The sequence below is a fragment of the Cannabis sativa genome, chromosome 7 (assembly GCF_029168945.1).
Source record: "Cannabis sativa cultivar Pink pepper isolate KNU-18-1 chromosome 7, ASM2916894v1, whole genome shotgun sequence".
NCBI lineage: Eukaryota > Viridiplantae > Streptophyta > Magnoliopsida > Rosales > Cannabaceae > Cannabis > Cannabis sativa.
The window spans coordinates 6532624-6604712 of NC_083607.1; the positions used below are offsets into that span (position 1 = coordinate 6532624).

At 37.1% G+C, this 72089-nt stretch overlaps 1 protein-coding gene across 1 annotated transcript; it reads left to right on the plus strand.

Moving 5' to 3' along the window:
- Positions 1-28918: 28918 nt before the first annotated feature.
- LOC115697313 (glycerol-3-phosphate 2-O-acyltransferase 6) lies at positions 28919-32807 on the plus strand. Its single transcript, XM_030624259.2, has 2 exons — positions 28919-30095; positions 31746-32807. Exons 1-2 carry the CDS (start codon positions 29451-29453, stop codon positions 32634-32636), a joined length of 1536 nt encoding a protein of 511 aa, XP_030480119.1. The 5' UTR covers positions 28919-29450; the 3' UTR covers positions 32637-32807.
- The last annotated feature ends 39282 nt before the right edge of the window (positions 32808-72089 follow it).

The window sequence follows — 72089 nt, forward strand, 5'->3', positions numbered from 1 at the left end:
TTTTTGTAACTGTCGTTAGACGACTTTTATTTTGATGTAATAGTTAAACAGTTAAACTTTTTGTAAATATTTTTATAATCGGGATCCCGAGTCTTTTATAATATGTTTTACAAGTTTAATCAAAAAGCAAAATTTTAATTAATCACGTTTTTCCATAAACCTCGTTGATTAGCAACGAGCGGCACAGTACGTTTAAAAATCACGTAATACGCCTAAGATAGTTAGGGTGTTACAATTTGGTATCAGAGCCGCCAGGTTGTCTTCCGAAGATCGTCACGACATGTACAATCATCATCAGCAGTTAGCTCGGTTCACGGTTCAGTAAGCCTTTATTGCTTTAGTAGTTTATTTTATTCAGTTATGAAAAAGAAAAGCCTGTTAGGAAGCATGTTAGTAGCCTGATAGTAGAATAGGCGCATGTTTCATTTCTAATTTCCAAATTAAGCGGCATTAGTAAGCTCGCCTTGAATACGACCTGATATGCCAACTCTTGGTTTCGCAGGCGGTTCTAATCAGATGGACGCCAGGCGGACTACCAGGAGTCAGGGCAACTCCGTAGGGTCGAATCAGGGAGAGGGAGCCTCGGCTTCCCCACCGCCGGGGCCGAGGTAGAGGTCCCCGAGGCGGGGCTCGTGGCCGGGTGTTGAGAACCCGCCACAGCCGCCTGTGCTCCCCGGCCGATCGTGGAGCCCCGGGTGGGAGTTGCGGTTTGCGCAGATGCAAGCCCGGATCGAAGAGCAAGACCTCGAGATTCGTAGGTTGAGACAGCCAGGTGCTCCCCGCAGCCTCGTGCCCGTAGTTCCGCCGGCACTCGCCCCCGCCGCCTGTGCCGAGATAGTGGTGGCGGCCCATAGATTGGAACCATTATATGAGCGGTTCCGGAAGCAAGCACCTCCGGTATTCCTAGGAGGTCCGGACGTGATGAAAGCCGAGCAGTGGCTGACAGTGATTACCAGAATCCTAAATTTCATGGGTGTCACTGGTAACGACAGAGTGGTGTGCGCCACGTTTCAGTTCCAGGAGGACGCCCTGGTATGGTGGGACATGGTGTCTCAGATTCACGATGTCACCACCATGACCTGGGAAAGGTTTCAGGAACTCTTCAACGCGAAATATTACAATGAGGCGGTCAGAAGCGCCAAGAGGAAAGAGTTCGTTCACCTGACCCAGCGGGAGAACATGAGCGTCACTGAGTATACTACTCAGTTTGACCGGTTGGCGAGGTTAGCCTCGGGAATTGTGCCGACCGACTTCAGTAAGAAGGAGAAGTATCTGGACGGGTTGAATCCCAAGATCAGGCATGATCTGATGATTACCACGGACGACAGCACCACCTATGCTCAGATGGTGGAGAAGGCATTGCGAGCTGAGGGCGCAGTGGGGTGCATGTCAGAATCAGCCAGTACTCCGGTTGGTGGCGGGGCTCCTACCCCTCCTGCATCAGGCTATAGCAGGGGGAGTAGTGGTTCGGCCATGGATCAGAGGAAGAGGGCACCCACTGCTTTCGGCGGCTCGAGTCAGAACAAGAGGTTCCGGGGGAACCAGAACCGAGGGAGTCGTCCTGGTGGTAATGAGACCCGATTCTCCTATCCCGAGTGCCCTAGCTGCAAGAGGCATCATCGGGGTGAGTGCAAGGGGCGGGGATGCTTTCATTGTGGCATGCCCGGACACTTCAAGAGGGAATGTCCCCGGGCTCCGCCGGAGGCACCGAGAGCTCCGGCGATACCCACTCCAGCCCGGGGTGTTCGCTATCACGCAGGCTGATGCAGATGCCAGCCCATCAGTTGTTACAGGTCAGCTTTTTATTAACAACTCGCTTTATTCAGTGCTGTTTGATTCTGGGGCTACACATTCTTATGTGGCGGCCAGAGTCTTTAGTAAATTGGGTAGACCCTTTGATAGATATGAATCAGGGTTTGGAACCCTGTTACCTGGCGAAGAATTGGTTATCTCCAATAGGTGGATTAGGTCTATGCCGATCAGGAAAGATGGTAGAGAGTTAAGCGCTGATCTGATAGAGATGAGCTTAGTCGAATTTGATATTATTTTAGGAATGGATTTCCTATCTAAATATTCGGCGAGCATTGACTGTAAGAGGAAGATGGTGGTCTTCCAACCGGAAAGTGAAGAACCGTTTGTATTTGTGGGTTCGGTTCAGGGATCTCGGATCCCGGTGATCTCGGCTATGTCAGCGAGAGAATTATTGCACGGTAGGTGCTTAGGGTTTCTGGCCGTGGTGGTGGACACCACTCGGCCAGACACCATTCGGCCAGAGGACATCAGAGTGGTTCGGGAATTTTTGGACGTTTTTCCCGAAGAACTTCCAGGGTTACCACCTCAGCGGGAGATTGACTTTGTGATTGACTTGGCACCAGGGGTGGATCCGGTTTCCAAAGCCCCGTATAGGATGGCTCCAGCTGAACTTAAGGAATTGAAGATTCAGCTCCAAGGGTTGCTTGACATAGGGTTCATTCGGCCCAGTGTGTCACCTTGGGGAGCCCCGGTTTTGTTCGTCAAGAAGAAGGATGGATCTATGAGGATGTGCATCGACTACAGAGAGTTGAACAAGTTGACGGTGAAGAATAAATATCCATTACCTAGGATCGATGACTTGTTCGATCAGCTTCAGGGGAAGACGGTCTTTTCTAAGATTGATCTCCGTTCGGGTTATCATCAGTTGAGAATCCGAGAGGAGGACATTCCAAAGACGGCTTTCCGCACTAGGTATGGACATTACGAGTTTCTGGTTATGTCATTCGGACTAACCAATGCTCCTGCGGCATTCATGGACCTGATGAATAGAGTATTCAAGGATTTCCTCGATATCTGTGTGATTGTGTTTATCGACGACATCCTCGTGTACTCTCAGTCAGAAGAGGAGCATGAGTTACATCTTCAGATGGTACTACAACGACTTCGAGAACATAAACTCTACGCCAAGTTCAAGAAATGTGAGTTCTGGTTGTCTCAGGTGTCCTTCCTAGGGCACATAGTGAGTAAAGATGGGATCAAGGTGGATCCCGGGAAGATTGAATCCGTCAGGGATTGGCCGAGACCGAAGACAGTGACAGAGATCATAAGCTTCTTGGGGTTAGCTGGGTACTACCGTAGGTTCGTGGAGGGGTTCTCCAAAATTTCAATGCCCCTAACCGAGCTTACAAAGAAGAATCAGCGATTTATCTGGTCAGATAAATGCGAAGCTAGTTTTCGTGAGCCGAAGCGAGATTGATTACCGCTCCGTGCTAGCTTTGCCTTCGGACAAGGAGAAGTTCGTAGTTCATCGTGACGCATCCAAACAGGGTTTGGGGTGCGTATTGATGCAAGCCGATCGGGTTATCGCTTATGCCTCCCGTCAGTTAAAGGATTATGAACAGCGATACCCGACTCATGATTTAGAATTGGCCGCAGTGGTTTTTGCGCTGAAGATTTGGCGGCATTACCTGTATGGGGAGAAGTGCGAGATCTACACCGACCATAAAAGTCTCAAGTATTTCTTTACTCAGAAAGATTTGAACATGAGACAAAGGCGTTGGTTGGAATTAGTGAAGGATTATGATTGTGAAATCCTCTATCATCCCGGAAAAGCCAATGTAGTGGCCGATGCCCTGAGCAGAAAGGGTCCCGGGCAAGTGGCTAGCATGGTTCAGATCTCACCCCATCTAGCTGAGGATATGGTTAGATCCAGCATTGAGTTTGTGGTAGGTCAGCTTCACAACTTAACGCTGCAATCTGATCTGTTGGAAAGAATAAAAGTCGCTCAGATGACAGATCCGGAGTTAGTGAAGATCTGAGATGAGGTATTGGCTGGTCAAGCCAAAGACTTTTCGATGTCAGATAGTGGAATGCTTTTGTATAAAGCCAGGGTTTGTGTTCCGAACAGTGTGGAATTGAGGAACGAGATTTTTGAGGAGGCTCATTCTACCCCGTATTCTCTACATCCCGGCACCACCAAGATGTACCAAGATTTGAAACCGTACTTCTGGTGGAACGGTATGAAGAAGAATTTGGTAGAAATCGTATCGAGATGCCTCACGTGTCAGCAGATCAAGGCTGAACATCAGAGACCAGCAGGGTTGTTGCAGCCTCTAACCCTACCAGAATGGAAATGGGAGGATATTGCGATGGATTTTGTGGTCGGGTTACCTAGGACCACGGGTATGCATGATTCCATCTGGGTAGTGGTGGATCGATTTACGAAATCTGCTCATTTTCTGCCAGTCAGAACAACATTTACAGTGGATCAGTTAGCAGAGTTATATGTCAGGGAGATAGTGAGACTTCACGGGGTACCGAAGTCTATAGTTTCGGACAGGGATCCGAAATTCACCTCCAAATTTTGGCAAAGTTTGCAACGGGCAATGGGTACAAAGCTAAAATTCAGTACAGCATTCCATCCTCAGACAGATGGTCAGTCCGAAAGGACAATTCAGATATTGGAGGATATGTTGAGAGCCTGTGTTATGGACTTTGAGGGTTCATGGAGTAAATATCTACCGTTAATAGAATTCTCGTACAACAACAGTTATCAGAGTACGATAGGGATGGCACCCTACGAACTGTTGTACGGTAGAAAGTGTAGATCCCCTATCCACTGGGATGAGACAGGGGAGAGGAAATACCTAGGTCCGGAGTCAGTTCAGCGGACCAATGAGGCAATAGAAAAGATAAAAGCTAGAATGCTTGCTTCTCGGAAGCGGACGTAAGAGTTACGCAGATCCGAAACGCAGAGATGTTGAGTTCCAAGTAGGGGAACATGTATTTTTACGGGTATCTCCGATGAAGGGGATTAAACGTTTCGGGAAAAGAGGCAAGTTATGCCCTAGATTTACAGGACCTTTCGAGATTCTCGAGAAGATAGGTCAAGTGGCATATCGGTTAGCATTGCCTCCAGCCTTATCAGCAGTGCACAACGTATTCCATGTCTCAATGTTGAGAAAATACGTTTCAGACCCCTCTCATATACTCAGTTATGAGAGTCTTCAGCTTCAGCCAGACATGACCTATGAGGAACAGCCAGTGCAGATCCTGGATAGAAAGGATAAAGTCCTTCGGAATAAGACCATAGCCTTGGTCAAGGTTCTCTGGAGAAACAGTAAGGTGGAGGAAGCCACCTGGGAGCTAGAGTCAGATATGAGAGCTCAATATCCAGAGTTATTCAGGTTAGATTTCGGGGACGAAATCCTTTTAAGGGGGGGATAGTTGTAAAGCCCGCTTAGTTAATTTGGAAATTAGCAGTTGTTATGTTTAATTATGAAATTATTTATAGCTATTTAAATAATTTATTACTGTTATTTATGGAATTCAGAAATGCATGGTTATGTTATTCAGTAGTTGCATATTTTGCATTTCCGGTGTCCGGTATTTTGGAACTCGGCGTTTGGCTCAGTAGAAATCACAACTTAGTATGTTAGTAATTTGGGGACAGGTTTTAGACATTGGGAATGTCGGGAATGGCCGGGAATTTAGAATGTCCCAAAAATACCCCTTTAGTATGATTTTCATGATTTTATGGTGGAGGGGCAAAATGGTCTTTTTGCCCCATTAGTGTTTTGTCTTCTAGTGAGTTTTTTAATTGAAAATTAAATGTTTAATTATTTATTAATTGGCTGAAATGAATGTTATAATGTGTATTTGATTTCATTTCTTTATTTTACAAAAAATATCAAAGTTAGAAAAAAATAGAAAACTCTCTCTTTTTCCTCTCTCTTTTCGGCTGGGTGCTTGGGGTTCAAGGGCTGGGATTTTCTTTGATTTTCAAGCTAGATTCAACCTAATTTGGGAGCTCTTGATTGTGGTAAATGATTTCTAACTTCTCTTTGTGTTTTCTTGTGTTTTAAGAAAGTATATTGTTGATGCATGCATGTTTTTGTGGCTGTTGTTATGGCTGTGTTTAGTTGGTTTTTTCTGAAGTTCAAAGCATGATTATTTGATGTTAATTGAGTTGTTTGAAGCATGATTAGCTAGGTTGTTCAAGCTTTGAGTTTTCTATGTAAAAATGTGGTTTTTGGAAGGAAAATGTTGTGAATATGTTCTGTGATGTTGCTGTTGTTTCTATTAGTTTGCAGAGGTGTTTTTATGCTTAGTTAAGTAGAATTAAGCTAGTGGAATGCATGTTTAGGTGGTTTTGCTCAAGCTTGAGTTTGGAACTCAAAGCTTGAGCTCCAATGGCAAATTTTGTATCTGTGGTTTCTGGGTAGGTTTGATGCCTTGGTTATGTTATTTGGGACATATAGAACAGGTCTGGAAAGTTTGGAACCAATTGGGGTTGAATTGGTCGAGTTATGAATTTTTATGGTTGTCGCTCGCGAGGAACCGGAATTCCGGTTGTGCATCCGAATTCGGATGGGGGTCCTGAATTTCCCGAACCGGAATTCCGGTTGGGCAACCGGTCTACCGGTTGGGGGATTTTTCAGAACCTTAGTTTTCCTCGTTTTTAGGTTTTTAGGGGTATTGCCATGCTTTTTATCGATAGGGAAACTTTTAGTTCCAAGTTTTAGTCCCCGGGAAGTGATTTAGCGTGTCACTTATAGCGTTGTGATTTTTATGGTTTAGGAGCCGATGTCCGCTCGGCTTCGGTTCCGGTCGGGTTGACCGCACACACGAAATCGGAATCCGAGTAAGATTAGTATAACGGTATGCATACGTAGATTACATGTTTAGCGTGCATGTAGGAAGCCTGCTAGATTACATTAGTTATGTATTTAGGCTTCGAACCATCCAACCCTGTCACGTCGGTACGGTGGAGTATGACCGGCGGCGGAGTATGACCGGTTCGGCCGATCAGTGACACTTGGTTGGTGGTTCAGTGCTATTGACCTATCCCGTCGGTACAGGCTGGAGTATGACCAACAGCCGGAGTATGACCGGTTCGACCGATCAGGAGGATACTTGTCAATAGTACCGTCCCCTGAACGTTCAAAACTCAGTACCATGTTGGACATGGCAGTAGTAGCTCAGTACCATGTTGGACATGGCAGTAGCGGGACTCAGTATCGTGTTGGACACGGCAGTTAGTTTCATGTATGATATTATTATGCTTTTCTTACTGAGTCTGTCGACTCACAGTTTATGTTCATGTGTAGGTAAAGGCAAGGCTGTAGCTGATGGACCGTGAGCGAGCTTATGAGATTGTACATGTCGGGGCGGTTAGGCCTGGAGCGTACGATCCTCGGGACAGCAAGGCTGAGATTTTTGTAACTGTCGTTAGACGACTTTTATTTTGATGTAATAGTTAAACAGTTAAACTTTTTGTAAATATTTTTATAATCGGGATCCCGAGTCTTTTATAATATGTTTTACAAGTTTAATCAAAAAGCAAAATTTTAATTAATCACGTTTTTCCATAAACCTCGTTGATTAGCAACGAGCGGCACAGTACGTTTAAAAATCACATAATACGCCTAAGATAGTTAGGGTGTTACACTATAATTGATTTATAATTAATCAATTATAATTCTAAAAGTTAGACTATGTCTAATTTGTGAATTCTCACAGTTTAAGGATGAAATTGTAAATAAAAGGGTTTCTAGGTTTAATTATTAATTAAGAGACTTTGTATGTCTAATTAATAATTATATTAAATGACAATATTATTTAATAATCTATTTTAGTTATTAAATAATTAGTTTTGGCATTTAAATGGTTGAAATTGGAAAAATGGCATTTTTGGAGAAATAGAAACAAAATTGAGGAAACTGCAAAATCCAAGTTTGGTCCATATTACACCATGGTCGGCCACCTCTTTGCATGTTTCCCAATTATTATTTTCAATTTTAATTGCGATGTAATTGCTAATCAAAGCCTAGCAATAATAGGAAAGTGGTGGATCACACTAAAGAAGGCAGTTAATCAATTACACAGTAAAAGAGGAAACTGCTTATTTGGAAAGTCGCCCCCTCTCTCTACTCTTGGTATGTCTTTGAATGCCTTTGTATCACACGAAATCAAGAGAGAAATAGAGAGAAAATTTCGAGATTCCTTGTGAGAGAGAAGTGCCCACACACATTATTCAGTACCTCAATCATAGTTTGGAAGACTGTGAAGGATCACATCCAACTGAAAGACATTCGGGCTCAGATCTTGATTATACTCTGCTACAGACAGGAATCAAGGGTTAGAGATCTGAGTGGAAGGAGACACTTAATTCTGCTGCCATCACTGTAAGTTATTTTTAACTTTTATGTGTTTTTTTATCGTTTTAGAAGTTCATATTTAGGTTGTTAAATCAACATACTTGTGAGTAGATCTAAGATCCTGGTAAAATTAATTCCAACATTTTGGATCGGAAATTCCCTCATAGGGTGGTATCTTCGACACCTTGAAATTTGGAGGTAGCATCTTTGATTGGATTTCCCTTGAGAAAGATGATGCACCATCAAACTCATCCTCGTCCCATTTACATTCTTTGGATATAGCAGACGCTGTCATTTGTGAAAGGTCTTCCCATTCTTTATCAAGTTCTTGTTGCTTCTTGCTCAACTTTTTCTGAAGGTTCAGTGGTATGTGCTTTGGCCCTTCTTCATGGCAAGGATTAATTGGCGATGGTTCTCACCTTTCAGCAACGGCCTTTTGGTTGAGTTTCTCCTTTAGATCACCATGGGTTGTCTTTGGCACAGTTTTCTTTGGCCGCGACAAAGGTTTTGGGTCTTTGCAAGATTGAGATTTTGGCAATGAAGATTTTGGCGTGTTACTCGTGTAGTATTTTGTCATACCTTCTCCCTTTATCTCTCTCTCACCTTTCCTTTGAGCTTCTAGCTATCCACGCCTAACAAGAGGTGCTTTGAAGTGACCTTTTAGGAGTTCATTTATTTTCTGCATGTTTTCAACGGTTTCCACCAACCTTAAGTTTTTCATCCTTAACTCGTTCATCTCCTCGTGGTGAACATGAGTTTGTGATCTTGAAGTCATTTAGTAAACTCGTTTCTCCTTTACGGGTCAATAGTGTGAGGTTCTCGGATCTCTCGGTGTCGACAGCATGTTGTGTCTTATTGGCGAGGGTACTCTTTGCCTTGACTCACCTTCACCCTCAACTGTAATGGAAGCGGTCGCTCCATCTTGTTGTATGTCCGCCAGGACCTCTTCATGATGGTTTTCCTCTTCTCTCACCCGAGTCTTTCCACCATTAGTACCTTCTTCTCCAGTGGTAGGTGTTGGGGGATTTTACCTTGAGGCAATGAGCTGAGTGTTGTCTAAGTAAATCTCCACACAGAGAGAAACTTAGCCTGAGCTTATCATTCCCACAGACAATGCCAAACTGTTGATGGTGAAATCTCGCCAACCAAATTGTAGCTAGAAAATTGAAACTTGGATGTAAGACCTAGGACAAAGATGAAGATCTAGAAATATAAAATCTTAAAGAAGAAATGTAGAATAACTATGGAGAAATATAGAAGTGTATATTTTTCTAGGTCAATTATTACAATGATTTTCTAACCCCTTCTCTCATCTAAGAATGGGGTATTTATAGGCTCTTATGACCTGAGATATACTTGTGGTCATTAAGGGACAAGTTGGCTTTATGTGGCTGCAAGTTGTAGGTGCAGGAGGCGATCGTGCACCTTGTACCATTGTCGGGTGTTATGTGGTCCTGAGTTGCAGGAGTAGTGGTTGTAGAGTACCTATCATCGTCCCTATTTTTGGAACGTCAAATGTAACGCTATAATAATTAGGCATGCTATAGTGACTTTCTAATTACAATGAACTCCTATTCTAATCAAAGAGTTTTCTCAAAAATTGTGATAAATTAAAACTTTTGATTAAATCTAAACTTTTATTAACATTTTCACATAACCATACAAAAAGGTTAGGATGTCGCTTTTTAAACTTATTTACATAATCAAAATAAACTTCATAACTTTGTCGCACAACGACTACAAAATAAGTCCAAGTGCCCTAAGACCAAAATCTCCAGGCCATATCATCTTGACATGTACAACCATCCTTGAGCTCTGGACTCACTGCTGCTTAGCTTAAGCCTTTCCTTTACCTACGCATGTAAATAATAATTGATCGACATTGGTCACACCACCATACCTACCATAACCAGAGTAGGAAGGGTGGTGGTCCCACCAACACTTGGAGTCCCTCGAGGATCCTGAAGAAATTCCACTGCGTCCTCATCTCGAAGAGCTTTTTGAACCACCTCAGGATAGGTTGTTGTATCATTTAATTTAATAGCCAGATCGTGTCTAATCTTTGCATTCAAACCCACCAAGTATTTTTCTTTCTTGCTAAAATATATGGGCACAATACTCAATGCAAGCTTAGCAAGTCGATCAAACTTTGTTGTGTATTTTGTCACTGACATGGTCTCTCCCTGAACTAGTTTAGTGAAATCTTTCCTCTTAGCACTGCAAACAACTTCATAGTAATATTTAGCATTAAATAAATCTCAAAATTCTTCCTAAGTCATAGTATTCATGTCCCGAGCAAGGGATACCACCTCCCACCACACGAGTGCGTCTTCTTGAAACTGGAAAGTGGCACAAGTCACTCGGTCATTCCTGATGACACTCATGAAATTTAGAATTCGTTCAATTACTGTGAGCCACTGCTTGGCCTTCATGACGTCTGGACCTCCTAAAAAAATCTGAAGGCGCTACTTGTGAAAGCTTTCTTATAAAGGCTCCATACGGTTGCCAACAATAGGTTATTTTGCTAGCACTGCTGGAACCAAGGTAGTTGGCACTTGCTATGGAGGCATTGCAGATGGACCCTGTTATCTCAGCCTCTGAATTTCTTCCTCTTATTGATTAATTCAGGCTTGCATTTCTACAAACCTTTTCTCCAAATCTTAAGGAGCTTGTGGCAGATTTTCATGACCACCCCCTTGAAACCTTCCACGGCCTCTATTGCGTCCATAGGGATTTTGAGAATTTTGACCTCCCCGACTTCCTCTAGTCTCAACCATATTACTACGACTTCTTGTGTTTTGCTGGGTGTCCATGTTATAGGACTTAGCCTGTAAACCCATAAGTCAGGTAGGTCAGACTACAATTAAATATATTCTAAATACCAAATATATGGAATTTAAGGTAACGCATTCAATGAATAACATAAAACTATCATACTTTCCTAATCAGATAACTTACTAAACAATTAAAGGCTTACTAAACAGTGAGTCAAGTCTATCTTTGACGATGATTGTACATGTATTGACGATTTTCAGTAAATAACCTAGCGGCTCTAATACAAAAATTGAAGTGTCCTAATAATTAGGCAAGCTACTGTGACTTTTTAATTATAGTGCACTCATTGGCTAACTAAAGGGTTATCTTAAGAATCATGATAAATTAAAACTTTTGATTAACTTTAAACTTTATAAACATTTACACATAACCATACAAAAAGGTTGGGATCCCACTTTTTAAGCTTTTGTACTTAATGAAAATAAACTTTAACTCTTTGTCACACGATGACTACAAAAAAAAACCCATGTCGACACGAGATTGTACTCTTTAGGCCATACCGTCTTGACATGTACAACCATCCCTCAGCTCTGGACTCATTGTTGCTCATCTTTAGCCTTTCCTTTACCGACACATGGAAAAAATAACTATGAGTCGATATACTCAATAAGAAAAGCATACAACACATAATATATTACCGACTTGTATTTAGGTACCGATACTCCTATACACAAGGCTTAATAGATGATTAAGAACGTTCTTAATAAAAGTACAACCTCTGTACCACATGCACTAAGTATTTCTACTATACTACTGTTTGTAGGGTTGAACCGTACACCTAGTACTGCTGAGTGTTGTACCATATGCACTACACATTTAACAGTACTAGTGTTGGTAACACAGGATCGTACCCTTTGAACAACATACATTGTACCAATACACTCAGTTCTGCTACCCTACTAGTGTTGGTAGCATATGAATCACATAAATAGCATGCATATAATACACATACACATGTACATATGTATATATATATTCTATGCTAATCTTACCTTATTTTCGAATACAAGCGTGTCGACCGACCTGAATAGAAAATTATGCGCTAAATGGAGGCCCTATGCCACAATAACGTAAAATGGGTAAATAACTTTCTAAGACATTTTCAGGGATCTAAACTCACAACTACAAGTTTCCTTTCAATAAATAGCATGGGAAAGCCCTAAATATTGAGAAAACATGAGAAAAATAACTAAACGGGGAAACTACCTGAAAAATGACAGGCTGTTTTTGTAAAAACGACAAGTTATATTTTTGGGTTCTCTGCCAGTAAAAACGGTAGACCGTTTCCACAGAAATGACCTGCCATTTTCTGGTGCAGAAAATAAAGAGTCCCCAAATTGACTCATAATAACCCCAAACTCTTAAGCTCTAGATCATCTAATAATACCATAATAGACCAAAACCAAGTAATAGAACCTCAGAAAATGTAGAAAATCAAATAAGCTTAAAACAGCCTTACTAAACTAGAAAAAACACAACAACCCAAACCCTAATTTGCAGATAACCAACTCATGAATTTTGCATGCTCAAAACTAAAGAAAAGATATCAAAGCTTAAAGAAATAGGCTCTAGGGTTTACCTTAGATTCAAGCTTCCAATTCCCCTTATTTCCCCGCTTAAAACTACAGAAAATAGCTGAGCAAAATGGTTTTGTTCTCTTGATTCTTCTAGGGCCGATTATGGGGGAGAGAGTTGGGGGGGGGGGGGAGGGGGAAGAGATAAATTTGGTTTTTCCTCTTCTTAATTTTCTTATTATTTTCTTAATGAATCAAATCAAATAATCAGCATAAAACAAAGCTTAGGAGTTTCTACTCACTCCACTACAAGACAAAATTCAATAAATGGCAAATTCCAATTTTGCCCCTAGTTTTACACTTAAGCAATCTATAGGTCTAGGGGTAAAATAGTCTAAAATCATAATCCAACCTAATTTTGATATTCTAAATATCAATATATGGATACTCCGCTAAATAAAAGGTTCTAAAACTCATCTATGAGACTCTATTGGCCATCAGTATCATTTTCCATCATTACCAAGTGAAAACCATAAAAGTTGTAAATTTTGCATATGACATAAATAATACACTTACAGTTTAATAAAATCTCTGGAATTAATAAATTATAATTCTAATGCCCATTTTCTAAAAATGGAACCAACAACATATATAATCATGCATAATCATAAAATATCAATAATTAATGCTAATCCCCCTACTAATCCATAATCTAATCATGCGGTCATTACATTAGGGGTTGTAGAAAACACATCTCCACTACTCATACCATCTCAGTACCAGGCCATGCTGAGGACATGTGATATGTCCCTTCACTTCATATTTCTCACACTCACTCACGAATCTCTCATGACACGACTATAACACGACCTTCAAACACACCACATACAGCTTGCATGCGAGCCCTTCACACACCACATAGGGCTCGCGTGCGAGCCCCACACACCTCGCATGCCACAGATCACATGTGGATCTCACACAAACGTCTCGCATTATGGCTCGCATGGACATCTCGCATACATCGTGGCTTGCATGAATGCTCCACCACTTCACAAAGGCTCCACGATTCACATAAATGGTCCCTGACTTGCAAAAATGCTCCTCTGCTTGCATGAAGGCACACTGGCTCGCACAAAGGCACACCAGCTCGCACACAGACGCACCAACTCAAACAAAGGCGACCTGACTCGCACACCCCACTGTCACATTTCAGTTGTCTTAGTATTTTGGCCATAACTTTCTCGATATATGTCAGACTTTGATGAAATACGATGAAAAGATAAGAAAGAGATCTATGGATTTTTTGTTAAGGACAAGATCTAATTCTAAATGCATCATTATGAAAATCCTCCAACAATTAACATTTAGTATGTTGGTCTTACTAACTCTACTCGTGCTCGTTGACCTCCATCGAAAATACATCAAACAAGTACATATAGATGATGGACCTTTTCAAATTTTCATAGAGTGATGTCACCTCTGTTTTCCTTTCCCAATTTACCCAACACTTTTCTTACGGGTGACCATGAGTTCGGTCTCTAAAATGCTTAGAAAAGTCTCCAAGAATCATCAACACTGATTCTTAGACTTAACACCGGGTTAACTGCTGACTTATCTTAAAGGGTAGCTTTTCTATTTTTTGGGGTTTTTTTAGTTGGTATCATGGTTGTAGTCCCTATGAAAGTGATAATATTTAGCGGTGTCTCTCTTGCTCATATCTTTTTTTATTGTAGGTCTTTTGTATGGCACAATGGACTGAGTTGCCATGAAGATCCTTTCTCTCTCCTCAGTAATGATAATGAAGGTAGTGAACTTTAGAGCTCTCTCTCGAGGATGTTGTTGGTTGGGGTCGTTATTGAACTTTCTCTTCTTTCCATTGCCTTGATTATTTTTGCTGTTCTACCTTTTACCACCCTAACCTAAAATGCTACTGTTTTAAGGCTGGGAGTTATAATTACAGTGGATGGGTGTATTAGCAGCAGTGATGGGATTTGGGTCGATCTTTTTCTAACCAATTGTGTCCAATCACCAGACTGCTTCTTTGAGCTTTATAAATCTATCTGCGCGGTCAAGGAATTCTCCCGTCGAACCCACAGTAAACATTTTAGTATATTTCTATAATTCTTCCAAAGGTTCAATTCCTTCTAGGATAGCGGTCAATCTTCTCTCCTCGGCCAATCCCTTCATCTTTGTTGCCTTAGTCATAAATCGACTGATATAATCTTGCAAGGGTTCCACCAATATCTATTTTACTTCGACCAGGTCTTTCAAACTTTCAAAAATTTCCTACCAAGGTGGAATTATGGGAGGCGTTGCATCGTGTTCTTTCTGGGTTGTTGAATCATTTCCCTTTTCCTGGCTTGAGTTACTTGTGTGTAGTATCGTGACATCTTTGTTGGGTTTTATGCCATAAATAAAACTCTTTACAATTTGATTAGTTATCAATGTAAGAAATTTGAAGTGATTGATGTTTGCATGAATTCTACATGCTAATGGTTTAATATGTTTATTACATTTACACACAGAATCAGTTAAATCCAGATCATATGTTTATTCACAATTACAGTATCGTCAACACAGTGGAATGTGATTGTGATCATATGAATCAAAAGACTTGGTCACTGTTTCATCAGTGTTATTGGATTTACACTAATGTGATAATCAGCGATGATGTGTACTTACACTTGGAGTAAGTGTTATGTTCTTTCCAAGACATTAGTAAAGTATACTAGTTTCGAATGTATGGAGTATACATTGGACTGGACCGATATTGCAACTAAGTTAAGATATTACAAACTTACCGTTATATATATCTTTCCAAGTCAATATCAGTAGTTGATCTTAAGATTAAAAGAATCTAAATCCTGATATGCTTAGGCTCAACTCAGGAGTGCTATTCATGTTCTTTGGTTTATTAGTTAAGCCTACTTTTAGGTCAGGGTGATACGTATATCTTGGGAACATGATAGTATGATTGAGTGGGAGTGCTGAACATAAATATGGAATCTATAGCTTCTACTGGTGTATAGAAGTCAAGTGATGATTCCCTTCGAGCTTAGCAAACAGAAGTAAATAGATGAGCTCTTGTTTAACTGAATAATTATTAGATCACTAAACACCATTTACAGGTAGCTAAGTGTTTTAAGGGGCAAAATACATTGAGGGGTGAGAACGGTAAAATTATCCCATCTCGATGTAGATCATCTATATAGAGGATCTTTAAATCACAATGAGATTATAACAATGGTTAAATCAGATAGCATATTGATATCGTGGAACATATAATATGCTCTATATAAGTCTGAGAGTGCAATTCTAAGTTCTAAGAGTGGATTCAACGAAGATTTAATAAGTAGGAATTTACTTGGTAAATTTGGTTCACTTATTGGAAGCTCAGCATATAGATCCATGGTCCCCATTCTAGTTGAGAACATTCTGCTTGTAAGACTCATTAATTGATTCATGATTGATCAAATATAATTCTAAAGTTAGACTATGTCTAATTTGTGAATTTTCACTAAGCAGGGGTGAAATTATAAAGAAAAGAGATTCTAGGTTTATTTATTTATTAATGGACTTTATATGTCTAGTTAATAATTAAATTAAATGACAATGTTATTTAATAATCTATTTTAGCTATTAAATAATTAGTTTTGGCATATAAATGGTTAGAATTGGAAAATTGGCGTTTTTGAGAAAATAGAAATAAAATTTGTTAAAACTGCAAAATCAAGTGGGGCCCATAAACTACACCATGGCCGGCCACTATTTGTGGATTTTCAAATTAATATTTTCATTATTTTAATGCCAAATAATTCCTAACCTAAACCTAGTAGTTGCCTATAAATAGAAAGTGATGGCTCAGTCAAATCACATGCTTTCATAACATCTTCTGACAGAAATTTCTCTCTTCAGAAAAACTGAGCCTTCCCTACTTTCTATACCTGGACGAAACCTCTTCTCTTTTCTCTCTTCATAAAATTTCGACCCTAGTGAAAGAGTAAGTGCCCACACACAGCAAGCAGTAACTCAATTATAGATTGGAAGACTGTGAAGGATCAAACTCAAAGAAGAAGGACATTCGGGCTCAGATCTTGATTATACTCTGCTACAGAAAGGATACAAGGGTTAGAGATCTGAGTGGAAGGAGACATTAATTCCGCTACATCAATGTAAGGTTTTCTTAACTTTATATGTGTTTAATTTACCGTTTTAGAAAGTTCATATTTAGGGTGTTAAACAACATACTTGTGAGTAGATCTAAGATCCTGGTAAAATAAATTCCAACAATCTTCTACTTTGTTTGCCATTTGAGATTTTTTTTCTAGGGGAATAGACTGAGGAATTACCAAAAATTACCAGAATTTTAGATGTAAAAATCTTCAGGAAGAAAAAAGATTTTTCACAAACGGTGCCAAACTATTTTGACAAAAAATGGTGAATTTTTTCTTTTGATCAAATTATTTAGTCAATATTTTTGTTGGGTTCTTTTCTCTTCAAGTTCATCTATTTTGACCAAAAATAGTGAGCTTTTCTTTTTGATCAAATTATTTAGTCAATATTTTTTATGGGTTCTTTTCTCTTCAAGTCATAGTACGTCGTTTTTTTGGTCCTTTTCTCTATCCTCCACCACGTGAGTTTCTTACCTTTTTATACAGTACATTCCTTGCAGGCATGGCTGTATTGTCATTCCTTAAATATTTATGGCTAACACGTGTTCTCATGAGCTATTTTAATTCTCTTAAAATTATTTTTTAAATTTATGTTTACCTTTACTCAAATTTAGTTTTATCCAATCTATCTTGGTTTTGCTCTCTGTGGAACTGAGGTATGATTTATCCTATCTTGATACTTTGTCTACTTTACCTCGACGTGTGTTATGTCTATATTTTTAACCATAAATATGGACATAACACGTGGATAATTAGACACAAAAATTGTGGTAAACCGTGTAATAAATAAATTGTATCAGAGAGATAATTAAGAACAAGCAGCATCAGTCTCACATTACGTATTGGCCATAAGACAATGCGATAAGCAATGTATGACGAGATCATAATGATAGAAGTCTTCTCGAGTGTAACATATCAAAACTGTATCAATGGAAAAGATAGGTAGTGAGTTTTTTAAGAGATTGCAACTCATTGACCTACATATTCGTGAGTACGTTGAAAGATTAAGGAAAATAAGCAAAAGTACAACTTATCTCAAAATCTCAAAAGACTAAGTCCTAGAGTTGCTGAAAAAAGCCATAACAAGGACAAACATCTTAACTAGTATCTCGTAGAATGCTACAAGCTATTCTTGAGCATCGTTGAGATATTGGGCCATTGTTGAAATATGTTACCTCGACAACAAAAGAGTACTTCCAAATAAGATCAAAAGATGATTATCAGCGGTTATTTCATTTTATCCACATGTTGTGAACATGAAACATGGAGATTATCCATATTCATGAATAATTACCTAGATAAGATCGAAAAAAAAAGTAATTGTCATAATTAAAAATCCTATAAATAGTGACAAAACCTAAAGGAAAAGGGATCGATCATTTTGAGAAGAAAAAACCCTGTGACATTAAGTGAATATTAATAGTTATTCTTTTGTAATCTAAGAACATTAACAAGAAGTACTCGAAAATAATAATGACTTGTGGGTATGTAGATTTTAATTGCAAAACTACTTAAAAACTCTTACTGTTTTTTTTAATATATATGTTTATTATAAATATTAAATTTTTATTTACAAGACTTTATTTATTATTAAAGAAATTTGGGATAACAATGCATATTGACCTTGGTCTATCCCTGGCCTATCTCGTCATGCTGCCGACTTTGACTTATCTCAAGGCGGTGCCGACTTTGGCCTACCTCATCACAGCACCATCCTTGACCTATCTTGGTACAGTGCCATCCTTGGTCTATCTCGGTACGGTGTCATCATTGGCCTATCTCGGCATGGTTCCGTCATTGTTCTATCTTGACACGATGTCGTCATTGTTTTATCTCAGCACAGTGTTGTCATTGGCCTATCTCGGCACAACACCGTCTTTTATATCTAAATTGAGACTTGATGTTGGCTTCGACCGAGCTGGAACTTTCTCTACAATTTTGTCTTTATTAGCTAAGTGCTTATGGGCTTCCAAGTCGTCCTTTCTACTTTTTGAGCTTAAGTCTTGTTTGATCTAATGAACTTCTTTTTACTGAGCTTTGAGATTTTAAACCTTATTTATTTTATTATTATTATTATTTAAATCATTGTTGTTCCCTCCAAATAAATATGTATGTTATATATATACATAAGGGGGACTACTCAATAGTTACATTTTTATTGTAGCTATCATGGTTACATTTTTCTTTTACCTATAATAGTAGGTTACCAATAGGTAAAACCTCCTTTTTTAGAATTAATTAATTATAACAGACTATTTTTTAAATAATTAAATAAATATTTAACAAGACTTTTTTTAGCAATTGAAGTTTATAAATAATTTTATTTTATTTATATATAAATCCCTACTATAATTATTTTACCATTTAAACCATTTAATTATAATATTTACAATTTTTTTTACAAAAATTAAACTTATTTTTATATAAATTAAAATTCTGCCTTTATAATTAATTTTTTTTACAATTAGATGATGAGGCCTCAAACCTTACGAGGATAAACAACATGCCTAACCATTGAGCTACCCCTCTTATATCTCACTCTTGAATCAGCCATCATTCTAAGACTTGCTAAGTCAAGCTGATACACCCTTGTCTTAAACCAATATTAAAGAGCAGTACTAACAAATATTACTCTTTAGTATAGTAGTTTATTAGTGTAAGAACATATTTGGTTATTGGTGTGAAGAGTAGCGACTTGTTAAATAGAACTATTGCCTCACTTAACCAATTAATGAAGAATATATGAATTTCTTATTCTCTCTAGACTCTCTCATTTCTATTAATTCATATGTCTCTACTATCTTCTTAGACAAGCTAAAACAATAATTTTGATTTGATCATTCAATGAGAGTTCCCACAATTCCCTGTAATGAAGAACCTTTCATTGAAAGCATACAAAATGTTACTGTAAAGGCATATGATATAATCCCAATACTGCATAGATATTTTTTTCTTGGTGACCAAACAGTAAAAATTTCCAAAGAATGACACAAATGAATACAATTGCACTTGCCTTTATTTCTTCAATGGTGGGTTATATAGAAGCATTATCCATTGTCAACAAAGTCTAAATCAACAAAAACCACATAAATATATAGATGGTTGGCGCACGATAAATGGTGGAGAGTAGATGTTTTGGAGTAAAAGTGTAGATCGTCGTCTGGTAAGAGATGATGGACGTTGTCTTAGGCAAGGAGTGTTGGACAGCCAAGGAATGAACATAATCTTCAAACACAGTTTCAAACCATCTACCATTAAGTCCCTCTCTTCTTTCTCACTGTAATCTATATTATTTTTCACTTTTTATATATTTCAATAAAAAAAATTAAATAATTAAGTGTAATAATTTTAAATTAAAATTATAAGTATGACAAAATTTTAATTATGAAATTATATGTATAACAAAATTTTAATTATGAAATTATATGTGTATAATTGTAAATTATAAAGAATTTTGTTATAAAATTTTACATAATTAAGTGTAAAAAAATTGCTAAAAGATCCTTATTTAATAATAAATCGCAAAAAATTAATTAATAATTATACTTAATTTAATTTTAAAATATAATTAATCTTAATTAAAGTTTTATAAAGAAATAAATTAACATGTTAATATCAGGTTACAGGTCAATTTTATTTAATTTTCAAATTAATCACAACCATTTAATAGTGATCCAATGGCTAAAAAAATGTAACCATAATGGTTACAATAAAAATGTAACCATTGATACCTTCTCCATGTACATAACTATGTATAAATATATATTTATACAATCAATTTTTATATACACATTATATATGTAAAGACTACTTAGCTTAAATTTAGAAATTAGCAGATAATTAGAGTTTAATTATGAAAAATTAGTTATTAATTCTAAATTATTAATTTATGATGATTTATTTGAATTCTGAATGCATTTTATATGTCATATATATATATAAATTTTATAATTTTGCATGTTTAGTGCCCGGCAACATTGGAACGCGGTGTGGCTTATTAGAATCACATCTTAGTATTTTTTGTTAACAGGGCGGTATAGTTAGACATTGGGAATGTCGGGAATAGTCGGGATTTAAGAATTTCCTAAAGTACCCCTTAGTGACTTTTAGTGAGTTTTAGTGTTTAAAGGGCAAAATGGTCTTTTTAGCATGAAGTGTTTTTGTCTTTTGTGGGTTATATTAATCTGATTTTTAAAGTTTAATTAAATGGTTTTATTTGATTAAAACAAGTAATGTTTATCTCATTTCCTAAGAAAATCAAATTTGGACAAAAAACATTGCATTTCTCTCAAACTCTCTCTCTCATTTTCAAACCCCCTAGACCAGCTAGGGTTTGCTTCCATTTCCTCTCAATTCAAGCAAGTTTTTGCAATATTTTGGAGTGCTTGAGCTCTAGGTAAGCTTTTGACTTTGTCCTCTTGAGTTTTCTTGAATTTTAAGTAAGCGGATATGCATGTTTTGTGGTTTATGTTGTTGTAGCTGCTGTTAGGATTTGATGTTGTTTTCTGGAAGCTACATATGTTGTTTAATGTTGATTTAAGCTTGTAGTAGTAGCTGAATGTTGAGTTAACCAATCTTTGAGTTTTGAAACTCAAGCTTGGCTCTTTAATGGCAAGTTTTGATTCTATGCTTGTAGCTCTGTTTTGTTGCTTGGGAAATGAACTTTAGGATGCTTAGAACAGGTCTGGAAGGTTTCATGTGGATTGGGGTTGATTTGGTTGAGATATGAAAATTTTGGTCTTTCCTTCACTGAACCGGAATTCCGGTTCAGAGGGGCCTGTAAGAACTGGAATTCTAGTTGGCTCCCAGGAATTTTCCCAGAACCGGAATTCCAGTTGGGGAACCGTTCTACCGGTTGGGGCAATTTTAGGAACCGTAGTTTTTCCCATTTTTGTGTTGTTTAGGGTATTGCCGTGTTATTTATCGATGGGGAAACTTTTAGTTTCAAGTTTAAGTCCCCGGAAAGTGATTTAGCGTGTCACTCACCTATATTTTGGATGGTCTGATTTAGGAGCCTGTAATTCGCCAAGCAGTTGTTCCACTCAGGTTGGCCGACACACCTGAATTCGGAATCAATGTAAGATTAGTATAATGTCATGCATATGCTTATAAATGTTTAGCGTACATGTTAGTTGCCGTCAGTATAACATATTAGATATATGTTAGGTAAATTTCATATAGCCATCAGATTAGCATATCAGGGCAACAGTGAGGTGTACATAGAGTTGCACCGAGATGCCATCAGATATATGCTAGGCTATCAGACAGTATGGATTAAGTGCTACCACATCAGTACGATTAGAGTACTGAGTATAGGCTAGATTCGCGGTTAGTCATACTTTGTCAAGAACATTCCTGATTCAGCTAGGGTTATGATTAGGTGTATGGGCGCCTGATTATAACCCAGGATATTAGTATGTTTTTTATGTTATGCTTTTCTTACTGAGTCTGTTGACTCACAGTGCTATTGCTATGTGTAGGTAAGGGTAAGGCTAAAGCTGAGGAGCTGTGAGAGCGAGCAGGTGAAGATTGTACATGTCGAGGCGGTTAGGCCTGGAGCGTACGATCCTCGGGACATCAGGACTTCTGTTATTTAGTCGCTGAGCGACAAATCTTTTGTAAATGAATAGCAAACTTTTGTAATTGTATTTTGTAAACGGGATCTCAGAATTTTATAAGTATAATATGTTATGTTTTAATTAAAAAGAAAAATTTTAATTATTCACGTTTTTCCAATAACCTCGTTGATTAGCAACGAGCTATACAATACGTTAAAAATCACGCTAACACGCCTATGGTAGTTAGGGTGTTACAATATACTACGGTCTTTGAGCATATTTTTGATTTAGTAATGACAAAAGTATGAAATACTCAAATTTAAATGATAATATCATTGTTTTTTGGAGGCTAAAAACATTAGTTTTTGGATGACAAATGTATATAATACTCAAATTTGGAGGATAGAAACATTAATTTTTGGATGACAAAAGTATGAAATACTCAAAATTGGAGGCTAGAAACATTGATTTTTGGGAGGCAATGATGTATACTATACAAGTAATTGTAAATATAGAGTTATTAAAGTGAAATTCTAGGTATATATCAGGTATAATAAACTCAGCTCAATAGAGACTGAGGCAGAGCATTTCATTTATAGAAAGAGTCGATTATAGGGCAAGAGGCAAGAGCCAATACAAAGATTACAGATGGCAGCATACAATTGCATAAATAATAACGGAAAGATTTCCTGAAAGATAGGGACAGCTGGTGAATCTTGTACTACAATGAAAACGTGTTGAATTGTGCCAATGATTAGGTGAGCTCTGAATATTCAGGGATAGGGTATAAATCAGCAGATGACATTGCAATTGGTTTTACTATTCCTTTGCACTCCCCCTCAAACTGAAGGGTGAGATACGGATACCCAGTTTGTCAACACGGAAAGTAAAACGTGATGGTGACAGACCCTTGGTGAGGCAATCAGCAATTTGGTCATGAGATGGAACCTATCTAACTTCTAATTGCTTTTGTAGGACCTTGTCACGAACGTAGTGAGCATCAATTTTGATGTGCTTGGTGGGTGCGTGATAGACGGGATTTGAAGCAAGAGCTCCTGCACCGATGTTATCGCACCAAGTGATCGAAGAAGCAGAGAAGGGTACACTTAATTCACTGAGTAGAGACTCAATCCACGATATTTCTTCTGCTACATATGCCAGAGCACGGTATTCGGATTCTGTACTTGATCTCGACACCACCGGTTGCTTCTTTGAAGACCAAGATACTAGTGAATCTCCCAGGTAAACACAATATCCAGCAATCGAACGCCTATCATCTGGGTAGCAGGCCCAATCGGCATCAGAATAGCCTATGATTTGCAGTCTATTGTTGCAGCTGATATGGAGGCCGTGTGTTCTTGTTCCTTTTAAATATCTTAGTACTCTCTTGGATCCACTCCAATGTGTTGTTGTCGGTGTTTGGAGGAATTGGCTTAGCTTGTTAACCGCATATGCTATATCAGGACGAGTGTGACACAAGTACTATAATGCACCAATCATGCTTCGATAGATAGTGGGATTGTGCACTGGCTCCCCATCAGATACAGACATCGGTTTTCCTGCAACTGCAGGTGTGGGACACGGCTTTATGTTGGTCATGTTGTATTTCTGCAGTAGATCCTCAATATATTTAGTTTGGGTGAGATACAAACCCGAGTCATCCCTGTGTACTTCAATTCCAAGAAAGAAGTGTAGAGCACTGAGATCTTTGAGGGAAAATAACCTGTTCAGTTGAGTGATAAAGCTATTGACTTCACTGATCTTGTTTCCTGTGACAATTATATTATCGACGTAAATAAGTACAAGGATGATGGCCCTGGATGTTTTCAAGAAAAACAATGAGTTGTCCGCCTTTGATTGTCTGAAATTCCATGTCACAAGGGTGGCTTTGAGTTTGTCGAACCATGCTCTAGGAGCCTGACGAAGACCATATAAAGATTTATTCAATTTGCACATATAATCTTCCTTTCCAGGTTCTTCAAAGCCCGGTGGTTGAACCATGAAAACATCTTCCTCAATTTCTCCATTTAGGAAGGCGTTGTTTATATCTAGCTGCCTTATTTCCCAGCCTTTAGTTACAACCAAGGTTAGGACAATTCAAACTGTTGAGACCTTGATAACTGAGCTGAATGTTTCACCAAAATCAATCCCGGGCCTTTGATGAAATCCTTTTGCTACCAATCTCGCTTTGAGTCTTTGGAGAGATCCATCAACATTTCTTTTTATTTTATAAACCCACTTGTTTCCCACAAGATTCTGTCCAGGTGCTGCACGAACCAGGTACCATGTATTGTTGGCTTTGAGGGCTATGATTTCTGAGTTCATAGCCTTGTTCCACCCAGCATGGTTGATGGCTTTTTTTAGGTTAGTTGGTTCTCTAGGAAGAGACTCCCACTTCGATTGTCTAAAGAAAACTCGTGGTTTGAAGATGTTGGCCTTGGCACGAGTTATCATTGGATGGGTAGCTTGTGGAGCAACAGGTGTTGTGACAGCCGGTTCAGATGGTTGATCACTCACAGATAAGACCATTGAGAGCTATGGATCATTGACCTGTGACATAGTAGGAGTGGGGATAGGCAGGTAAGACCATTGAGAGCTATGGATCACAAGAGGTGTTTTAGACTGGTAGTTGTTAAGGAAACCAGTTTTAAATGGGAATTCCAATTCGTTAAAGACAACATCACGAGAAATGTAGATACGACCGGTGGAGCTAAGACACTTATATCCTTTGTGGGAAGCTGAGTAGCCTAAATTTACACATTTGGTGGAGTGGAATTGAAATTTATGTGTTTGATATGGACGTAGGCAAGGAAAACACGCACAACCGAAGGTTTTTAGGAAGTGGTAGTCAAGTTTATGGTTGTACAAGACTTCATAAGGAGATTGGTGAGAGAGGAGTGGTGTGGGTAGCCTATTAATTAAGTGAACAGCCGTGTGAAAGGCATCACAACAATACTTCAAGGGCATACTGGCTTGGCAAGGAGGGTAAATCCCATCTCGACAATATGTCTATGTTTTCTTTCGGCTTGTCCATTTTGAGCGGAAGTGTGGGGACAAGAGTGATGAAATTCAATGACATGATTTTGAACTAACGAAGAGAAGGCTTGATACTCTCCTCCACCATCAGTTCTAAGGGCCTTGATTTTACGTTCAAACTTGTTTTCAACAAGAGTTTTGAACTGTTGAAAGGCAAGAAGTGCCTCTGATTTGTGTTTCAGAGGATACAACCATGTGTATCGACTGAAATCGTCAACAAAATGGATATAGTAGTAATGGTTAATGCTCGATGCTAGGGGTGTAGGGCCCCATAGATCGGTGTGGATTAAATCAAGAACCGCTTCAGCACGGTTTTGAGATGGTTTAAAGGGAAGAGAATGTGACTTTCCATATTGACAAGCATCACAAAAGTTTGTCACTTAATTTTGGAAACTTGTACATTTGTTGACTCTGAAACATGTTGTAAAACTTTCGTGGATGGGTGGCCTAGTCGCCTATGCCACACATCGATTTTGGAATGTAAAGACTCACTGACCACAGGTCGGTTTACATGAACATTAAAGACAGTTGGACTGACAGAAACACTAGCAGATTTCATGGTCTTTGTCGACCTTGAAGGAAAGGAAATGAGAGCAGACTAAGGCTGAGGATGAGGGTGTTGGATCTGGTATAGGCCATCTTTAAGCACTCCTTGGAGCAGAACTTTCTTTGTTGTTTTGTCCTTCACCAAACAAACATCAGAATAGAATTCAATCAGAACATTATTGGCAGTGGTGAGTTTTGACACACTAATCAGATTTTTTGCTATTTTAGGCACATGTAGCATTTGTTTTAACATAAGAAACTTACCAGAATTAGCCTTTAAAAAACCAATACCAATATGAGAGATAGTGAGCTTACTGCCATCACCAACGGTGAGAGTTTCCTTACCACCATATTCATTTTTCTGGCTCATAGAGTTAGTGTCCCAAGTGATGTGGTTGCTGGCGCCACTGTCGGCAAACCAAGCATCACTATCCAGCATCTCCGGTGTGGCAATAAAGGCATTGTGACCTTGTTTTTGCTGGTTTTGAGCATTAGGATCGTGTCCCATGAAGTTTTCATCATAACGATTGTAACAAACGGTTGCCGAATGACCAAACTTGCCACAAACTTGGCAGGTGGGTCTTGAGTTGTTATTATAACGCCCTCTTCCTTTGGATCTGCCACAACTTCCTCTTCCACCATTATTATTGGTTTGATTCTGAGAATAGAAGCCTCTTCCTCTTCCTTGAGACGATGTTTTGGCTGCCATGTTTGCTTGAGAAGCAACTAGTGGAGGTGTAGTTTTAGGCCCTTCGAGACTTTGCATTATCTCTATTTTTCTGTCGAAGCTGAGGAGCAAATCTTGTAGCTCCTGCCAAGTAGTTTTTAATCTAGCTTTGATCTGGACAATGATGGTAAGGTATTTTGCGCCTAAACCAGGCAATACATTAGAAATAAGATGAGATTTTGGGTAAGGGTCACCTGCGAGTGCGAGAGAATCAGCCCAGCACTTTTTCTGTCGTAAATACTCTGCTATAGTTGAAGATCCCTTTCTGTGAGTTTGGATTAGAGTGCGAGTGTCGTCCATCTTTGCCTTTGAATAAGCGCCATATAGGTTCTCAAGTGCACGCCATAATTCAGCAGCTGTAGAAGTTTCCATGTCTTCAGTAGCAATCGTCTCCGTCATGGAGCTATATAGCCATCCCATGAGAAACTGGTCATTGATGATCCAATGTCCGAATTCTGGGTTGACACTTATAATCTCGACTCCTTCTGCATTTGTTCCTGCAAGTAAAAATTTAAGAGGGCGGGGTTTGGTTCCACTGAGAAAACCATCGAGCCTATGGCCCCTGACTATGGTGGAAACCATAGTTTTCCACAAGGTGAAGTTGTTTCGGTCGAGTTTTAGGGAGAATGGCTGGTTTAAGGTGCTGAAATGTTGAGGGTAGGTGTTTGGGAGCTAAGATGAACTCGCAGTGGAGTTTCCTGTGGCGGCAGAGTTATTACCAGCAGAGCTCATGACTGGAGTTGCTCGGGAGTCACCTTGTTCTGGTGTCGACATCGACGGAGGCCGTCGTTAGCTCTGATACCAAGTGAAATTCTAGGTATATATCAGGTATAATAAACTCAGCTCAATAGAGACTGAGGCAGAGCATTTCATTTATAGAAAGAGTCAATTACAGGGTAAGAGGCAAGAGCCAATACAAAGATTACAGATGGTAGTATACAATTGCATAAAGAATAACGGAAAGATTTCCTGAAAGATAGGGACAGCTGGTGAATCTTGTACTGTAATGAAAATGTGTTGAGGAATAGGGTATGATTCAGCAGATGACATGGCAATTGGTTTTACTATTCCTTTACAATTAAGAGAGAAATTTGTGATTGATTTTCTCATTTTAAAGAGAGAAATTGAAGATAGTGATTGGTTTGATAAGTTGAGTAAAAGTTGAGTTTACTAAACTGATGATTTTTATTTTTTGTATCGAAAAAGGTTTTACTTTCATTTACTAAAAAAATATATATTATTTTTAAATTTTTATTTCTTGGCTGAATTAGAATGTAATAACAAGTTTTCTTCAGCAACTAATTCGATGGATCTTTAGAGTAAAATTGAACAAATTTCAAAAACTTTGCTTCTCGACTGGTTTAGCTTCTTTGGTATATCATGTTAGGAAGGCAAGAAATGAAATGCTCTAGTCCCATAAAGTAATTAGAGATTTTATATGTAAAGCCTAAAAATTTTGTAAGAAAAATATGAAATAGTTTGAGAGATCATAGTTTTATAAAGATACACATTCAAATACAAAAGTACAGATGCTTTTCAAGTCTACACAAAAGGAGTGCTGTAGAGTTATATATAAAAGTTGTTTGGATGGAAACAATTTTCTGATTTTCTTAATAAAAAAAAAAAAAATTATTTCTTCTAGGAAATAAAATATATCAAATCTAAGTCTTTATAATGATCTGCTTAAATTCTTAAATGGGTAGCTCTTACCTATATAAATATAATGATCAATATATATATATGGTATACTCTCGGTCTATGATTAAGTTTGGTAGGTCAAATAGTACCTATAGCTAATTGAAAAGTAAATATATAACAAATAAAACATTTTTGATCGTTGTATTTGCATTATTTAACATTAATTATTGTAAAAAATCTGATTCTAAATCAATATAATTGAATTCTACATATACAATTGTCATTAGTAACTCGGTATATTTATGTTTTATTATGTTATAGGTCGGCTTAGTGGGCAAGTACAATATATATACATTTTTGAGAGAAAATCATATAAGGATAATTCAAGTAATGGGGTAGCAGTTAATGTAATATTGACCCGTGGACCCCTTCTATTTAATCTTAGCTTGTTAAAGACACAAAATTAAAGTATACCCACGTACCTAAAATTGTAATTTCCCAACCTAACTTCTATCAAACATTATTTCCCCACATAATTTTTACTTCAAAATTTCACCTTCCAAAAAATTTTTAAAAAAAAAATCACGAAATTATTAATAGATAATACGTACAATATTTACTCACTCGTAACAATATCCACACTGCTTGTGTGGGTCATAACCATCTCATGATTTCTCATAACTAATTCCTTTGCTAATTAACCAAATCATCATTGAAGTCATTTATATATAAATATAGTCCCATGCCAAGATTACAATGCATGAGAAAAATGAAATTAACAAATGAATTAATGAATATATATTGATAATTATTATAATTAAGCTAATTAGTACAACAAAAAGAGCATTGTAAAGCCGAGCTTTATATTAATAAACGGCGTGGCCGGCGCCTATAAACTAAAAAAGTAGGCCAATTGAATGTTAATGTGGGTGTGTGGTCTCGACCTTCAACTACTCATATACCCCTTATACTGTCCTAATTTGCACGCAAAATATATACATATATAGTCCTTCTCTCCTAAATATATTGTTATTAAAATATATAAATATGTAAATAAATGACAAAAATCTCATTTTGACATCTCATATTCAAAATCATTTAGTCTCAACCACATAATATTTTCATGGTAACAACAAAAATAATAGTACTACTTCACCAACACGACGAGTACTACTTGACCATCTTTCTCTCTCTTTCTCCTCTCTTTTTAAAACCCCCCATTTCTCCACTCTATTCTTCATTACTCGCCCACAAAATATTTTTACGAAAAAAGAAAAGAACATTATTTCTCTATGGGGGCTTATCATGATAATGATCATCATCATCATCGATTAAGGTTCGAACCAATCACAAAATGTAGCCCTGATAATCGTTCAAACCAAACAGTTGCGGCTGATCTAGACGGGACGCTCCTCGTCTCGTCTAACGCCTTTCCCTATTACATGCTCATCGCCATTGAAGCGGGGAGCCTCATTCGAGGCTTGGTTCTCTTGATGGCGGTGCCCTTTGTGTACTTCACGTACATATTCTTGTCTGAGGCCGCAGCCATCAAGACTTTGATCTTCATAGCCTTTTCAGGTTTGAAGATCAAAGACATCGAGCATGTCTCGAGGTCTGTTCTTCCCAAATTCTACTCCGAGGATGTTCACCCGGAGACTTGGAGGGTTTTCAGTTCTTTCGGGAAACGTTATGTCGTCACGGCCAGTCCAAGAATCATGGTGGAACATTTTGTCAAGACTTTCTTGGGTGTTGATAAGGTTCTCGGGACCGAATTGGAGGTTACGAAATCCGGTAGGGTTACCGGATTTGTCAAAACTCCAGGTGTTCTTGTTGGTGAACACAAGAGAGAAGTTCTTGTTAAAGAGTTTGGCTCTTCTTTACCGGATTTGGGTATTGGTGATAGAGAAACCGATTATGATTTCATGTCAATTTGCAAGGTACGTACGTAAAACATAATATCTTCATTCATTGATTAATAATAATAATAATGATCATGTTATTATTGTTTCTTTCTTTTCTTGGTTTTTTGCATAGTATTTTCTTAATTGGTTCAATTTTGTTTAATATATAATAATAACAACTTTATGTGACTGGCCGGCTAGCTAATGTGCATATATACATATAAAGTAATAATAACATGCTGTCACTTTTTATTATTTGCTATCTTTATCTTATAGTTATTAGGGTTGGTGGAGGCGTAAATGACTCTATATAAAGTTTGTTCACCAAAATATATATATATATATATATATATAATTAAACCAGAAAATAATGTAACGTTTTGTTAGACCATTACCAATGGACCACCATTTGATATGGTATGTATATATATATACACAAATATTTATTTTTCTATTGGCCAAGTTTTTTTTTTTCTTTTCAAACCCTTACAAATGAAAAAAAAAAAATGAAATTTGTACAAACATTGAGTTTCCATAGGGTCCATGTAGACCAGACTGAATAGAAAGTGGCCACAGTGAAAATGATTTCATTCATTTCACTTTTTTTTTATAACAGTTTCCTTTTTTTGATATATGTTTACCTTATTTTCAATTATTTGAAAGTTTGATTCTTGTTAATATTTGTGAAAGTTTGTTAAATCATATTGTTGGTACAGTACTATGGTAGATCGCATTAATTATTTTTTTGCGTATTATACTCTCTGTATACAATAACCCTACTTAATTCCTATATAATCACATGATTAATTAGTACTATACAATTCAACTCATCGTCGCCATGGCCATGTGAGAGGAAAATAATCTGACATTAATTTATATTGGATTAACAGTTAATATATATATATACACTTTCATTTAGTTGTCGTTGTGAACATTGTACGTGACTTTTTTCTTAGTGTATCACATGATCTCTCTCTTCCACTTATAACTATCTATGTCTATTATTTCAAAAATAAATCTTAAGTTATTTATATAGAAGCATTAAAGGTACGCCTAGGGCCCTCTTTATGCTTTTTTTCTTCCCTTTACATGTGTATTTATTGTGAATATGTCCATCTCATAATTTTTATTGTATAACTTTTAAATGTAATTTTTTTTTTTATTTTATATTTAGTTTTTCGTTTTACATATATTCAATGCATGGGTGCCTTTTTTATTAATACATTTATTATATAAAATTAAATAACTTTTATTATATTTTACTTTGACAAAATAAAATTCTGGGTCTTTCTAGTCAATTCTGGTAAATAGTTGTCCTAGATAATATTGATGGACCATGTACGTACACTAAACATATATAACAATATAAATATATGAATTGAGAATTGACAGGCCTGTTAAAAAAAAAAAAAAAAAAAAAAAGGACAAACAAATAATTCCATTAATTAATTAACTTCTTAAGCTTAAATAATGTGTCAGAACATATAAGAATTAACTTAATTTGCATGATTATTATTTCATAAATTTTGAGCTGTGTGCCATTTATGTTTTTAATTAATAATAATATTTTACATGTCAAATCAATAAGGAAAACACTAATGTACATAGATTTCATTATATAATTAAATAATGATAACGTGTTGAATTACATGCAAATTAACGTGTTTGACTTATTTGACCACACAGGAAGGGTACATGGTTCCAAAAACCAAGTGTGAACCTCTACCAAGGAATAAGCTTCTTAGCCCAATAATATTCCACGAAGGTCGTTTTGTGCAAAGACCAACTCCACTAGTGGCACTACTCACATTCTTATGGCTCCCAATTGGTATAATTCTCTCAATTCTAAGAGTATACCTAAACATTCCTCTCCCAGAAAGACTAGCTTGGTACAATTACAAGTTATTGGGAATTAAAGTAATCGTGAAGGGAACACCACCACCCGCCCCGAAAAAGGGCAAAAGCGGGGTTTTATTCGTGTGTAATCACCGCACAGTACTTGATCCTGTTGTCACCGCTGTTGCCCTAGGCCGAAAAATAAGTTGTGTCACATATAGCATTAGCAAATTCACCGAAATGATCTCACCAATCAAGGCGGTGGCACTTTCGAGGGAGAGAGAGAAAGATGCGGCTAACATAAAACGATTGCTAGAAGAAGGTGATCTCGTGATTTGTCCCGAGGGCACGACTTGTCGTGAACCCTTTTTGCTTAGGTTTAGTGCATTGTTTGCCGAGTTGACTGACCGAATAGTGCCGGTCGCGATTAACACTAAGCAAAGTGTGTTTTATGGCACGACTGTTAGGGGTCACAAACTTTTGGACCCTTATTTTGTGTTCATGAATCCTATGCCAACTTATGAGATCACATTCTTGAATCAACTTCCCAAGGAGTTGACTTGTAATGGTGGAAAGTCAGCATTTGAAGTGGCCAATTACATTCAAAAGGTTTTGGCAGGAACATTGGGTTTTGAGTGCACCAACTTAACAAGGAAAGATAAGTACGCTATGATTGCTGGGACAGATGGCCGAGTTGTGAACAAGAAAGATGAAAAGGAGACCAAGACTATCATCACCTAATATTTTTTTTCTAATTATTATTAGTATTGAAAAAAAAAAAGTACTCAATTAATTAAATTTCACAAGACACCATTATTATATATATAATTTCATAAAAATCGACCACCTTGTCTATTGTTTCTTCATATTATATATATATGGTAAAAAAATTGAAAAGGGTTTTTCGTAAAATAGCAATAAATGATCATAGATGTAAGAATCACTGTGTTTGTATATGTTTATCTTGAAAATTCTACTTAGTTTATCAGCTTTCAATTTATATATTAACAAATATATTTAGTAATATGTTATATATTAACTAAATTTTCTTCTTGACTTTAGTAAACATATATAAGAGAAGCTACTACACGAACTTTATTAATAATGCATATATATTTTAGAGAAACTAAAAATGACCAGTGATGTCAAGTACCTTCTTACGTGTCAATATCGCTATTGGTCTAATTTAGTATTGAGTCCTATATAATTTAATATAATAATTTTTAGGGAGTATTGCTAGCACGTCTTAATTAAGAGTGCTAAGCACGACTGGTGTCTAATATGCTCTATATTTTAATATGCTATATATACATAATATTAAAATTGTAAGGCTCACTAAGCGGGGTTTGAGTTGTGACACTGACACTTGCATTATATTCCTATTAGAATACTTCCATGGCCCCATTTTATTAGCATTTTTTGGCTGTGAAATACAAGACAAGAAATTAAAGATAGTTGAGTACGTATGTAGTAGATGGCCATGGCCAGCCATATCCAGCGTGAGCTTATTCAATGGTGTTATACATATATGAGTTGTGTATATATAATTACTAGTGCCTGCCTAGCTAGCTAGTTTTAAATGCGACTTTGAATAGTCTTAACTGTCAATTAATAGACCCAGTACTCTATATATGTACCCTAGCCAATTTAAGAAGGTTTCTACAAAAACAACAATGGTATATATAGTTACAAAAAAAAAAATAATTAAAAAAAAAAAAATAGTGTATATATAGTAAAATAATTTATCAAGTACACTCTGATTAATTCTTAAAAAGTAGTCAGCAAGCTCTGACAATTATTAATTTTTTCGCATAATATATATTCTTATTGTTTTTTCATTATTAAATAAGTCTTTGAAAAAAAATAAATATAAGTAAATTAAAGTTAATTAAGATTGAAATTAAAAGTCTTCATATTCTGAAAGTGGGACTACTCTCTGTTTCTGTGATTTGATGAGCTATTATAAGAGATATTAATTTAATTAGATCACACCGTTCTCCTTTTTGTTTTTTTCTCTCTCTCAAAGAAAATATGGTTGAGATGTTATAATTATTTTTTCTTTTTTGAAGTTTAATCATAATTGACTAAAATCCAAAGAGTGTCGACTTTGGTGAATTTGGTTAATGCAACACACCAAAGAGTGAGTACCAATTATGTAGTTAATTGAGTCATTGATACCACGCCAGGGTTTCATGTGCTTTGGCCGGTTTTCATGGCTATTTACAATTTTTAATTATAGGGATAGTCAATTCCATTATTTTGTTTTACAGGTTATGAATTTGGGTTATATTAATGAAAGTAAATATACTTACAGATTTCACAAAGACAATTTTCAAAACAAATGAAAAAGATCGTGGCTTTTTCCTCAGTACACTACACACCTTAGTTTTATGAGTATCGATTGTAATGTACTTACGTGCAGTGCAATTTTTTTAATTTAAGAAAAGCATTCATATAAAAATAAAATCGGTAAGACTACATGGTCATTACATAATAATTGTTCAGAAATAGAAAAATTTAGAATACAACCAAATCTTTGGTAGGAGAACGCCCACTTAACCACGTTATGGACTGTAAAATTATATTTTCTACTAATATGTTCGAAGGTACAACCAACAAAAAAAAATGAGAAAATCTAACACAAAATGAGACATAGTTCTCAAGCTCCCAACGGGACTCCTTCCCTTTTAAAGCGTTGATCACTACCCTCAAATCACTCTCAACCACAATAAACTTTAAGCCTCGAGCCTTAGCTGTCTCCAGGGCCAAACAGTAAGTCGTCGCTTCTCCACAGGGACGGACCCACTTTGATTGTATAGCCCCCACTAACAAAAAAACGGCCTTTTAAAAAATTAAATGCAATTTTTTTAATTTCATAATTATAGATTAAAATAGTAGAAAAAAGCCCTCATAAAATTAAATAAATCTAGTGAGAGTAATTATAATATAAGTATAAATATTTTTTAATGATAAATAAGCTCCCACCACAAAGTAAAAACTCTGGATCCGTCACTGCTTCCCCACATATATAATGCATCAGAAAATTTAGATGTAATCACCCAGATCAACCTGCTAAAAGTACTACTACAAAATTCACTATTCACGTCGGTCAACACTACTGTTCATTACGTTGACCGACGTGAATAGTGCCAGATTAAATAATTCGACGTTTTAAAAACAACACAAATAAGTAATGATTTGTGTCGGTTCTCTCTCCCTCGCTAATTACAAAACTGACGACAAAAGGTAGAATTTTAAAAAAAAAAATGTATAGAATTTGCGTAGCCCCCAACACACTACAAGAATTCCCCCCAATAGCGGCGGGCCTATTAGCGGCGGAGCTCCTCCGCCGCTAATAATGGGGCTATTAGCGGCGGAGCCCCTGCTTGGCCGCTATTGGGGGGCGGATTTTTTTTTAAAAAAAAAAAAATTAATAGCGGCGGGCTGTCCGCCGCTAATGCCCGCCGCTATTACCATTAGCGGCGGGGTCCGCTGCTAATACCCCGCCGCTAATAGGTGGGCGGGAAAAATCCCGCCCATATTGATTCAAACTATTAGCGGCGGGGTATTAGCGGCGGACCCCGCCGCTAATAGTATTTTATTTTAAAAAAAAAAATAATTAAATGTTATTAGCGGCGGGGTCCGCCGCTAATAACACTATATATACCCCATCAGACCCCTCATCCCCATTTTCCCATTTTCTCTCAATTTTAAAACCCTAACCGCCTCCTCCTTCCCCTTCTCCTTTGCTGAAAATTCCCACCGCCTCCATCTCCGACGCACCACCACTCTGACGCACCACCACCCCGACGTACCACCACCCCGACGCACCACCGGTTATTTTAGGTAAGTATTGTTTTTTTTTTATTATTTTAGATTTGTTATTATATAGTTTTAGGTTTTAGATTGGTTTATATAATGTATATTTAAATTTTGAATGTTATATATTTTAGGTTTTAAATAATTTTTGAGTTTATAAATGTAGGTTTTTATATAGAAAAATCTGTGTGTATATATATTTTTGTATATAAAATTGGGTATATTTATATATAAAAATATGTTTATCTATATTTGTGTATATATAATTGGGTATATATATAAGTTTTGATTTTTTTTATGTGTATATATACTTTATAAAAACTGTATATTATATATATATTTGTATATAACAGATTATATATATATGTATATAACAGTGTAGTATATATATTGTATTGTATTATTATGTAAAGTATAAAAACTGTACATTATATATATATATTATACATAACAGTGTAGTGTATGTATTGTATATATTAATCTGTATATATATATTATATTTATATAACGGTTTAAACATAATAGTGTAGTGTATATTTTGTATATATTTATTTTTTTTATTTATATATTTGTGTATATAAATTATATAGTATATGGTTTTTTTTTTTAAGAAAATATATAGTATATGTTAATGTATATATAATTTATATATTGTAACAATGTTGTATATTGTATTGTTGTTAGTTGTAGGTTTTTTAATTAATTTTAGTAATTAGTAATATGTTATACTTTTTGTTTTCAGATTGGTATTATTAGTAATTTGTATTTGTTTGTATTTGTTTATTTTATGTTAGATTTTATTGAAATTAAATTAATTTGTTGTTAAGTTTGCTAAAATTTGAAAAGTAAATTTAGCAAATTTAGAATATTGAAAAAAATTTAAAAAATTAGAAAAAAAAAATATTAGTTTATAGCTTAATATATTTATAAAATGATTTTTTTAATAATAATAATTAGTTTTTTAGTAACTTAATAAATAATATAAATGTTGGGTGGTTCCGTTAGTTGATTTTAAATGTTTGAAAGCTAGTTGAAGCGGACATTCATTTAAAATCATCCATTACCACCCTCCGATGGGATTTCGGGAGGCGTTCACGTTGGGTGATTGAGGATGTTTGAAAGCCATCTGAACCGACTTCTGTAAAGCCCGCTTAGTTAATTTGGAAATTAGCAGTTGTTTATGTTTAATTATGAAATTATTTATAGCTATTTAAATAATTTATTACTGTTATTTATGGAATTCAGAAATGCATGATTATGTCATCAGCAGTTTTATATTTCGCATTTCCGGTGTCCGGTATTTTGGAACTCGGCGTTTGGCTCAGTAGAAATCACAACTTAGTATGTTGGTAATTTGGGGACGGGTTTAGACATTGGGAATGTCGGGAATGGCCGGGAATTTAGAATTTCCCAAAAATACCCTTTTAGTATGATTTATGTGGTTTTTGGTGGAGGGGCAAAATGGTCTTTTTGCCCCATTAGTATTTTGTCTTCTAGTGAAATTATTAATGGAAAATAAATGTTAATTGTTTATTTTAATGGCTGAAATAAAATGGTTTAAGTGGCTTATTCTTTTATTTTCTCTCATTTCACACTTAGCAAAAAAGAGAATTTTCAAAAATAAAAAGAAACTCTTTCTTTCTTTCCCTTCCATTTTCGGCCAAGCTTTGAGCAGCAAGGAGGGGGATTTCTCCTTTGATTTTGGCTTGTTAATTCATCATCTCTTAAGGTCCATTGCAAGCTAGGTTGGTTCTTGTCTTTCCCTCTTTAATTTCTTGAAAAAAATGTGTAAAAAGTGATGATGCATGCATGATTAATTAAGGTTGTTGCTGCTGTGTTTTGTTGATGTTTTCTGTGGTTCAAAGCATGTTTAATTGATGTTAATGGAGTTGTTTGAAGCATGTTAGTTAGGTTGTTCAAAGCTTTTAGTTTCTATGTTAAAATATGTAATTTTTGAATGAAATGGTTCTATTTGTTGCTGTGAAGTTTCTGGATGTTTCTATTAGTTTTCAGAGGTGATATTATGCTTATTTGTGTAGAATTAAGTTGGTTTGATTGCATGTTTAGGTGTTTTTGCTCAAGTTTGAGTTTAGAACTCAAGCTTGAGCTCCAATGGCATTTTTCATGTTTGAGGTTTCTGGGTGGTTTTGATGCCTTGGATTTGTTCTAGGGATAGTTTAGAACAGGTCTGGAAAGTTTGGGACCAATTGGGGTTGAATTGGTCGAGTTATGAGAATTTTAGTTGGTCGCTCGCGAGGAACCGGAATTCGGTTGTGCATCCGGAATTCCGGATGGGGGTTCGATAATTCCCGAACCGGGAATTAGGTTGGGCAACCGGTCTGCCGGTTGGGGAATTTTTCCGAACCCTAGTTTTCCTCGTTTTTATGTTTTTAGGGGTATTGCCATGCTTTTTATCGATAGGGAAACTTTTAGTTCTTAGTTTTAGTCCCCGGGAAGTGATTTAGCGTGTCACTCATAGCGTTGTGATTTTTATGGTTTAGGAGCCGATGTCCGTAGCTCGGCTTCGGATTCCGGTCGGGTTGGTAAGACACACGAAATCGGAATCCAGGTAAGATTAGTATAACAGTATGCATATGTAGATTACATGTTTCTCGTGCATGTAGGAAGCCTGCTAGATTACATTAGTTATGTATTTAGGCTTCGAACCATCCAACCCTGTCACGTCGGTACGAGTGGAGTATGACCGACGGCGGAGTATGACCGGTTCGACCGATCAGTGACACTTGGTTGGTGGTTCGGTCTTTATTGACCTATCCCGTCGGTACGAGCTGGAGTATGACCAGCGGCGGAGTATGACCGGTTCGACCGATCGTGAGGATACTTGTCAATAGTACCGTCCCCCGAACGTTCAAAACTCGGTACCATGTTGGACATGGCAGTAGTGGCTCAGTACCATGTTGGACATGGCAGTAGCGGGACTCAGTATCGTGTTGGACACGGCAGTTAGTTATGTATGTTATTATTATGCTTTTCTTACTGAGTCTGTCGACTCACAGTTTATGTTCATGTGTAGGTAAAGGCAAGGCTATAGCTGATGGACCGTGAGCGAGCTTATGAGATTGTACATGTCGGGCGGTTAGGCCTGGAGCGTACGATCCTCGGGACAGCAAGGCTGAGTTTTTTTGTAACTGGTCGTTAGACGACCTTATTTTGATGTAAAAGTTAAACAGTTAAAACGTTTGTAAATGATTTTATAAATCGGGATCCCGAGACTTTTATAATATGGTGTATAAGTTTAATTAAAAAGCAAAATTTAATTAATCACGTTTTTCCATAAACCTCGTTGATTAGCAACGAGCTGCACAGTACGTTTAAAAATCACGTAATACGCCTAAGATAGTTAGGGTGTTACAATTTGGTATCAGAGCCGCCAGGTTGTCTTCCGAAGATCGTCACGACATGTACAATCATCATCAGCAGTTAGCTCGGTTCACGGTTCAGTAAGCCTTTATTGCTTTAGTAGTTTATTTTATTCAGTTATGAAAAAGAAAAGCCTGTTAGGAAGCATGTTAGTAGCCTGATAGTAGAATAGGCGCATGTTTCATTTCTAATTTCCAAATTAAGCGGCATTAGTAAGCTCGCCTTGAATACGACCTGATATGCCAACTCTTGGTTTCGCAGGCGGTTCTAATCAGATGGACGCCAGGCGGACTACCAGGAGTCAGGGCAACTCCGTAGGGTCGAATCAGGGACAGGGAGCTCAGTTTCCCCACTGCTAGGGGCGGCGAGAGGTCCCCGAGGCGGGGGCTCGTGGCCGGGTGATGAGAACCCGCCACGGGCTGCCCGGGCTCCCCCGGCCGATCGGGGAGCCCCGGGTGGGAGGTGCGGTTTGCGGAGATGCAAGCCCGGATCGAAGAGCAAGACCTCGAGATCCAGAGGTTGAGACAGCAGGGTGCTCCTGCAGTTCCAGGGCCCATAGTTCCAGTGGCACCCCCTCGCTGCCTGTGCCGAGATAGTGGTGGCGGCCCATAGATTGGAACCATTGTATGAGCGGTTCGGAAGCAAGCACCTCCGTATTCCCGGGAGGTCCGGACGTGATGAAAGCCGAACGGTGGCTAACGGTGATTACCGAATCCCGAATTTCATGGGTGTCACCGTAACGACGAGTGGTGTGCGCCACGTTTCGGTTTCGGGTGAGGACGCCACGGTATGGTGGGACATGGTGTCTCGGATTCACGATGTCACCACCATGACACGGGAAAGGTTTCGGGAACTCTTTAATGCGAAATACTACAATGAGGCGGTCAGAAGCGCCAAGAGGAAAGAGTTCGTTCACCTGACCCAGCGGGAGAACATGAGCGTCACTGAGTATACTACTCAGTTTGACCGGTTGGCGAGGTTAGCCTCGGGAATTGTGCCGACCGACTTCAGCAAGAAGGAGAAGTACTTGGACGGGTTGAATCCCAAGATCAGGCATGACCTGATGATCACCACCGACGACAGCACCACCTATGCTCAGATGGTGGAGAAGGCACTGCGAGCTGAGGGCGCAGTGGGGTGTATGTCAGAATCGGCCCGGTACTCGGTGAGTGGCGGAGCTCCTACCCCTCCCGCATCGAGGGGCTATAGCAGGGGGAGTAGTGGTTCGGCCATTGATCGGAGGAAGAGGGCACCCACGCTTCGGCGGCTCGAGTCGAACAAGAGGTTCGGGGGAACCGAGGGAGTCGTCCTGGTGGTAATGAGACCCGATTCTCCTACCCCGAGTGCCCTAGCTGCAAGAGGCACCATCGGGGTGAGTGCAAAGGTCAGGGATGCTTTCATTGTGGCATGCCCGGACACTTCAAGAGGGAATGTCCCCAGCTCCGACCAGAGGCACCGAGAGCTCCAGCGATACCCACTCCAGCCAGGGTGTTCGCTATCACGCAGGCTGATGCAGATGCCAGCCCATCAGTTGTTACAGGTCAGCTTTTTATTAACAACTCGCTTTATTCAGTGCTGTTTGATTCTGGGGCTACACATTCTTATGTGGCGGCCAGAGTCTTTAGTAAGTTGGGTAGACCCTTTGATAGATATGAATCAGGGTTTGGAACCCTGTTACTTGGCGGAGAATTGGTTATCTCCAATAGGTGGATTAGGTCTATGCCGATCAGGATAGATGGTAGAGAGTTAAGCGCTGATCTGATAGAGATGAGCTTAGTCGAATTTGATATTATTTTAGGAATGGATTTCCTATCTAAATATTCGGCGAGCATTGACTGTAAAAGGAAGATGGTGGTCTTCCAACCGGAAAGTGAAGAACCGTTTATATTTGTGGGTTCGGTTCAGGGATCTCGGATCCCGGTGATCTCGGCTATGTCAGCGAGAGAATTGTTGCACGGCGAGTGCTTAGGGTTTCTGGCCGTGGTGGTGGACACCACTCGGCCAGACACCATTCGGCCAGAGGACATCAGAGTGGTTCGGGAATTTTTGGACGTTTTTCCCGAAGAACTTCCAGGGTTACCACCTCAGCGGGAGATCGATTTCGTGATTGACTTGGCACCAGGGGTGGATCCGGTTTCCAAAGCCCCGTATAGGATGGCTCCAGCTGAACTTAAGGAACTGAAGATTCAGCTCCAAGGGTTGCTTGACATAGGGTTCATTCGGCCCAGTGTGTCACCTTGGGGAGCCCCGGTTTTGTTCGTCAAGAAGAAGGATGGATCTATGAGGATGTGCATCGACTACAGAGAGTTGAACAAGTTGACGGTGAAGAATAAATATCCATTACCTAGGATCGATGACTTGTTCGATCAGCTTCAGGGGAAGACGGTCTTTTCTAAGATTGATCTCCGTTCGGGTTATCATCAGTTGAGAATCCGAGAGGAGGACATTCCGAAGACGGCTTTCCGCACTAGGTATGGACACTACGAGTTTCTGGTTATGTCATTCGGACTAACCAATGCTCCTGCAGCATTCATGGACCTGATGAATAGAGTATTCAAGGATTTCCTCGATATCTGTGTGATTGTGTTTATCGACGACATCCTCGTGTACTCTCAGTCAGAAGAGGAGCATGAGTTACATCTTCAGATGGTACTGCAACGACTTCGAGAACATAAGCTCTACGCCAAGTTCAAGAAATGTGAGTTCTGGTTGTCTCAGGTGTCCTTCCTAGGGCACATTGTGAGTAAAGATGGGATCAAGGTGGATCCCGGGAAGATTGAATCCGTCAGGGATTGGCCGAGACCGAAGACAGTGACAGAGATCAGAAGCTTCTTGGGATTAGCTGGGTACTACCGTAGGTTCGTGGAGGGGTTCTCCAAAATTTCAATGCCCCTAACCGAGCTTACAAAGAAGAATCAGCGGTTTATCTGGTCAGATAAATGTGAAGCTAGCTTTCAGGAGCTGAAGCAGAGGTTGATTACTGCTCCGGTACTAGCTTTACCTTCGGACAAGGAGAAGTTCGTAGTCTATTGTGACGCATCCAAACAGGGTTTGGGGTGCGTATTGATGCAAGCCGATCGGGTTATCGCTTATGCCTCCCGTCAGTTAAAGGATTATGAACAGCGATACCCGACTCATGATTTAGAATTGGCCGCAGTGGTTTTTGCACTGAAGATTTGGCGGCATTACCTTTATGGGGAGAAGTGTGAGATCTACACCGACCATAAGAGTCTCAAGTATTTCTTTACTCAGAAAGATTTGAACATGAGACAAAGGCGTTGGTTGGAATTAGTGAAGGACTACGATTGCGAGATCCTCTATCATCCCGGAAAAGCCAATGTAGTGGCCGATGCCCTGAGCAGAAAGGGTCCCGGGCAAGTAGCTAGCATGGTTCAGATCTCACCTCAGCTAGCAGAGGATATGGTTAGATCCAGCATTGAGTTTGTGGTAGGTCAGCTTCACAACTTAACGCTGCAATCTGACCTGTTGGAAAGAATAAAGGTCGCTCAGATGACAGATCCGGAGTTAGTGAAGATCCGAGATGAGGTATTGGCTGGTCAAGCCAAAGACTTTTCAGTGTCAGACAGTGGGATGCTTTTGTATAAAGCCAGGGTTTGTGTTCCGAACAGTGTGGAATTGAGAAACGAGATCTTTGAGGAGGCTCATTCTACTCCATATTCTCTGCATCCCGGCACCACCAAGATGTACCAAGATTTGAAACCGTACTTCTGGTGGAGCGGTATGAAGAAGAATTTGGTAGAATTCGTATCGAGATGCCTCACTTGTCAGCAGATCAAGGCTGAACATCAGAGACCAGCAGGGTTGTTGCAGCCTCTAACCCTACCAGAATGGAAATGGGAGGATATTACGATGGATTTTGTGGTCGGATTACCTAGGACCACGGGTATGCATGATTCCATCTGGGTAGTGGTGGATCGATTTACGAAATCTGCTCATTTTCTGCCGGTCAGAACAACATTTTCAGTGGATCAGTTGGCAGAGTTATATGTCAGGGAGATAGTGAGACTTCACGGGGTACCGAAGTCTATAGTTTCGGACAGGGATCCGAAATTCACCTCCAAATTTTGGCAAAGTTTTCAACGGGCAATGGGTACAAAGCTAAAATTCAGTACAGCATTCCATCCTCAGACAGATGGTCAGTCCGAAAGGACGATTCAGATATTGGAGGATATGTTGAGAGCCTGTGTTATGGACTTTGAGGGTTCATGGAGTAAATATTTACCGTTAATAGAATTTTCATACAACAACAGTTATCAGAGTACGATAGGGATGGCACCCTATGAACTGTTGTATGGTAGGAAATGTAGATCCCCTATCCACTGGGATGAGACGGGGGAGAGGAAATACCTAGGTCCAGAGTCAGTTCAGCGGGCCAATGAGGCGATAGAGAAGATAAAAGCTAGAATGCTTGCCTCACAGAGCAGACAGAAGAGTTACGCAGATCCGAAACGCAGAGATGTTGAGTTCCAAGTAGGGGAACATGTATTTTTACGGGTATCTCCGATGAAGGGGATTAAACGTTTCGGGAAAAGAGGCAAGTTATGCCCTAGATTTACAGGACCTTTCGAGATTCTCGAGAAGATAGGTCAAGTGGCATATCGGTTAGCATTGCCTCCAGCCTTATCAGCAGTGCACAACGTATTCCATGTCTCAATGTTGAGAAAATACGTTTCAGACCCCTCTCATATACTCAGTTATGAGAGTCTTCAGCTTCAGCCAGACATGTCATATGAGGAACAACTAGTGCAGATCCTGGATAGAAAGGATAAAGTCCTTCGGAATAAGACCATAGCATTGGTCAAGGTTCTCTGGAGAAACAGTAAGGTGGAAGAAGCCACCTGGGAGCTAGAGTCAGATATGCGAGCTCAATATCCAGAGTTATTCAGGTTAGATTTCGGGGACGAAATCCTTTTAAGGGGGGATAGTTGTAAAGCCCGCTTAGTTAATTTGGAAATTAGCAGTTGTTTATGTTTAATTATGAAATTATTTATAGCTATTTAAATAATTTATTACTGTTATTTATGGAATTCAGAAATGCATGATTATGTCATCAGCAGTTTTATATTTCGCATTTCCGGTGTCCGGTATTTTGGAACTCGGCGTTTGGCTCAGTAGAAATCACAACTTAGTATGTTGGTAATTTGGGGACGGGTTTAGACATTGGGAATGTCGGGAATGGCCGGGAATTTAGAATTTCCCAAAAATACCCTTTTAGTATGATTTATGTGGTTTTTGGTGGAGGGGCAAAATGGTCTTTTTGCCCCATTAGTATTTTGTCTTCTAGTGAAATTATTAATGGAAAATAAATGTTAATTGTTTATTTTAATGGCTGAAATAAAATGGTTTAAGTGGCTTATTCTTTTATTTTCTCTCATTTCACACTTAGCAAAAAAGAGAATTTTCAAAAATAAAAAGAAACTCTCTCTTTCTTTCCCTTCCATTTTCAGCCAAGCTTTGAGCAGCAAGGAGGGGGATTTCTCCTTTGATTTTGGCTTGTTAATTCATCATCTCTTAAGGTCCATTGCAAGCTAGGTTGGTTCTTGTCTTTCCCTCTTTAATTTCTTGAAAAAAATGTGTAAAAAGTGATGATGCATGCATGATTAATTAAGGTTGTTGCTGCTGTGTTTTGTTGATGTTTTCTGTGGTTCAAAGCATGTTTAATTGATGTTAATGGAGTTGTTTGAAGCATGTTAGTTAGGTTGTTCAAAGCTTTTAGTTTCTATGTTAAAATATGTGATTTTTGAATGAAATGGTTCTATTTGTTGCTGTGAAGTTGCTGGATGTTTCTATTAGTTTTCAGAGGTGATATTATGCTTATTTGTGTAGAATTAAGTTGGTTTGATTGCATGTTTAGGTGTTTTTGCTCAAGTTTGAGTTTAGAACTCAAGCTTGAGCTCCAATGGCATTTTTCATGTTTGAGGTTTCTGGGTTGTTTTGATGCCTTGGATTTGTTCTAGGGATAGTTTAGAACAGGTCTGGAAAGTTTGGGACCAATTGGGGTTGAATTGGTCGAGTTATGAGAATTTTAGTTGGCTGCCTGCGAGGAACCGGAATTCCGGTTGTGCATCCGGAATTCCGGATGGGGGTTCAGTAATTCCCAGAACCGGAATTCCGGTTGGGCAACCGGTCTGCCGGTTGGGGAATTTTTCCGAACCCTAGTTTTCCTCGTTTTTATGTTTTTAGGGGTATTGCCATGCTTTTTATCGATAGGGAAACTTTTAGTTCTTAGTTTTAGTCCCCGGGAAGTGATTTAGCGTGTCACTTATAGCGTTGTGATTTTTATGGTTTAGGAGCCGATGTCCGCCGCTCAGCTTCAGTTCCAGTCAGGTTGACCGGCACACCTGAAATCGAAATCCAGGTAAGATTAGTATAACAGTATGCATATGTAGATTACATGTTTAGCGTGCATGTAGGAAGCCTGCTAGATTACATTAGTTATGTATTTAGGCTTCGAACCATCCAACCCTGTCACGTCGGTACGAGCCGGAGTATGACCAGCAGCCGGAGTATGACCGGTTCGACCGATCAGGCTGACACTTGGTTGGTGGTTCAGTGCTATTGACCTATCCTGTCGGTACAGGCTGGAGTATGACCAGCAGCCGGAGTATGACCGGTTCGACCGATCAGGAGGATACTTGTCAATAGTACCGTCATCTGAACGTTCAAAACTCAGTACCATGTTGGACATGGCAGTAGTGGCTCAGTACCATGTTGGACATGGCAGTAGCGGGACTCAGTATCGTGTTGGACACGGCAGTTAGTTATGTATGTTATTATTATGCTTTTCTTACTGAGTCTGTCGACTCACAGTTTATGTTCATGTGTAGGTAAAGGCAAGGCTATAGCTGATGGACCGTGAGCGAGCTTATGAGATTGTACATGTCGGGGCGGTTAGGCCTGGAGCGTACGATCCTCGGGACAGCAAGGCTGAGTTTTTTTGTAACTGGTCGTTAGACGACCTTATTTTGATGTAAAAGTTAAACAGTTAAAACGTTTGTAAATGATTTTATAAATCGGGATCCCGAGACTTTTATAATATAGTGTATAAGTTTAATTAAAAAGCAAAATTTAATTAATCACGTTTTTCCATAAACCTCGTTGATTAGCAACGAGCTGCACAGTACGTTTAAAAATCACGTAATACGCCTAAGATAGTTAGGGTGTTACAACTTCATTGTCTGAAGGATGGGGGACACTCGTCTAAAATCATGCGGCGTCACAACCATCAATTTCGGTGGGCGGTTACTTTCACACCTAGCGGTGCGGTCATGGGGTTTTTAAGGGCGTTTGTAAGCTTTGTCTTTCGACTTTATTGTCTTGGCAAGGTACGCAATCGTTTGAAATTATCTTGTGGCTAGCGTACGTGATAGTGTATGAGTGGTTTTTTGGTTGATTGTGTTAGTGATTCTAACTCTGCCAATTTTGTGTTGACGGTTGATCTTGGAGAGTTGATTATGCAATCGAATGAACCTCCAGTAATTGTTGAATCGTCCGATCAGTTAGTGGATTCTGAGATAGAGAATAATGAACTTGATGAAAATTATGTTGCTGAAGAAGTAGATGATTTACTAGTTGAACATGTGGAGGATGAAAATGTAAACTTAGTGAATGATGGAAATGATAGTGATTCTTCAGTGTAACTTTTATTTTGTAAACATTTGTTACTAAAATTTTTTACAATTAAAGGACTATTTAATTTCTTTCGCATTAACATTTGTGTGATATTTCAATTATGTGTTTCACATTTGTGAATTCTTACATTTTTTTCCGTCTTCAAAGTAAAGTAAAATGTCAGCTACGTTAGCGACATACCACGGTGGGGATGGTGATGGCAGGGATCCCCCTGATCCTTCTAGGGTACCGTCGTCTTGCGAAGCAGGTTTTCATATTTTTTCAAATCTACAATAGTTCTGAATATAATAGTGAATGTATGATTTACTAATAAAATTATTTTTCCCTCGAATATATATAGTTCCACCTCCGGTCAGAAAGGGTCGTGGGGTTGCCGCAAACGCTAATCTCGAAAAAAAAAAAAGGAGAGAAGCTGGTAAGCCCTTACCGGTGGAGGTAGATCTTGAAACAGGCAAAGTTGTTGGCACTGAAGCAAGCAATTATGTTCGATTTCTTGGCCAACAAGTAAGCATGTTGTGCCCGGGTGGTCATCTAAATTTTTCTGATGTACCCCAACAATACAAGGATCAAGTGCTCAATCGAATTAGAGTGAGTGATTTTTAATTATTAAAAGTTGTAATAATTTTATGTCCTCATTTATAAATTAACATAATTTTAAATTACTTTTATTACATAGTACTACTTTGATATCGATGGGAATCCCCATCGAGACCTACTTATGGGGACTTTATATTCGGTGATGGCGGAGCGGTATAGTGAGCGAAAGACACTCAGACACAAGCATTTCAAACAACATTACAAAAAACCAGAAGATTGGGACACAGTTCTCAAATTCCCCCCTGACTACTTGAATACCGAGACTTGGAAACCGGTTTGCGAATTGTTCGTTAGCGAGGCATTTTTGAATCGTTCAACTAAAAATAAATCGAATCGGCAACTAATGAAATATCCAACAACGCAAGGCACAAAATCGTTGGCGTCCATACGCCACGGAATGGTATGTATTAATTCTTTAATTGTTAAATGTTTCATAAAAAAAAATTCTTTAATAGTTAATAATATTTTTTTCTTATAATAAACTAATTTAATTATTTATATTTGTATAGGGGGTCCTCCTGAAGAGCATGTAGTTGAAGCATGGAAGGAGATCCATGTGAAAAAACCGTCTGGAACTTTCGTTAATGAATTAGCTGCAAAAGATTATGTAAGTGATTAAAATGATTTATTATTAAAATTTATATTTTATATTAATTACATATTCTAATAATTTTGATTTAAATAGGAGGAGCGATCAAGGAGCTTGATAGGAAGCGGCGGAACGACAATCCCGGAGCGATGCGGGATCGAATGCGAATCGATGCGGTTATCAGTTTGACGTTATGGAAACAGTTCTAGGCCAAAGATCTGACTATCAAAGAGGCGTGGGTAAAAGGCTCAAGGGCAAAGGAAAGAAACCAATCCCTCAAACTCAATCAACGGTGCCTCCCCAACCAACTACTGAAATGATGAGCACTGTGGCAGATATATTCTCAGTTATGCGTGCCACTTGGGGGGGTAATTTGACGCCTGAACAACGTGCCCAAATATTTAACCCACGCTTTGACAATTTCATTCAAACGTATAGTCAGTCGCAGTCGCCTGGTGGTTCGTCTTCTTAGATTCATGCCGCTCCTCCGGAACAGCAACAACAACCTCCTTCGCAACCACAATTTCAGCCTTCCTCGCAACAACAATTCCAAAATTTGTCACAGCAGCAATTTGAAAATTTTTTGCAGCAGCAACCCCAATCTTTTCCTCAGCAGTTTCCTCAGCAGCAACAACAGTCTGCTCCGTCAATGGGAAATCAGTTCTTATACCGAACACCGTCAGATTCTCCTCCGCTCGGCTCAAACTTTGCTGATTTTGGATTATTTGGGAGTTCATCGCAGGAGAACCAATTTTATTCAACTCCCATTTTCAACCAAGCTGAGCTCGGTAATTTAACGCTGGGTTTATCATCAGACCAAGCGTATGTGCCTTCTCCGCCACGGGCTTCGGGGACTCGTACCGAAAATAATCCAGATCAAGACTTCATAATTAGAGACCTGAATGAAGATGTTAATGAATAATTTATTTATGTTTTGTAATAATTTAGTTTAATTTTGAGACAATATTTTATTAGGATTAATATGTTAAAGTTAATTACTTTGGAGACAATTTTAAATTATTAATAAATTTTATTAAATTGTTTTAATTATATTAATTAGATTTATTTATTAAATATTTAATTATTTATATATATAGGATTAATATATAAATAAATTTTTAAAAATAATTATTATTTTTTTTTATTCTGGGGTGTTGTAGCTGTAGAGCAATAGCGGCGGGACCCCGCCGCTATTGCCCTGTGTCAGTCTCGAAACACAAAACTGACACAGGGCAATAGCGGCGGGGTCCCGCCGCTATTGCTCCGCCGCTATTAATAGTATGAGCGGCGGACCCCGTTTTTGGCCGCTAATACTATTAATAGCGGCCAAGCAATAGCGGCAGACCAATAGCGGCCGAGGTCCGCCGCTATTGCCCTTTAGCGGCCAGTTTGTGGACCAATAGCGGCCGAGGGGCCCGCCGCTATTGGTCCTTAATGTTGTAGTGACAACCACCCAACTGCGATGGATGCCCAGCCCCGATGACCCACCCTGTGTGCTCCGACTGTTAGCCTCTTAAGCCCCACGAGCTTCGACCATGAGCTCTGTCGGAATATCTCTCTTGCCTCACTTTGCCACTGTCGAACTCACACTGCACCAAAGGTATAGCTCTCTCTCTCTCTCTCTCTCTCTCTCTCTCTCTCTCTCTCTCTCTCTCTCTCTCTCTCTCTCTCTCTTTTAAATTTGAAATTTTTCTATTTCTTTTGCAGGTTCATCATTGATAGTGGGGAGCCCTAACGATGTTCCAGCATTTTTTTCAAATCTGTTTATTTGTTTTTTTGTAAAAATTGTATTTTGGTTTGCTAATCAATTTTGGGTTTGAGCATCTTTTAGATCTGATTTTGGTTTATTAATCGATGTTTGTTTAGACGGTAGCTAGATTGAATGTGTGTGTGTGTGCGTTTTTTTTATTATTATTGTAAAGTTTGTGTCGGTACAAACTGACAGAAAAAGGTGTAAAAATACTATTCCCGTCGGTTATAAAGGAATGCGATATTTTGATATCGACTGTCCAAAACTGACGCAGAAAAATATCATTTTGCGTCTGTTGTATATACGTCGGTTATGGGAACTGATGGGAATAGTATAAATGTCAGTTAAAACTGACGAAAATTGGCCTTTTGTAATAGTGAATGATCCCTTGCGACCACAGTAGCACACATGCTGTCCAGCCCCACTCTAATCAGAATTCAACTTTCAGCCAATCCTTGGGGGGGGGGGAAGCCAAACATCCTCCAAACTCGAAGAAAGGCAAGGGAGCAACTAAGCATGTTGATCTGCAAAAGATAAACGAATAGAGTCAATGCACTTTTTTACATCAACAGGACAATTATTGTGTACCTTATCATTGCGAGTTCGCTAGATGGTGTCAATAATTAATGAAGCATAAAGGAAAACCTCCTCAGTGTTAATGTCTTTGCTTTTAAGATCCCACAAGAATTTTACCCAGTCCCACATTCGAATCCCAGTATCACATATAGGGAAAATACCCCACGGAAAGGACCGCCACAGGTGAAAAGCCACATTACAGGAAAGGAACAGGTGTTCCATAGATTCGACCTCAGTTCGACAAAGGGGGCAGCTATCATCCCCAATTGGAAACCTTTTACTAATCACCGAACGAACTGGGAGAACTTTGGACAGGATACACCACCATAGAATCTTGAGCCTCTCTGGGATTTTACTGTTCCACAACTTTATCCAAATGGAAGGAGCGACCTCACAATGAGTCGCTCTTTCTAAAGACTAGATCCAATAAGTCGATTTGCAAGAGAATCGACCATTGCTTTCCAAAGTCCAAACCCATCTATCCTTTCCTTGGCCAGTCGGGTTGCCCCCTTTTAAGATTGTCGAAGTAGTCTCATGATCGAACATACTGTTAAGTTTTTGAATATTCCACTCTCCATTATCTATCAGCAGCTCTGCCACTTTGCTCGCTTTATAAGTAGAGGATCCTCTAGAATGAGGGAGGAAATATTTCTTATGCGCTATCCATGGATCATCCCAAATATTGGTATCCTAACCATTCGCCACCAATTTGCAAGTGCCTTTACGAAGGATGGCGCTGGTTTTAACCACGTTCTTTCAAAACCACGAATTTCCTTTAAGATATTTAGCTTCAAGGATTCGAGAGCATAATGATTGGTTACCTGTTAGAAGGTTCCACCCCCATTTCGCCAGGAAGGCCTGATTCATCTCTCTAGTTTTTTGGAAGCCTAGACCCCCTAAAGACTTAGTTTGGCAAAGTTTGTCCCAGGCTTTTAGGTGTAGCCCGTGATTACCCTTCTCTGACCCCCAGCAAAAGTCACAAAACATACCATCAATCTTTACAACTAGGCGACTAGAGAGAATAGTTGTTTGCATAGTATACATAGGTAAAGATAATCCCATATACTTTATAAGGGTAGCACGACCCACTTTAGATAGCCTCTTAGCTTTCCAGCCTTGTAATTTAGATTTCAGGTTATCCAAAATAAAATTAAAGTCTCCATCTTTTTGTCTAGATTTGAATAAGGGTAGCCCCAAATATTTGACGTTACCTTTAGGGGAGTCGATTCCCAATAGAGCCTTGATACCTTATTTCATGCTATTGGGAGTATTTTTGCTAAAGAAAATCAAAGTCTTAAGTTTATTGACTTGCTGGCCCGACCAAGCACAAAACCTCTCAAGACAATCCCAATAACCTTTGACTTCTTCCAAATTAGTCTTTCCAACCAGAATGAGATCGTCCGCAAAGAATATATGAGAGATTATAAGGCCACCCCTACTGAGCCTGATTACACTAATAGTGCCCTTACATTTGGCATCCTCCAATAGTCTTGACAAAACTTCTGCAGCCCAAACAAAGAGGTAGGGTGACAGAAGGTTGCCTTGTTGAAGGCCATAAGAAGGAATGATCCTACCAAATTGTCCTCCATTGAGGCAAACATTGAGGGAGGTGGTAGTAGTACACCGGGTAACTCAACTTCGAAATTTCTGAGGTGCCCCAAAACAAGAAAGCACATGAACAATGAGTCTCCAACACAACCATTCTTAAACTAAGTAACCTTTTCACTCAGTCCACTTAAAATGTATGGAAATTTTACTAACCATTCTTAAAAATATATCTTATATTAAAATTTAGACCCCAATTTAATTTATACTAAATGATGTCTATAATTTCATAAAATACCCAAAATGCTTTTAATGAAAATTTCTCTCTCTCTCTCTCTCTCTCTCTCTCTCTCTCTCTCTCTCTCTCTCTCTCTCTCTCTCTCTCTCTCTCTTCCCACACTCTCTCTCCACACCAGCATCCCTCACCAACCTCCGAGAAGCCCAACGGCTAAATGACCCCACAAAAGCTTTCTCAATCTCCTTATCTCTCGCTTTCACTCTCTTTTCCACTGTCTCTCCGACACTACAAAAAAATTGATACTTTTAGTGATAACCTTTTAGTCACAACATAATTTTTTGTGACTAAATGTGACTTTTAGTCACAACAAAATGTTACTTGTGACTAAAACATAGTATTTAGTTCCAAGTTGTTACTAATGAATTTGTTTTAGTCACAACAAGTATTGTGACTAAAAATACATTTAGTCACAACAAATTGTAATTTTTGTGACTAATACTATTAGTCACAGACTTTTTAGTCACAACATAGAAATCATGATTTATAATTAGTCACAATTTTTTTTACTTTTAATCACAAATTTTATTGTGACTAAAAGTTAAAATTTTTGTAGTGCCACTATCTCTCTCTCTCTCTCAATTTTCCTCAATCTCGCTTTCTCTCACTTTCCCACCTAACTCTGAATCTGAGAAGCCCAATGGGCTAAAATCACCCCACCACCAAACTCCATCCAAAACCCAATCGAAACCCACCACCACGAAACCCATGAAACCCATTCGACACATATGCGCGCCACCACCGGTCCTCAAGTCGTTCTCAGTCAAACTGCCAACACAACCACCACTAAATCGAATGAAAGGTACCATTTTTTAAAAAAAAAAAAATAGATTTTTCATTGTTCTAAAATTTGTGAACATTCTGGTGAAAAATTTGAACTTTTAAATCTGTTTATGTGGTATGTGTATTTTTTTACAGTGTTATCGATATGATATTGATTAAAAATTACTTAGTTAGTTGAACGTTTTAAGTTAACTAATTTTTTAATATTTTTTAATGTTTATCGATAAGAAATTAACATATTATCTGTGATTTGTCGATGGATTTGTTAGAGATTGTGGTTGTTAATTAATTTTTAAATGTCTTGAGTTTGTTGTCGGATATCGACATTTTATCTATGGTGTATCAATAATTTTTGCTTAGGTTTTGTTTTTTAAGAATTTTAAGTTTGTCGATAGGATATCGACATTTTATCTATGGTTTATCGATAATTTTGGCTAGGTTATGATGTTTTTAAGAAATTTTAGTTTGTAGATAGGATATCAATATTTTATTTATGGTTTATTGATGATTTTGATTAGATTTTGATGTTTTTAAGAATTTTGAGTTTGTCGATAGGATATCGATATTTTATCTATGGTTATCGATAATTTTACTTAGGTTTTGATTTTTTTTTTTAAGTTTTGAGTTTATCGATAGTATATCGATATTTTATCTACGGTTCATCGATAATTTTTCTTAGGTTTTGAATTTTTTAAGAATTTTGAGTTTCTCAATTGAAGGAAACCATTACTTATGAAGAATGGCTCAATGTAATGCAAGAAGAATTTAATCAGTTTGTTCGCAACAAGGTTTGGATTTTGGTTCGAAGACCAAAAAGTATCAATGTGATTGGAACAAAATGGATCTTTAAAAATAAAAGTGATGAATTTGGTACAATTGTGAGAAACAAAGCTCGATTGGTGGCACAAGGCTATACATAGGTAGAAATTATTGACTTTGATGAAACTTTTACTCCAGTATCAAGATTAGAATCTATTCATTTGTTATTGTGTATTGACTTTTGGGAAACTTGACTTTTCATTTTTCTTATTTATGATTTCGGTTTTCCCTTGTTTAGAGAAGATCATATAAACTGTATTTGGCAGGTTTGAAGTCCAAATTTGTGGTCTTGGTACAATTTGGAAAGTTTTCTTTCTGATCCTGATCTCTGCTGCTGTAGAGATTGATTCTAATGCTGTAAATCAGAAATTTTTTTAAGAAAGTTTTGTACAGCTGGGAAATTGTTTTTGTAGCTGTCTCTAGGGTTGCTATGTTCTATAAATAGAACCTAGAGAGTAGCTAAACGATTTACCTAATCTAGTTTTTTTTTTTTTTTGCATATTTTCTTATTTGTAAGGAGAGAGTTCTTTTTGTGAGAACCTAGTTGTTCAGCTAGGTTTTAGTGTTTATGTTATTGTTCTTATACTGCTCTTAGGATCGGTTGAAGAACTTGATTGAACAAGAGAAGTGTCTTAGGGAGAAGACTAGTTCAAGCCTTACTTCAGGAGAAAGTATGCACTCACTCATCAAAGACAAAGGGAGTTCGCTGTTTGGTGGTGTTTCGAAATCAGATTTGTGAAGTGAATTGCAAAGGATTGCGGCAAAGATTTAGAGGGAGTCTAAACTTCTTTAAGTCAATTGTATTTGTAATTATTTGAGACTTTACTAATTAATTAATTTCATTCTCTAGACGTGGTCCCGTGGACTAAGAGTGTTTGAAAGAAAACTTATACCAAGTATAATTCTTTTATGTCAAGTTATTTTAAATTCTGCATTTATTTATTTCTAGTTCTGGTTTGATTTTGCAAATTTGTGTTTTGCTGTGACAGAATTGCAGTTATATTTGTGTTTTACTAAAATTTAGTAAAATTATATATTGATATTTCCAAAAATAATGTTTTTCAAATAACACGAGAATGGTGCCATTGAGAGGGTTGTCATTGCTTTGAGAAATAACTGAGTGTCTTAGAGAGTTATTTGAAAAATTTAGATAATAGACCAAAAATTTGAAAAAAAAAATTATTAAAATACATCAATACAAAAAAAAAATCATTTTCTACTCTATGAACTTTTTTATTTATAAAAATAATAAACCATCTTTTTGGTTGTTTTATAGTTGTATTATAGTTGTCATGAAATTGTTCTTCTGGTTATTTTTTGTTGTTTTATGGTTTATTTATAGTTGTCCTAAGGTTGATTACTTTTACTCGTTGTATTTTAGTTTTTTTTTTTTTTTTTACTTTTTGCATTTTAAGCGATAAAATTGAAAATAAAACATAAAAAAAAATAGTATTTTAGAAATTTTGATTATATTTTATAGTCATTTATTTTTATAATGTATAGTTACCATATTTTAAACTTTTCTTTTTACTAAAATTATCATATTTTTTATCATAAATTTTTTATGCAAAAATATAAAAAAACCTAAATTATTTTTCTTCAATAGTTTTGCATTTACCCCTTATATTACAATTGACGTACTTTATATGTGGGCCAATAATTTCCATATGTTTACATGTTAAACATATGCAATTGTATGCATATATCAATCCTATTATTTTAACTTTACAAAAAGTTGGTCTATGCAAACTTTACAAAGCTGCAATTTAACTAACTTTTTGACTCTAACGAAAGTTAAGCTTTATTATGAACAAAGAAACAAAAGGTAACCTGTTAAAGTTATAATAAAAACATGCATTTAAAGACGGGATTGTTTTAAAAAAACATAAAAACAACAAAAAAAAAATTAGACAGGGAAAATAAGATTTTTATTTAATTATTCTATTTAGAGTTAAATTAGTATCAGATTACCGGGATTATTTTATTATTTTCTTTTATGGGTTTAATTAGATTATAAAACCTAAATCTATCACATTCTTCATACGTAATATGCAGAGCCTCTAACCCTGAGAAAAATAAAACTCAATCTCAATCTCTTTCTTTCAGCCTGAATACAATTCTTAGAGAAGACACTCGTAAAATCCTATACCCTACAAGTTATCCATCTCGCTATCTATCAAAGATTTATAATTTTCCTTCTTGTTTCATTCTCTTCGGCAAACAACACTCATGATTTTCATCAATGTAGGAAATAGCAGCAATTCCGAAACTGCCCCCTACACCAACACCCAACAGTCATAAAGCAAGGGCATAATGGTACTTTTCTCTTTGTGCGGATCCAAAGAGAATATTCTCTCTCAAAAACCGAATATGCCTTTAATATCAGATTTGCTTTTTCAAAAAAAAAACCTACTGCATTTATTTTTAATATAAATGCATTCTTTTCTTTTATTGAAACCCTAGCAAACCATTTATTCTTTTATTCAAAACATAGCAGCCAGCCCAACACACTCCAACAGCAGCCTCTCTTCTTCTTCTCTCCTTCTTCCTTTGATCTCTGGAAACCCTAGCAGCCGAACCTCCACACCAGCCGAACCTCTTCTTCTTCCTTCCTTCTCTCTTGCTGAAAAAACACAGCAGCTCGTCAATGGCAAAGAAAAAAAAACTGCTGCGTTTTGTTTTTTTTTTTTCTCCTTTTCTTCAAGCTACTGCTGTAGCTTTCATGGCAGCCCCTTGTTCCCCTTCAAACTTGCAACACACATACAAAAAACACAACCCGAAAACAGTAACAACAAAGATCTAAAAATGATCTTTGTTGGTTACAAGAGATAGAAACCGAAACACCACAGAAAAATAAATGAAGAACACTAAAAGATTGATTTCGGAGTTCCTCTTGAAATCAAGAGTACATCTCCGTCAAGCTTCCCTCAAAGACGCTTGATTCTTCACTATCAAAGTCCAAACCGATTACAAGGATGAGAGATTCCTAGCCACAAAGTTCAGTAGGTAATCTCTATTCTTTCTCTCTTTTCTTCACTTTATTTTTCTGATTTACATAACAATATCTCTCACTAACTCTCTCTATTTTCTCTCTTGTTTCTGAGGTGTGTTTCAAGAGAAAAAATCACAGCTGCTCCCTTATTTCTCTACTGGCCGAAAATGTGATGTTGTGTAAATGTGAAGGTTGTATATCTATTTATAATGTTGATGTTGTTGCTGGCTGTGTTTGTTTGAACTGAGAAATAGATATATTCTGTTGAGATATTTTTCCTTGAAAAGCTGAAAGTTGTTAGATACTTGAGATATTTATTTGCTTCCTTTTATTGTAAAGAAATAAAAGACCTAAGCCTAGGAAAACAGAACCGACAACTCTATGAGTTATAATGGTCTGTTGAGGCTTTATGAAGAGGTCTAATTTATTTTCCTTGTAACTTTATTTATGGGACAATAGTATGGAAATTTATCCAACAAATTCCACCTAAATTTCCATACTAGCAGTCCAAAAAAGTTTCTGTCTTTGCTTTATTTACTTGTTGCTGTCTTTGAGGGTCATTGCTTGAATATATGTCCATTTACCATCCTGTGTCAACTCCCAACAGGTTCATACAATGTTTGAACTTGTTGAGAGTGACCACCTTAGTTCCCATATCTGTTGGGTTCTCCTCAGTAGGAACTTTTTCCACTTGTATTTCACCTTGAGTCACCTTGTCCCTTATAAAGTGGTATTTAATCTCTATATGTTTAGTTCGGTCATGGAACACAGGGTTCCTACATAAGTGTACACAGCTTTGACTGTCTAAGTACACTCTAGGAACCTCTTTAAGTAACTTAATCTCTGTCAAAAGTCCTTTCATCCATATGGCTTCTTTAATAGCTTTTGTGGTTGATATGTACTCCGATTCTGTTGTTGAAAGTGCAACCACAGGTTGGAGTTGGGCTTTCCAACTCACACAGTTTCCTCCAAGTAGGAACATGTAAGATGAAGTAGACTTTCTGCTGTCTCTGTCCCCGGCATAGTCGGCATCGCTGTATCCTTCTATGTTGGTGCTGAACTTTTGTTGCTTGTAGATGAGTCCAACCTTAGGTGTCCCTACTAGGTACCTGAAAACCCATTTCATTGCAAGCCAATGAATCTTTCCTGGGTTTGCCATGTATTTGCTCAAGGTACTTATGGCAAAGGCCAGATCTGGCCTTGTACAAACCATTAAGTACATAATAGTCCCAACAGCACTTGAGTAAGGCACTTTACTCATTGCTTCCTTCTCTGCTTCAGTCTTAGGACATTGTTCCTTTGTCAAAGTGTACTGGCTAGTTATTGGCTGAGAAGTTTTCTTTGAATCTTTCATTGAAAACTTCTCTATAATCTTTTGAATGTAGTCCTCTTGTGTCAAGAATAACTTGCCCAACTTTCTGTCCCTCTTTATAGTGATACCCAGTATCTTAGATGCTATCCCCAAGTCTTTCATCTCAAACTCGGCCTTGAGTTGCTTCTTCATCTCATCCACTTGAGATCTTTCCTTGCTTATGATAAGCATGTCATCTACATAAAGTAACAAGTAGATGACTGTGTTGATGTCAGTTCCTTTGTGATAGAAACATGCATCATAGTAACTCCTTGAGAAACCTTGTTTCATCATAAAGGTGTCAAACCTTTTATTCCATTGCCTAGGGGATTGCTTGAGTCCATACAAGGACTTAACCAGTTTACAAACATGGTTAGGTTTTCCCTTCTCTACATACCCTTCTGGTTGGGTCATGTATATTTCTTCTTCCAATTCCCCATGGAGAAAGGCAGTGGTAACATCCATCTGATCTATCTCCATGTCAAACTGAGTAGCTAAGCTTAGGACCACTCTAATCGTTTTATACTTCACCACCGGAGAGAAAATCTCATTGAAGTCAATACCTTCCTTTTGTGTGAAACCTTTAGCCACTAGCCTAGCCTTGAACCTTATAGGCTTACCTTTAGATCTTCCTTCCTTGTGCTTGAACAACCACTTACAAGACACAATGCTTTTACCCTCGGGTTTTGGTACCACAACCCAAGTCTTATTCTTCTTGAGAGATCCCATCTCATCATCCATGGCCTTATTCCACTCCTTAGAATTCTTTCCATTTACTGCCTCACTATAAGTCTTGGGTTCCATATCATCCATTTCCAAATCTGTTAGAAGAGCATAAGCCAATTCTTCACTCCAAATGTTGTAGCTGAATTTCTGATTAGGCTTCGGAGTCCTCTTAGATCTGTCCCTTGTCAACTGATAGTTTGTAAGGTCCTCTTCGGTGCCTTCATCCCTGATCTCTTGTTGAGCATCAGTTCCTCCCCCTTCACCATTGTTAATGGGCTGCTGACTTTGGTTAGGTTCCACCTGAACCATTCCCGGTGTGTCTTCATTTTGTTCCACCTGATTAGAACTAGTTTTAACTTCTAGGTTTGTACCTGCAGGGTTAGTATCTTCCATTCCTGCACTAGACTTTTCATTAGGTAAACAAGGAAAAATATTTTCTTGGAATATAAAATCTCTACTATTCATAGTTTTAAATCCCCCTTTTTCCTTTACCCAAAGTCTATACCCTTTTACCCCTTCGGGGTACCCTAAGAAAACACACTTTAAAGCCCTAGGTTCAAGTTTTCCTATGCTTTGATGTGCATAAGCTGCACATCCAAAAACTTTCAAATGAGAAAGGTTTGGAGGTTTACCAGCCCATTTCTCCTCGGGAGTTTTGCCTTCAATTGCTCTTGATGGGCTTCTATTTATTAGGTGAACTGCTGTCAAGGCAGCTTCTCCCCAAAACCCTTGAGATAATCCTGACTGAAGTAGCATACACCTTACTTTGTTTAGTATGGTGCGGTTCATTCTTTCAGCCACCCCGTTTTGCTGAGGTGTAATCCTCACTGTTCTATGTCGCTGCAAGCCATTTTCTTTACAATAGAGGTCAAATTCATTGTTACAAAATTCCAAACCATTATCAGCTCTTAAAGTTTTCAGCTTTTCATTAGTTAAGTTCTCAACCAATAATTTCCAATGTTTGAATTTTGTAAAAGCAACATTTTTATTCTTAAGTAGATATATCCATACTTTCCTAAAATAATCATCTACTATAGATAAAAAATAAGAACAACCACCATGAGTGCTGATTTTTTCTGGACCCCATAAATCAGAATGTACATACTCAAGTATTCTTTTAGAGTTGTGAGTACCTGCTGTGAACTTTAATCTGTGATGCTTTCCAAGTATGCAATGTTCACAAAAGTCTAGTTTACTCACTTTATCCTTACCCAACAGTTGTTGCTCACTCATGAGTTGCAAGCCTCGCTCACTTATATGTCCTAATCTTCTGTGCCATAGAGTAGCTATCTCTTCTTCTTTGTCGTTGTGAGTTGTAATGTTACAGCTTGAAATAGGAGAGCCTTGTAGGTAGTAAAGTCCACCATTTTTTATTCCTTTCATGATTGTTAATGCTCCTCTACTAAGCTTCATATGACCTGCCTCTACCTTACTCACAACACCCAAATCATCAAGCACACTAATAGAAATTAAATTTCTAGAAAGATTAGGCACATACCTTACTGCTGTTAGGGTTCTTACTATCCCATCATACATTTTAAATCTGATAGATCCCGAGCCTTTAATCTCACAAGTCTGATTGTTTCCAAGGATTACTTTTCCTCCTTTAGATTCCCTATAATCAAACATATAACTCTTGTCATTAGTCATATGAAAAGTACAACCTGAATCTAAAATCCAATCATCTTTAAAAGATGATGCAGCAATGTATACTTCACCACTATCAACACTCTCATAACCATCACCATAATTAGCTTGGTTATTTTTATGAAAATTAGGTTTAGAGTTAGAATTTTCTCCCTGTCCTTTATATTTATTTGGTTTGCCTTTGTTTAGAAAATAGCAATCTCTCTTGAATGCCCTGGCTTGCCACAGTTGTAGCATCCCGTAGGATCAGTTGGTTCTTTTGAGTTTGATCTTCCCTTGTTGTGACTCTTTCCTTTGTGGTGATCTCTGCTGTGACTTTTACTTTTGTAGTGTCCATGTTTTCTTTGATTGGGTCTCCCTCTACTGAAGTTTACTTCTCCATTAGAACCTCCATGCTTCTCATTCTTGATCTCCAAGTCTTTTGACTTCAAGGCTGAAATTACTTCTTCTAAAGTAATTTCTGTCCTACCATATTTAATGGCATTCTTCACTTCTTTGTAGGATTCGGGTAATGAGTTTAAGATGATGATGGCTTGGTTCTCATCACTTAAAGCCTCATTTTCACCAGAATTAGCCAATTCAATATGTAACCTTAGAAATTCATCTAGGTTTTCATCAAGAGTCTTGCTAGTGCTCATCTTGAGATCCTTTCTTTAAGAAAGATCTTGTTGATTAAAGATTTCTTTTGAAACTGATCTTCAAGCTTTTTCCATATTTTTGCTGGTGTATCTTCTTTATCAACTAACCTGATAATAGCATCAGACAAGTTAAAAATGATTAAACCAGTAGCAGTTTCAAGAAGTTCTTCTTGTGTAGATTTAGAAGTATTTTCTGGCCATTCTATGGGTTCACTAAGAACCCTAAGTAATTTGTTATGAGCAAGAAGAGCTCTAATCTTCTTCCTCCAAATCCTATAGTCCCCGATCCATCAAATTTGTCAACATCCACTCTAATATTACTCATGTTTAATTGTTATAACAAGATAATAAAAGTAAGAATGTAACAAGACAAAGTTTAGGTTAGAGTTTTCCTTTTTATCAACTTCTTGATAATTTCAGATTTTGCTTCTTCAATGTTTTGATGATCTTGCTTGTTTCTTGACGTTGTTTCCAGGTGTTGTTGAATCTTCTTGCTTCCCCGAGCTCTGATACCACTGTAGGAAATAGCAGCAATTCCGAAACTGCCCCCTACACCAACACCCAACAGTCATAAAGCAAGGGCATAATGGTACTTTTCTCTTTGTGCGGATCCAAAGAGAATATTCTCTCTCAAAAACCGAATATGCCTTTAATATCAGATTTGCTTTTTCAAAAAAAAAAAACCTACTGCATTTATTTTTAATATAAATGCATTCTTTTCTTTTATTGAAACCCTAGCAAACCATTTATTCTTTTATTCAAAACATAGCAGCCAGCCCAACACACTCCAACAGCAGCCTCTCTTCTTCTCTCCTTCTTCCTTTGATCTCTGGAAACCCTAGCAGCCGAACCTCCACACCAGCCGAACCTCTTCTTCTTCCTTCCTTCTCTCTTGCTGAAAAAACACAGCAGCTCGTCAATGGCAAAGAAAAAAAAACTGCTGCGTTTTTTTTTTTTTCTCCTTTTCTTCAAGCTACTGCTGTAGCTTTCATGGCAGCCCCTTGTTCCCCTTCAAACTTGCAACACACATACAAAAAACACAACCCGAAAACAGTAACAACAAAGATCTAAAAATGATCTTTGTTGGTTACAAGAGATAGAAACCGAAACACCACAGAAAAATAAATGAAGAACACTAAAAGATTGATTTCGGAGTTCCTCTTGAAATCAAGAGTACATCTCCGTCAAGCTTCCCTCAAAGACGCTTGATTCTTCACTATCAAAGTCCAAACCGATTACAAGGATGAGAGATTCCTAGCCACAAAGTTCAGTAGGTAATCTCTATTCTTTCTCTCTTTTCTTCACTTTATTTTTCTGATTTACATAACAATATCTCTCACTAACTCTCTCTATTTTCTCTCTTGTTTCTGAGGTGTGTTTCAAGAGAAAAAATCACAGCTGCTCCCTTATTTCTCTGCTGGCCGAAAATGTGATGTTGTGTAAATGTGAAGGTTGTATATCTATTTATAATGTTGATGTTGTTGCTGGCTGTGTTTGTTTGAACTGAGAAATAGATATATTCTGTTGAGATATTTTTCCTTGAAAAGCTGAAAGTTGTTAGAGTCTTGAGATATTTATTTTCTTCCTTTTATTGTAAAGAAATAAAAGACCTAAGCCTAGGAAAACAGAACTGACAACTCTATGAGTTATAATGGTCTGTTGAGGCTTTATGAAGAGGTCTAATTTATTTTCCTTGTAACTTTATTTATGGGACAATAGTATGGGAATTTATCCAACAATCAACATAACATTGAGATCATCATCACCATTCTAATAATTTGAGATTTCAAGATCTAGCACTGATTAAGAAGAGTCATCTAGAGGTAAGAGAGTTCTTCCACTTATTGTTGTGAACTTTTAGGTTAAACTATGAAATCTCGTTTTTTTTATTTTTTTTTCTGAAAATTATTATCTTAGTAAAATAGTCATATCTCTCTCAATATTGATCCGTTTCCAGCGATTTTTGTATCGTTAGAAAGCTTATTCGATGGTCTAAAATTTTTATGAAGAAACTATTAACCATTTCGGTGATATTCTATGTCGAAAATTATCATCTTTCTGATATTGTTGTAAATCGTTTTTTTCATATTCCCAGAAAAAATACTTTCACTTAAAATACCATAACTCTCTCAATTCTTGTCCATTTTTAATGATCTATATATGGTTTCAAAGCTTATTCAATTTTCCATAAGTTTCATGAAGAAACATTTCGTGAATTCGGAGTTATACTATGTCGAAAAGTTAGTTTCCTTCTGTATCATGTAATTCGTTTCTTGAATCTTGTTCTTCCAAAACTGTTTTGATAAAATTGTAATATCTCTTTGAATATAATTCCAATTTCAGAAATTTTGGTATCATTAAAAAGGGAATTTAATTTCCTAAAACTTTCATGAAGATGTTATCTTCTAGTTCTGAACCTTTCAATGCAAAAAGTTTGTATTTTTGCTAAGTCGTATAATTCGTTACTCCATATTCCTTCTCAGAAATAGTTTCAGTAAAACAATCATAACTCTCTCAGTTTTAATCCATTTTTAATGATCTTTATATCATTGGGAAGATAATGGAATTTTCTATAATTTTTATGAAGACAACTTTTACTGAATTAGTGTAGTTGTTGGTCAAAAATAGTAATCTTCTGTGATTTGATGAGCTATAATAAGAGATATTAATTTAATTAGATCACACCGTTCTCCTTTTTGTTTTTTTCTCTCTCTCAGAGAAAATATGGTTGAGATGTTATAATTATTTTTTCTTTTTTGAAGTTTAATCATAATTGACTAAAATCCAAAGAGTGTCGACTTTGGTGAATTTGGTTAATGCAACACACCAAAGAGTGAGTACCAATTATGTAGTTAATTGAGTCATTGATACCACGCCAGGGTTTCATGTGCTAGGCCGGTTTTCATGGCTATTTACAATTTTTAATTATAGGGATAGTTCAATTCCATTATTTTGTTTTACAGGTTATGAATTTGGGTTATATTAATGAAAGTAAATATACTTACAGATTTCACAAAGACAATTTTCAAAACAAATGAAAAAGATCGTGGCTTTTTCCTCAGTACACTACACACGTTAGTTTTATGAGTATCGATTGTAATGTACTTACGTGCAGTGCAATTTTTTTAATTTAAGAAAGCATTCATATAAAAATAAAAACTGTAAGACTACATGGTATTACATAATAATTGTTCAGAAATAGAAAAATTCAGAATACAACCAAATGTTTGGTAGGAGAACGCCCACTTAACCACGTTATGGGCTGTAAAATTATATTTTCTACTAATATGTTCGAAGGTACAACCAACAAAAAAAGGAGAGAATCTAACACAAAATGAGACATAGTTCTCAAGCTCCCAACGGGACTCCTTCTCTTTTAAAGCGTTGATCACTACCCTCAAATCACTCTCAACCACAATAAACTTTAAGCCTCGAGTCTTAGCTGTCTCCAGGGCCAAACAGTAAGTCATCGCTTCCCCACAGGGACGGACCCACTTTGATTGTATAGCCCCCACTAACAAAAAAACGGCCTTTTAAAAAATTAAATGCAATTTTTTTAATTTCATAATTATAGATTAAAATAGTAGAAAAAGCCCCCATAAAATTAAATAAATCTAGTGAGAGTAATTATAATATAAGTATAAATATTTTTTAATGATAAATAAGCTCCCACCACAAAGTAAAAACTCTAGGTCCGTCACTGCTTCCCTACATATATAATGCATCAGAAAATTTAGATGTAATCACCCAGATCAACCTGCCAAAATTACTACTACAAAATTTACTATTCACGTCGGTCAACACTACTGTTCATTACGTTGACCGACGTGAATAGTGGCAGATTAAATAATTCGACGTTTTAAAAACAACACAAATAAGTAATGATTTGTGTCGGTTCTCTCTCCCTCGCTAATTACAAAACTGACGACAAAAGGTAGAATTTTAAAAAAAAAATTATAGAATTTGCGTAGCCCCCAACAACCACCCAACTGCGATGGATGCCCAGCCCCGATGACCCACCCTGTGTGCTCCGACTGTTAGCCTCTTAAGCCCCGTGAGCTTCGACCATGAGCTCTGTCGGAATATCTCTCTTGCCTCACTTTGCCACTGTCGAACTCACATTGCACCAAAGGTATAGCTCTCTCTCTCTCTCTCTCTCTCTCTCTCTCTCTCTCTCTCTCTCTCTCTCTCTCTCTCTCTCTCTCTCTCTCTCAAGATCTCTCTTTTTTAAATTTGAAATTTTTCTATTTCTTTTGCATGTTCATCATTGATAGTGGGGAGCCCTAACGATGTTCCAGCATTTTTTTCAAATCTGTTTATTTGTTTTTTTGTAAAAATTGTATTTTGGTTTGCTAATCAATTTTGGGTTTGAGCATCTTTTAGATCTGATTTTGGTTTATTAATCGATGTTTGTTTAGACGGTATCTAGATCGAATGTGTGTGTGTGTGTGTGTGTGCGTTTTTTTTATTATTATTGTAAAGTTTGTGTCAGTACAAACTGACAGAAAAAGGTGTAAAAATACTATTCCCGTCGGTTATAAAGGAATGCGATATTTTGATATCGACTGTCCAAAACCGACGCAGAAAAATATCATTTTGCGTCTGTTGTATATACGTCGGTTATGGGAACCGATGGGAATAGTATAAATGTCAGTTAAAACTGACGAAAATTGGCCTTTTGTAATAGTGAATGATCCCTTGCGACCATAGTAGCACACATGCTGTCCAGCCCCACCCTAATCAGAATTCAACTTTCAGCCAATCCTTGGGGGGGGGGGGGAAGCCAAACATCCTCCAAACTCGAAGAAAGGCAAGGGAGCAAATAAGCATGTTGATCTGCAAAAGATAAACGAATAGAGTCAATGCACTTTTTTACATCAACAGGACAATTATTGTGTACCTTATCATTGCGAGTTCGCTAGATGGTGTCAATAATTAATGAAGCATAAAGGAAAACCTCCTCAGTGTTAATGTCTTTGCTTTTAAGATCCCACAAGAATTTTACCCAGTCCCACATTCGAATCCCAGTATCACATATATAGGGAAAATACCCCACGGAGAGGACCGCCACAGGTGAAAACCCACATTACAGGAAAGGAAAAGGTGTTCCATAGATTCAACCTCAGTTCGACAAAGGGGGCAGCTATCATCCCCAATTGGAAACCTCTTACTAATCATCGAACGAACTGGGAGAACTTTGGACAGGATACACCACCATAGAATCTTGAGCCTCTCTGGGATTTTACTGTTCCACAACTTTATCCAAATGGAAGGAGCGACCTCACAATGAGTCGCTCTTTCTAAAGACTAGGTCCAATAAGTCGATTTGCAAGAGAATCGACCATTGCTTTCCAAAGTCCAAACCCATCTATCCTTTCCTTGGCTAGTCGGGTTGCCCCCTTTTAAGATTGCCGAAGTAGTCTCATGATCGAATATACTGTTAAGTTTTTGAATATTCCACTCTCCATTATCTATCAGCAGTTCTGCCACTTTGCTCGCTTTATAAGTAGAGGATCCTCTGGAATGAGGGAGGAAATATTTCTTATGCGCTATCCATGGATCATCCCAAATATTGGTATCTTAACCATTCGCCACCAATTTGCAAGTGCCTTTACGAAGGATGGCGCTGGTTTTAACCACGTTCTTTCAAAACCACGAATTTCCTTTAAGATATTTAGCTTCAAGGATTCGAGAGCATAATGATTGGTTACCTGTTAGAAGGTTCCACCCCCATTTCGCCAGGAAGGCCTAATTCATCTCTCTAGTTTTTTGGAAGCCTAGACGCCCTAAAGACTTAGTTTGGCAAAGTTTGTCCCAGGCTTTTAGGTGTAGCCCGTGATTACCCTTCTCTGACCCCCACCAAAATTCACAAAACATACCATCAATCTTTACAACTAGGCGACTAGAGAGAATAGTTGTTTGCATAGTATACATAGGTAAAGATAATCCCATATACTTTATAAGGGTAGCACGACCCACTTTAGATAGCCTCTTAGCTTTCTAGCCTTGTAATTTAGATTTCAGGTTATCCAAAATAAAATTAAAGTCTCCATTTTTTGTCTAGATTTGAATAAGGGTAGCCCCAAATATTTGACGTTACCTTCAGGGGAGTCGATTCCCAATAGAGCCTTGATACCTTATTTCATGCTATTGGGAGTATTTTTGCTAAAGAAAATCGAAGTCTTAAGTTTATTGACTTGCTGGCCCGACCAAGCACAAAACCTCTCAAGACAATCCCAGTAACCTTTGACTTCTTCCAAATTAGTCTTTCCAACAAGAATGAGATCGTCCGCAAAGAATATATGAGAGATTATAAGGCCACCCCTACTGAGCCTGATTACACTAATAGTGCCCTTACATTTGGCATCCTCCAATAGTCTTGACAAAACTTCTGCAGCCCAAACAAAGAGGTAGGGTGACAGAAGGTTGCCTTGTTGAAGGCCACAAGAAGGAATGATCCTACCAAATTGTCCTCCATTGAGGCAAACATTGAGGGAGGTGGTAGTAGTACACCGGGTAACTCAACTTCAAAATTTCTGAGGTGCCCCAAAACAAGAAAGCACATGAACAATGAATCTCCAACACAACCATTCTTAAACTAAGTAACCTTTTCACTCAGTCCACTTAAAATGTATGGAAATTTTACTAACCATTCTTAAAAATATATCTTATATTAAAATTTAGACCCCAATTTAATTTATACTAAATGATGTCTATAATTTCATAAAATACCCAAAATGCTTTTAATGAAAATTTCTCTCTCTCTCTCTCTCTCTCTCTCTCTCTCTCTCTCTCTCTCTCTCTCTCTCTCTCTCTCTCTCTCTCTCTCTCTCTCTCTCTCTCTCTCTCTCTCTCTCTCTCTCTCTCTCTCTCTCTCTCTCTCTCTCCACACCAGCATCCCTCACCAACCTCCGAGAAGCCCAACGGCTAAATGACCCCACAAAAGCTTTCTCAATCTCCTTATCTCTCGCTTTCACTCTCTTTTCCACTGTTTCTCCGACACTACAAAAAAATTGATACTTTTAGTGATAACTTTTTAGTCACAACATAATTTTTTGTGACTAAATGTGACTTTTAGTCACAACAAAATGTTATTTGTGACTAAAACATAGTATTTAGTTCCAAGTTGTTACTAATTAATTTGTTTTAGTCACAACAAGTATTGTGACTAAAAATACATTTAGTCACAACAAATTGTAATTTTTGTGACTAATACTTTTAGTCACAGACTTTTTAGTCACAACATAGAAATCATGATTTATAATTAGTCACAATTTTTTTCACTTTTAATCACAAATTTTATTGTGACTAAAAGTTAAAATTTTTGTAGTGCCACTATCTCTCTCTCTCTCAATTTTCCTCAATCTCGCTTTCTCTCACTTTCCCACCTAACTCTGAGTCTGAGAAGCCCAATGGGCTAAAATCACCCCACCACCAAACTCCATCCAAAACCCAATCGAAACCCACCACCACGAAACCCATGAAACCCATTCGACACATATGCGCGCCACCACCGCTCCTCAAGTCGTTCTCAGTCAAACTGCCAACACAACCACCACTAAATCGAATGAAAGGTACCATTTTTTTTTAAAAAAAAATATATATTTTTCATTGTTCTAAAATTTGTGAACATTCTGGTGAAAAATTTGAACTTTTAAATCTGTTTATGTGGTATGTGTATTTTTTTTTTACAGTGTTATCGATATGATATTGATTAAAAATCACTTGGTTAGTTGAACGTTTTAAGTTAACTAATTTTTTAATATTTTTTAATGTTTATCGATAAGAAATTAACATATTATCTGTGATTTGTCGATGGATTTGTTAGAGATTGTGGTTGTAAATTAATTTTTAAATGTCTTGAGTTTGTTGTCGAATATCGACATTTTATCTATGGTGTATCAATAATTTTTGCTTAGGTTTTGTTTTTTAAGAATTTTGAGTTTGTCGATAGGATATCGACATTTTATCTATAGTTTATGGATAATTTTGGCTAGGTTATGATGTTTTTAAGAAATTTTAGTTTGTAGATAGGATATCAATATTTTATTTATGGTTTATTGATGATTTTGATTAGATTTTGATGTTTTTAAGAATTTTGAGTTTGTCGATAGGATATCGATATTTTATCTATGGTTTATCGATAATTTTACTTAGGTTTTGATTTTTTTTTTAAGTTTTGAGTTTATCGATAGTATATCGATATTTTATCTACGGTTCATCGATAATTTTTCTTAGGTTTTGAATTTTTTAAGAATTTTGAGTTTCTCAATTGAAGGAAACCATTACTTATGAAGAATGGCTCAATGTAATGCAAGAAGAATTTAATCAGTTTGTTCGCAACAAGGTTTGGATTTTGGTTCGAAGACCAAAAAGTATCAATGTGATTGGAACAAAATGGATCTTTAAAAATAAAAGTGATGAATTTGGTACAATTGTGAGAAACAAAGCTCGATTGGTGGCACAAGGCTGTACATAGGTAGAAAGTATTGACTTTGATGAAACTTTTACTCCAGTATCAAGATTAGAATCTATTCATTTGTTATTGTGTATTGACTTTTGGGAAACTTGACTTTTCATTTTTCTTATTTATGATTTCGGTTTTCCCTTGTTTAGAGAAGATCATATAAACTGTATTTGGCAGGTTTGAAGTCCAAATTTGTGGTCTTGGTACAATTTGGAAAGTTTTCTTTCTGATCCTGATCTCTGCTGCTGTATAGTCTGATTCTAATGCTGTAAATCAGAAATTTTTTTAAGAAAGTTTTGTACAGCTGGGAAATTGTTTTTGTAGCTGTCTCTAGGGTTGCTATGTTCTATAAATAGAACCTAGAGAGTAGCTAAACGATTTACCTAATCTAGTTTTTTTTTTTCTGCATATTTTCTTATTTGTAAGGAGAGAGTTCTTTTTGTGAGAACCTAGTTGTTCAGCTAGGTTTTAGTGTTTATGTTATTGTTCTTATACTGCTCTTAGGATCGGTTGAAGAACTTGAATGAACAAGAGAAGTGTCTTAGGGAGAAGACTAGTTCAAGCCTTACTTCGGGAGAAAGTATGCACTCACTCATCAAAGACAAAGGGAGTTCGCTGTTTGGTGGTGTTTCGAAATCAGATTTGTGAAGTGAATTGCAAAGGATTGCGGCAAAGATTTAGAGGGAGTCTAAACTTCTTTAAGTCAATTGTATTTGTAATTATTTGAGACTTTACTAATTAATTAATTTCATTCTCTAGACGTGGTCCTGTGGACTAAGAGTGTTTGAAAGAAAACTTATACCAAGTATAATTCTTTTATGTCAAGTTATTTTAAATTCTGCATTTATTTATTTCTCGTTCTGGTTTGATTTTGCAAATTTGTGTTCTGCTGTGATAGAATTGCAATTTGTTGCTAGAGACTGTTATATTTGTGTTTTACTAAAATTTAGTAAAATTATATATTGACATTTCCAAAAATAATGTTTTTCAAATAACATGAGAATGGTGCCATTGAGAGGGTTGTCATTGCTTTGAGAAATAACTGAGTGTCTTAGAGAGTTATTTGAAAAATTTAGATAATAGACCAAAAATTTGAAAAAAAAAATTATTAAAATACATCAATACAAAAAAAAAAAAAATCATTTTCTACTCTATGAACTTTTTTATTTATAAAAATACCTCTTTAGTAAAAATAATAAACCATCTTTTTGGTTGTTTTATAGTTGTATTATAGTTGTCATGAAATTGTTCTTCTGGTTATTTTTTGTTGTTTTATGGTTTATTTATAGTTGTCCTAAGGTTGATTACTTTTACTCGTTGTATTTTAGGTTTTTTTTTTTTTTTTTTTAAGCGATAAAATTGAAAATAAAACATAAAAAAAAAAATAGTATTTTAGAAATTTTAATTATATTTTATAGTCATTTATTTTTATAATGTATAGTTACCATATTTTAAACTTTTCTTTTTACTAAAATTATCATATTTTTTATCATAAATTTTTTATGCAAAAATATAAAAAAACCTAAATTATTTTTCTTCAATAGTTTTGCATTTACCCCTTATATTACAATTGACGTACTTTATATGTGGGCCAATAATTTCCATATGTTTACATGTTAAACATATGCAATTGTATGCATATATCAATCCTATTATTTTAACTTTACAAAAAGTTGGTCTATGCAAACTTTACAAAGCTGCAATTTAACTAACTTTTTGACTCTAACGAAAGTTAAGCTTTATTATGAACAAAGAAACAAAGGTAACCTGTTAAAGTTATAATAAAAACATGCATTTAAAGACGGGATTGTTTTACAAAAACATAAAAACAAAAAAAAAAATTACAAAAATATGGTTTTACGAAATTTTTAATATTTTTACGATTTTTTTGATTTTATTTACAGAATATACAGTCTTTTTATGTTGTAATCTTGTTAATTTGTTGTTGATTTTTTGTTATATGTATGTTATTTTTATGTTACTTTTATGTAGTTTTATTGTTGATTTTATGTTATTTTTTAGAAAACCGTAAAAATATAAAAAAAAAATTAAAACGTAGAAATGTAATTATTTTATAAAAAATAGTACCGTGTGTGGTCCACAAACATATTTAGGAGATAATATGGGCCGAAGTAGCCATATTTCTATCAAAACCAGCTAAAATTTGGCCCAGTTGTAAATGAACAATAATAAAACATTTACTCTTTACACGTGGGGTTGGACAGTGGTATTAATGTCTTTATCTTTTATGTGTCGAGAGCTTTAGAAAGGTCAGTACCTGCCCAGTTTGGCCAATGAATCATGATGATCATTTTTGTTGTTGTAATTAATTAATTTTGGAATAAAAGCCTAAATTTAGTAACACTGTTTTCTATTAATTGTTTTGATAAAATGATATCACAAGGAAATGTGTACTAATTTTAAAAGAGAAATTTGTTGAGTTCTAGAGTAATGTCTCCTTAAAGTTCGTACAAGTTCTGCTAATCGAGCTGCACATGTTGTTGCACGTCAGTCTTGTTGGTTTGCTGAGCGTATGTTCACGAAGGAGAATGTTCCTTTGGAACTC

Coding starts and splice junctions, on each gene's coding strand:
- LOC115697313 (XM_030624259.2), top strand. CDS start 29,451: ATGGGGGCTTATCATGATAATGATCATCATCATCATCGATTAAGGTTC. Junction 30,096..31,745: donor ATTTCATGTCAATTTGCAAG/GTACGTACGTAA, acceptor TTGACCACACAG/GAAGGGTACATGGTTCCAAA.